The sequence below is a fragment of the Symsagittifera roscoffensis genome, chromosome 2 (genome assembly GCF_963678635.1).
Source record: "Symsagittifera roscoffensis chromosome 2, txSymRosc1.1, whole genome shotgun sequence".
Taxonomy (NCBI): domain Eukaryota; kingdom Metazoa; phylum Xenacoelomorpha; order Acoela; family Convolutidae; genus Symsagittifera; species Symsagittifera roscoffensis.
The window spans coordinates 51,176,651-51,246,909 of record NC_087063.1 but is presented as its reverse complement, the minus strand read 5'-3'; the positions used below and the strand labels follow the sequence as shown (position 1 = coordinate 51,246,909).

Sequence of the window (70,259 nt, the reverse complement as noted above, 5' to 3'; positions counted from 1 at the left end):
CACACAAAGGCTGTTCTAGGACAACTCATTTGATAGTTATAACGCTTCTGGAAGTGAAATATGAACCATACCGACTTTACCAGCGGGAGGCGTTCGCGAGGAGCGTAGCAGACGAGCAACAACGGGACAGCTAATGCCCGCTAAAACAAACGGCCATGCCTCTGTGTTTTGTGGGACTTTATATGAATTGTTTCTCAAACAAGCATAGTGCATTAACACACAATAGCTGTTCTAGGACAACACATTTGATGGTTATCACGCTTCTGGAAGTGAAAATTGAACCATACCGACTTCACCAGCGGGAGGCGTTCGCGAGGAGCGTAGCGACGAGCAACACCGGGACAGCTATTGCCCGCTAAAACAAACGGCCATGCCTCTGTGTTTTGTGGGACTTTATATGAATTGATTCTCAAACAAGCATAGTGCATTAACACACAATAGCTGTTCTAGGACAAAACATTTGATAGTTATCACGCTTCTGGAAGTGAAAAATGAACCATACCGACTTTACCAGCGGGAGGCGTTCGCGAGGAGCGTAGCGACGAGCAACACAGGGACAACTATTGCCCGCTAAAACAAACGGCCATGCCTCTGTGTTTTGTGGGACTTTATATGAATTGTTTTTCAAAGAAGCATAGTGCAATAACACACAATAGCTGTACTAGGACAACCCTTTTGATAGTTATCACGCTTCTGGAAGTGAAAGATGAACCATACCGACTTTACCAGCGGGAGGTGTTCGCGAGGAGCGTAGTGACGAGCAACACCGGGACAGCTATTGCCCGCTAAAACAAACGGCCATGCCTCTGTGTTTTGCGGGACTTTATATGAATTGATTCTCAAACAAGCATAGTTCATTAACACACAAAGGCTGTTCTAGGACAACTCATTTGATAGTTATAACGCTTCTGGAAGTGAAATATGAACCATACCGACTTTACCAGCGGGAGGCGTTCGCGAGGAGCGTAGCGACGAGCAACAACGGGACAGCTAATGCCCGCTAAAACAAACGGCCATGCCTCTGTGTTTTGTGGGACTTTATATGAATTGTTTCTCAAACAAGCATAGTGCATTAACACACAATAGCTGTTCTAGGACAACACATTTGATGGTTATCACGCTTCTGGAAGTGAAAATTGAACCATACCGACTTCACCAGCGGGAGGCGTTCGCGAGGAGCGTAGCGACGAGCAACACCGGGACAGCTATTGCCCGCTAAAACAAACGGCCATGCCTCTGTGTTTTGTGGGACTTTATATGAATTGATTCTCAAACAAGCATAGTGCATTAACACACAATAGCTGTTCTAGGACAAAACATTTGATAGCTATCACGCTTCTGGAAGTGAAAGATGAACCATACCGACTTTACCAGCGGGAGGCGTTCGCGAGGAGCGTAGCGACGAGCAACACCGGGACAGCTATTGCCCGCTAAAACAAACGGCCATGCCTCTGTGTTTTGTGGGACTTTATATGAATTGCTTCTCAAAAAACCATAGTGCATTAACACACAATAGCTGTTCTAGGACAATACATATGATAGTTATTACGCTTCTGGAAGTGAAAATTGAACCATACCGACTTTACCAGCGGGAGCCGTTCCTGACGAGCGTAGCGACGAGCAACAACGGGACAGCTAATGCCCGCTAAAACAAACGGCCATGCCTCTGTGTTTTGTGGGACTTTATATGAATTGTTTCTCAAACAAGCATAGTGCATTAACACACAATAGCTGTTCTAGGACAACACATTTGATGGTTATCACGCTTCTGGAAGTGAAAGATGAACCATACCGACTTTACCAGCGGGAGGCGTTCGCTAGGAGCGTAGCGACGAACAACACTAGGGCAGCTATTGCCCGCTAAAACAAACGGCATGCCTCTGTGTTTTGTGGGACTTTATATGAATTGATTCTCAAACAAGCATAGTGCATTAATACACAATAGCTGTTCTAGGACAAAACATTTGATAGCTATCACGCTTCTGGAAGTGAAAATTGAACCATACCAATTTTACCAGCGGGAGGCGTTCGCTAGGAGCGTAGCGACGAGCAACACCGGGACAGCTATTGCCGACTAAAAAAGACGGCATACCTCTGGGTTTTGTGGGACTTTATATGAATTGCTTCTCAAAAAACCATAGTGCATTAACACACAATAGCTGTTCTAGGACAATACATATGATAGTTATTACGCTTCTGGAAGTGGAAATTGAACCATACCGACTTTACCAGCGGGAGCCGTTCCTGACGAGCGTAGTGACGAGCAACGCCGGGATAACTATTGCCCGCTAAACCAAACGCCAATGCCTCTGTGTTTTGTGGGACTTTATATGAATTGTTTCTCAAACAAGCATAGTGCATTAACACACAATAGCTGTTCTAGGACAACAAATTTGATAGTTATCACGCTTCTGGAAGTGAAAATTGAACCATACCGACTTTACCAGCGGGAGGCGTTCGAGAGGAGCGTAGCGACGAGCAACACCGGGACAGCTATTGCCCGCTAAAACAAACGGCCATGCCTCTGTGTTTTGTGGGACTTTATATGAATTGATTCTCAAACAAGCATAGTGCATTAACACACAATAGCTGTTCTAGGACAAAACATTTGATAGCTATCACGCTTCTGGAAGTGAAAGATGAACCATACCGACTTTACGAGCGGGAGGCGTTCGCGAGGAGCGTAGCGACGAGCAACACCGGGACAGCTATTGCCCGCTAAAACAAACGGCCATGCCTCTGTGTTCTGTGGGACTTTATATGAAAACAAGCATAGTGCATTAACACACAATAAGTGTTCTAGGACAACCCATTTGATAGTTATCACGCTTCTGGAAGTGAAAATTGAACCATACCGATTTTACCAGCGGGAGGCGTTCGCTAGGAGCGTAGCGACGAGCAACACCGGGACAGCTATTGCCGACTAAAACAGACGGCATACCTCTGTGTTTTGTGGGACTTTATATGAATTGCTTCTCAAAGAACCATAGTGCATTAACACACAATAGCTGCTCTAGGACAACACATATGATAGTTATTACGCTTCTGGAAGTGAAAATTGAACCATACCGACTTTACCAGCGGGAGCCGTTCGCGAGGAGCGTAGCGACGAGCAGCACCGGGACAGCTATTGCCTGCTAAAACAAACGGCATACCTCTGTGTTTTGTGGGACTTTATATGAATTGTTTCTCAAAGAACCATAGTTCATTAACACACAATAGCTTTTCTAGGTCAACACATTTGATAATTATTACGCTTCTGGAAGTGAAAATTGAACCATAACAACTTTACCAGCCGGAGGCGCTCGCGAGGAGCTTAGCGACGAGCAACACCGGGACAGCTATTGCCCGCTAAAACAAACGGCCATGCCTCTGTGTTTTGTGGGACTTTATATGAATTGTTTCTCAATGAAGCATAGTGCATTAACACACAATAGCTGTTCTAGGACAAAACTTTCGATAGTTTTCACGCTTCTGGAAGTGAAAGATGAACCCTACCGACTTTACCAGCGGGAGGCGTTCGCAAGGAGCGTAGCGACGAGCAACACCGGGACAGCTATTGTCCTCTAAAACAAATGGCAATGCCTCTGTGTTTTGTGGGACTTTATATGAATTGATTCTCAAACAAGCATAGTGCATTAACACACAATAGCTGTTCTAGGACAACACATTTGATAGTTATCACGCTTCTGGAAGTGAAAGTTGAATCATACCGACTTTACCAACGGGAGGCGTTCCCGAGGAGCGTAGTGAAAAGCAACGCCGGGATAACTATTGCCCGCTAAACCAAACGCCCATGCCTCTGTGTTTTGTGGAACTTTATGTGAAATGTTTCGGCAATCACGAAAAGCGCATTAACGCACAACAGCATGTTTATGACTACTCTTTCCATAAATATCGTGATTGTTGAACTAAAAATTGAAACACACCGACTATAATATTGGGAGACGATCCCAAAGATTGTTGTGACAAGCAACGCCTTGATAGCTTTCGTCCGCTATCTGAAATAGTGTCCGCTATCCCCATAACCGAAAAACCATGCCTTCGTGTCGTGTGAGTCTTTGTATGAAGAGATTTGAAAAATCATAATTGCATCTTTACACACATCTGCAGCTTTAAGAAATTTTTGTTAGGCTGGTTCGTATCGATCTAAGTTTTCTAAATCTGTCAAAGATAAATCAAAGCTGATTGTTTTTGTATGCAGATAGGACAAATCATGCTCATTGAAAGGATTATTTTTTTCAGCCGTTTTAATTTTATTGCAAAACTATTAACTGTTTGGAAGCCTTGACTTATATAGAATCAACCTAAATAATCTATATGTGCTGCTACCACATCAAAAATGAACAAAAATACTCTATAAGGGTATTTTCATAACGACATCTACTAAAACCCAAACTATTAGAGGACTGCACACCAAAACACACGAATCAAAATACTCTGGCCAAAATACACCCATTAGCAAAAAAAACAATTTCAGTTATTTTCAGGTATAGCTTGAGCTTGTTCAGTCATTGATCTTAAAGCGAGCTACCAATAGGCGGACGCCAGATAGCACAATAAAAAAAGCAAAGAAGAACTACATCAACTGTTTCAAAAACGTTTCAGCAATTTCATTCTTCAATCAAATTTTTGCCCGAAACAAAGTCGTCTTGAGGTTTTAGATCCATTTCACAACTTAAAACGTTTTTCCTCAATCCTTTTTGCATGATTACAAAAAATTTAGAGTTAGTGCCTTGAGTCCCGTAAAATTTAACTTTTTCGAAACTATTACAACTAGAATTGCAAAGCAGTTGTACTAGAAACGCTATTGTCAAACAGTTTACCTTGCTTGAAACAGAAAGCAATCAGTTCATTTTAGTATGTTGTTGAAGTTACGAATTGATTATGCTTGTTTTACCTTGTTCAATTGACGCTGTAGAAAGAGTAAGTTTTCTTTCTCTGTTTTCAGCTATAAAAAAGTTTAAAAAAGTATCCAAGATTTGGTTCAATTAATTGTTTTATATCTAGAAAATCAATGGGCGTCCCAATTGCATAAGGTAACAGGGATCAACTTTTACGAGACAAATTATAATTATTTTTACCCCTAAAAATCTTGTTTTTGCTCTTCATTACTTGTCGTCAAATACTTGAGTTTGAGTTTGAAACGAATAAAAATTTTAAAGCCTAATCATTAATCTTTCAGGTTCTGGACACTCATTTGATATAACAGTGGTAAACTGTATATTTTATCTAAAAAAGTTATTTCTTAAAACTAAATTCACAGACTTTTTTTCCAAATATCAAGATTGAATCTTTTAAATTTCGTCTGATGATTTTACTTGATGCATATGATTAATGTTCCGGCCTTTAAAACAAAACCAATTTTTATCCTAAAAAAACTAGGCGTGTTACTACAACAACACACATACTACCAATTATCTTTTGACAAAAAAGCTGAACAACAACTTCGATCAGATTTTTGTCAGATTTTGAAAGCTTTTAAAAAATTTTTTTACCATCACGTAATGTATGACAAAAATTTGAAAGTTTTATAAGCTAATTGTTTTTTGCTTGCTAGATAAAGAGTGTTTTTGTTGCTTCATTTAAAAGCCTGTAACATTTATTTGCCATCTTTTTTAAGTTAAAACTGGCCTTAGGTTATTTTTGGAAGTTTAGCTGTATCGTATACAGTAATGACTAAACAGAACAAGGTAGCATAGAGTAGTGTAGTTTAGAAGTTACATATCCAGTCCTAGATCCAGATATCTGACCATCTGTTCGTACGTCTATCAAGCCCTTCGCCATTGAAACAACTTCCGTCTTTCTAACCTTTCAAGCAATCATTAAACCAGTCGTCTATCCATCAAGCAACTATGCAACCATTCAACCAACCATCGCGTCATCCGACGAGCCACTTTTATTTATCCATTGATCCGTCCAACCATTTATACAGCAGCAATCTATGTACTCAGCGTCCATCCTTTTAGTCACCCAAACATCTTATCGTCCATCCATCCACAAAGCCATCTATCCAATCAGTCATCCATCCAAGTGGCATCAATCTTGCCGCCCATCTAAATTTCTAGTCAGCTTTACATTCATTTATCCAATGAGCCATTATATCATCCATTGATACATCCAACTATCCATACAGCAGCAATCTATGTACTCATCGTCCATCCTTTCAGCCATCCAAACATCTTATCATCGATTCATCCACAAAGCTACCTATCCAATCAGTCGTCCCTGCAAGCGGCATCAGTCTACCCATTCATATAGGTACCCAGTGAGCCATATATCCATTTATCCAATGAGCCATTGTTCATCCATTGATCCATCCAACAAACCATACAGCAGCAATCTATAAACTTATCGTCCATCCTTTCACCCTCCCAAACATCTTATCATCCAATCATCCACAAAGCTATCTATCCAATCAGTCATTCATCCAAGTGGCATTAATCTTTCCATCAATCTGAAAAACCAGCCAGCCACTCATCTATTCAATCATCCAAAAAGTTTTCGTCTGATGAACATTCCATCCATGCAATCAGCCATCCATCCATCTAACCTGTTACTCCCGGGTATCCATTCACCAAAAAATTGATCGGCTAGCTCTCCAACCAGACGTCCAGCCATCAGTTACTTTCTCGTCCACCAAGCTATCCATCCATTCAGACACCTAAAATCCAGTCTCCAATCCATCCAGCTAATTTCTTAGCCATTCAACCACGCATGGTTCAACTCTGCCAACCATCCATCCTCCGAGCCAACTATCCATTCAGTCATTTATCAAGCTATTCAGCCAAGCATTCATCAATCCTGTCATCCATCCATCTAGCTGTGCATCATCTAGCCGACCAGTATCTATCCAGCAAAATATTCGTCCAAACACCCTTTTAACCATTCTTCTATCAGTCTAAGATCAGCCCAGAAATTCAGCCATCCATCCAACCATCGATTCATTCATTTATCTAGCCAGCCCTCCGTCCATCAAACAATCCATGCGTCAAGCCATTCATTCATCAAGCCATCCATCCATCCATCCATCATAAGGCCATCCATCCATCATAAACCACACATCCATCAAGTCATAATTCATTCATCAATTTTTCATGCGTATATGAAGCCATTATCCATCTAACCAACCAGCTATCCATCAGTCAGATCGATCCTGCCTTCCGGCTATGTAGCCATCTATTCAACTAACCGTTCATTCAAGTGTTCATATTTTCAGCCATCCATTCATTCAATCAGGTTTTGTTCCAAACAGCCACTCATCAAACCGTCTATTCATACAGTCTTCTTTCCGTTGGTAGATCTAGCTATCCCTCCGTACATCTTTCCAACCAACACACCATTCAAAGTTTCAACTTTTGTTCCGCTGAAAAAAGGTGTCACTACAAATAGATATGGCTATTTATAAATAATATTGGCTTAATCTATGAGTTTCCAAAGTACCTATCCTTACTACCGTACTTTGAATTCAGGTACTTTACAGCAATTGAGTTATCTTTTTCTTACTTTAAACAATAACACTTTCACCACCTAATCCATTAATGGGGTTGTGTATTTAGAAATAAGAAAAAGTATGCCTGTAGATTTTAATTTAGGTATGTCAGAAAGTATGTTAGAAAGTATCTGTATTATTATATAAGTCAGGCAGTAAATGGCTTAGCAGGTAATTAAGTAGTTATAGGTATATTGATTTAGGTGAAGTTAAGTTATTTTAGGTAGAAAAAAAAGAGAAGTAATTTAATGTAAAATTAGGAAAGTAAGTAGCAGTATGTAAAAATGAAAAAGTAAATAAACAGAGCTTAAGTACATCCATTCAAGTACAGACGTTAAAAAAAAGTAAGGATTTAATTGAAAAAAATAAAGACTAATGTTATGTTAAGTAAGTTAATTAAACTAAATTTAAATAAAGAAAACAGGGTGAAAAAAGGTAAAGTGAAGGTTAATTAAAATAAAAAAAAGTAAAGTAAAGTGAGTAAGTTTTTTGTGAGTTTAATTAAATAAAGTAAAACAAAAATTGGGTTAAGTAAACTAAGACTAAATAAAGTAAAGCAAAGCAAAGTAACGTAAATGAAGAAATAAAAGTATAGTTATGTAAGTATAAGACTAACACTAAAGTAAAGGAAGTAAGTTGAAGTGAAGTAAGGTAAAATAATTCAGTAAGATAGCCTGAATTTAAAAATGTTTATGTAAAGTGAAGTAAAAGTGGAAAGTAAGTAAGTAACTAGGCTGAAAGTCAAAAAGTAAATCAGTTTGTAGTAAAAAAGAAGGTAAGTAATTAAGTAAGTAAGTAAGTAAGTAAGTAAGTAAGTAAGTAAGTAAGTAAGTAAGTAAGTAAGTAAGTAAGTAAGTAAGTAAGTAAGTAAGTAAGTAAGTAAGTAAGTAAGTAAGTAAGTAAGTAAGTAAGTAAGTAAGTAAGTAAGTAAGTAAGTAAGTAAGTAAGTAAATAAGTAAGTAATTGAGTAGGTGAGTTGGTAAAGTAAAAGAAAATAAGATGAAGTAAAGTAAAAAGAAGTAAAGTAAAGAGAGAACTCAAAATGCAGTTAAAACATCAAAGTTAATTAGGTGGTGTTGAGTAAAGTTGAACCATGAAAAAATAAAGTGAATTAAAAAAAAAGAAGCAATTTTAAGCAAAGTAAAGTGTTGTATGGTTGTTGTTTTGCTTGTCTGTATGTATCCAAGTATGTGTGTGTGTTTGTATGCAGCTATGATTGTATGTTAAGTTAGTATATAAAAAAGTGTGTTGATCAGTTAGTTTTTAAGTTTTATGTTAGATGAAAGTATGATATTAGGTATATTCAAGTAAAGTAATGTGAAGTAAAGATAAGTAAAGTAAAATAAATCAAAGCGTGACAGTAATCAAGAAGAAGGGAAAAAACGCAACGTGAAAAAAAAATGAATCAAAAGTAAATAGAAAGTAAAATTTAAAAGTTAGGTAGAGGAAGTAAACAAAGTGAGGAAATAGTTGATTAAAAAAGAATAAGTGAAGGACAAGTAAGCCAGAAAATAAGTTGGTAATTAAATCATTTGATAAATGATAAATAGGCAAACCAGAAAGTTAGCCAGTATTCCATGAATTACTGAGCGGCTCAATTGAACGCTATTCAAACCGTGAAATTGTTCTCAAGTCCATTAACTAAAAAGATACTGCTGAAAAGTTCTCAAAATTCCTGTTAATTAGGTCTTAAAAATCAAGTTATTTTTTTTGGCAGAGGGAAAAAAGTTTATTCGAGATCGATGTCTTGGAGAGATATGGTGGTCTGCATATGACGGAGCTAAAGACTGCCAGTGTTCAAAAGTTAACTGAATAACATTGTGCAGGTAAAATATTCAAGGATAGACTTTTGACTTTTCCAAGTTTTTGAAAAAAAGAAATTTATTCCACTCGAATGTCCCAGATATGTGTGGTTATAATTACCGGGCAACATATAACAACACGTTGGACACTCCTGATAAGTTCATCTTTAAATCCGGCTGCCTCGTGCAAAAACCGTGCAATCATTAAAACTTGGAGTCGTTCAATTATTTTTCCAGGGAACAGTTTTTTATGCCAATTAAGCCGCCACAAGGTCTCAATTTAATTGAAACGTCGCAAATAAAGTTATTAGAACTAACAAAGAATGAGAAAAAGCTCGAAAAAATTTCTGCGTTGAGAACTGTCATAATAAAGATGTTTTAAGGATGTATACATCTCTTGAATTATTATTATATATCAATTCGAGTAACTCTGTTTTTCTCAATTTCAAGGTTTTCTTTCCAACGCCTCTCCAAGCTTATAAATGTCAGCCAGTGGAGATAAAAGATAGCTAGCAGATAATTTTAGAAGTCTAGTTTCCGGCGGTAAAAAACCAAATGAACTACCGGAAACACTTTTCTGTGTAGAAATGCACCATATTTTATCAAAACGCTCGGTGCATTTTTTATGTTCCTTTCCCCTTTTCTTTTTTCCAATCGTCTTTTCCTCATTGAAACTTCCGTCTCCCTCTAGAAAAACACAGCATACTGTTCCTCCCGGTTTGGAATTTTGAATTTTTTTGTTTTGTTGAAAACCCTCTAAATTGTATGAGTTAATTATCAATACCTTAAAAACACTAAGTTCGTTCTAATTTAACTTTTCTCAAATCAAAATTTGACAAATTTATCATTTGCTATAACTTGCCCAGAAACGGCCGCCGCCTTTCAATTTACTGCCTTTTCACCAAAAAGTATAGGTCAAGTTAAGGAATTAGTTTACTGCTGCCAATAGTTAAGCTACGCTGCCAATATCGCCGGCGATTTTTTATTATATACAATAAAAGTCAGTTTCCCGTTCACTAACAAATTTCATTTAGGTCGAAAGTTCATTCACCCGAAACAAATATAACAATTAATATGATTGATTTAATTAACCAGGACCAATAATTGGGACCCCAAAAACTGGAATTAGAAAGATTTTTGTATCGTGCCCCTTGTTGTTAAGCTATGCTTAGCAAGATCCTAAGTAGGGGATCTTCTGCTTTTTGGGTGGAAAGTTTCTTTCGTTTACAAAATCCTAGGATGAGGGCCCTCCAAAAAACTAAGGACCCCTTTCCGGCAATTGTAACGGCAATTTTTTCGAATCAAGCTATTCATGTCATTTATTTGGAAATCTCTTAAACTCACAAGATATTTTGAAAAAAAAACATAGAAATTGACGTGGAGCCAATTAATCCAAAATCAAACTTAAAGTAAGTTCTAGAAACAGTTATAAATTATCCACTAAAATAAAAAAGCATAGATTGACTTACTGACCCCACTGTTCGTTTTGTACAATTTTGGATTAACATAGCTAGTCAAATTAACAGCTTTCAAGCCTCATGAAAAATCACAAAGAGACCCCATCATCTGCAAAACTCAGTTTATTTGTTATCGACATCATGCAAGAAGTAGTCGCGAGTTAGTACTAGCTTTTATAATTTAATTTTTTTTGGAAACATTTTTTCTAAATGCGATTATATTTTGCGATTTTTGATAACATGGATTTCTTTATATTCTGAAATTTCTAAAAAAAATTTTTTCTATATTCTAAAATGGGGTGATTTGACAATTATGAATTGAAGCTAGAACTTTTTTGTGCTAATTTAGCTTTATATAGTGCTCTTTGCTTGTGATTTTTTTTGCTGGTGAGTTTTATTTTGTGGTTTTTGACAGTTTCATCTTTTCGAGAGTTTTTCAACAGAATGTTGCAATGTAAAACGTCCATATTTGCAGCCCCGCCTGAACAAATCATGCAGCATTTTAAAACTACAGCTGTTTAAAGCAATCGTTATAATGTTTTCTTATTTTAGACGAGCCACACATATGTTCACATATGTTAAGTGGTTTTTCGCATTGTTTTGAAGCCAATTTTTTACTAAGACTAAATCAAATTTTTGAAAAGTTGAATATTGTTATTACAGTTTTTGAAGGTTATTTTCCAGAATTATTTTCAACTGAAAGAACATGTCTAGTTTTAAAAAGCTGATTGTTCTTATAAGACTGATTATTTTTCTTCACATTGCCAATTCGACATTCATACCCGAACCTTTCGACATACTTAAATTTGGGCCGGAAAACTCGGACAGCTTTTTGAACAAAAAGGCTGATACTTGCTCATTGGCCCGAAACATATCTCGTTCGGTGAAATTTGGCGCCGACAGATACACGACTCTGTATGTGTGTATGAACGGCATCGTTGCTTTTGGAGAGCCTGTTACTTCCTTCAAACCTGATGAGTTCGATAACTTCACTACACCGGTTCTGGCTCCATTTTTTGGCGATATAGCTGTCAGTGACAGTTTCTTGGATGAAATGTGCTTTGACAGCGCAAGCAGTTACTACGTTGATTTTGTCTACAACGTGGAAACTATTTGTTACCAGTACGCGTATCGACCCCAACCGGATCCGTACGTGGGCATACAATTTTATACTGATTATATGCTCGACTTGGATTTGAAAGCAAAAATTTATGACCATTTTGCGTCAAGGTCAACTTGGAGTGGCCTGACAGTTGATTTTGATGACTATATAACACGGCTGACATTCGGAAAAGATACAACCAAGTACCCAAACTTGGGAAACAATATCATGTACCGTGAAATGACAGTAACAGATTTAGGATCTGTCGATAGTTTCATTCGAAACACGCCCATCAAAGAAGTGCGTATAAATTGGGGTTTTGTGGCCACGTGGTTCAAGGTTAGCCCATTCCCCTCTCGTCTGGACTCATTCAACACATTCCAGGCGTCCCTGTTTTGTACTGCAGCTGATCAGAACAGCGTTGTGGCGGATGGAAATGGTCGATGTTTCGCGCTGTTCGATTTCTTTGAGGTGCAGTGGACCACAACCCGATGGCAAGAAAACCGAAACGCGAGAAGCGGACTCAATGATGGAAACGGTAATATAATAATAGTAATAGCTATATTCCAGCGAACCACAGATACATGGTGGGAGGGGAGATGGGTGCTCTCTTGATAATTCGCCCCACTTATCACCTAAAGGGTCTCCCTTTGGTGCTGTTTTGTAACAACACCATTTTCGAAAAACTAATCATAAAACATTTCTAAAAGCGCTTGTGGTACCAATCCGCATTTGATCTAAGCCTTCCAAAAAAGTCCTATTACGTCTTTTTTGGTCTGTTTTTTAAGAAACTCTGCCCGAGAAAACTCTAGATCCACCTCTGCGCTGTGAAGCTATCGAAAAACTGCTAACCTGCTTAAAAAATGGGCTTGGTTGTTATATTTTCAGATTAAAGTTTTTGTTAATAGAAGCTCAACTTGAGCCAAAAATGTTATCATTTGCCAGTTTTTAATAGCTACTTTATTTGTTCAGGTTTTAAAGTTGAACTACCTTTCTCTGGAACCCCAGAGATGCGCAACTTGTGGGCTCTCTCAAACATCAACATGCCTGGAATGTGGCTATTCGAAATAGGACAAAGTGAAGATGTGCCAAGCATAAGCGATGTCGGGAGCTTCAGCGACTTGGATTCGGATTCACTCGTCAACTGCCCAGATCCAATCTTACCCGCGACAGCCCGCATGTACGAGACGACTACGTTCATAATCAGTAATTGTGTCCTCCCGGCGCATGATCAACTAGAAGCTCGCTTCACTGGTACCGACGAAGGTACACTGATTCATTTGAAGTTTTCAGACTGATTATTTTGATCCCCCTCGCCCACTTTGCTAAGCAAAGAATTTGTGAAACAATTGAGTGGCGAATAGACATGTTTGGGATTGGGTGTTTGGAATCGGGTTCCATGCTTCAGAACGATTGAATTATATGAACATACATTTGACATGTAACTGTTGCAGTAGAGGAATTAGCGGGAGGCGATTGAAAGCTCTGTACTCAGAGACCCCCCCCTCCGATCACCCAAAGGGCACCTCTTCTGGGTTTTATTTTAGTATCTCCTTTTTTAACCAAACAACCATGAAAAGCTTCTAAAGGCGCATTTGGCGCCAATATTCTAGTTTTGAGAGAGAAGAGCGCGCCAAAAAAATTTTTTTTTCGAGAAAACCGTTGCAAATGACGTTTTGGAACCTTATTTCAAACATATGCACAGAATAACAGCAAAATAGGTTCTCTCTAGTGTTTTGGCAGAGAACATTTGAAATGCAGGCAATTGTACAAAAATTAAAAGAATCAAGTGTATACCTAGTTGCTGCGATAGTAGAGCCAAATTTAAGGATAGGACTACTGAAATTGGTGTTTTCAGGTAATAAGGTTTGCACGATTTTTAATGATAACCGAATGCTCGGCTTACACCTTGTGAAAAATCTCCCCCTAAATGGACCTAGTGAACATTTTCCCCCTTAAAGTTACACGGAAGTTCAATCACAAAGATTTGCATGTAATAAGCTCTAATATGATTTGCTGAAAAAAAATTACTTTCAAACAAGTGAACTATATCCTCCCTAAAATGATATAGGGGGCGGAGATTGTTCAATTGGTCCCTCGCTTTTGCAAGATTTCAGATCTTATTAGATATCAGATATAAAATTATCTTCCATAATGCTCTATTGAAGTGATCAAGTATGCGACTAAAACATGTGCTCACTCCATAACTTATAGGTAAAAAGTAATACAAGTGTCATGATAAACTTACATGCTCAGCATGATCCAATTTTGCAGAGCTCATTGATGGCCTTGTTTTTTCATTGAATCTTATATGTTAAATGAAAATCTTAATGCTCTATGGTTGCAATTTTTTTAAACTTTTCTACCTATTCAGTCTATGAAATAACTTGAAATACTTCAACGTTTTGTAGCTTAAATTGCTTTTTAGAAAAACTTTCGCTAACCGATTCGGTCTATGAAGTATTTTGAAATGTTTCAAAGTTTTGTAGGTGGAATAGCTTGCTTATAAGTTAAAAAAAAATTTTGTGCACCAATTCAGTCTATCGAGTAATTCAGTTTCCTAGCTTGCATTGTTCAGAAAAATTTGTGTTTTTGCGAACCGTTTCAAAGTAAGAAATAAAGTTTCAAAGTTTCTTATTTGTGAAATTTTGCTTGAAAAAACTTCAGTTTTTAGCGAACCAATTCTGTCTATGAAGTGTCTTGAAATATTTGATAGATTGGCTAATGGCTAAATTGGCTGGCTAAAAAAATGATTTTTTGGGAACCATTTCGATCTATGAAATAACTAGAATTACTTCAAAGTGTAATTGTTTAAACGGCTTCAATGAAAAAACTTCAATTTTTTTGTCTGAATCGCTTCATGAAATAACTTAAATAATTTACTAATGCGGTAAGCAAGTGTTTTTGCTCAAATATTTGTAGCTGGAACAACTTTCCTGAAAAAAATTGAACTTCCCGCAATCCGGCTCTTTTTCCTTCCCCCCCCTCCACCTCACTCAAACATGAGTTTTATGGTCTAACGAGCGGGCTTACAAGGTTAATTATGGAGACCAAATATGTTTGTCATGGCCTAATTAGTCTACATGCCAATTTTCATGACAATCGAACAAAGTGAACAGTAACTTCAAATATAAAAATTTGCAGGTGGGGGGAAGGAAAAAGAGCCCGCAATCCCATTAGTTTCATGAAATAACTTGAATAATTCAAAGTTTCATAGCTTGTAAAGCTTGCTTAGAAATACTTCAATTTTTGGCGAACCAATTTATCAAACCCCGTTTACGATATGGCTTAACTTGAAGTTGTTCGAAGTTTCATTGCTTGAATAGCTTGATCAGAACAAAAATATTTTGCAATCTTATTGATTAATGGAGACGGGCTTGTTAGTTAAAATGAAACGACAGATTTTGTTTTTCAATTCTGTCGAAGATTTTCAACAGAATGTTGCAATTCAAAATGTCCGCATTTGAAACAGCGCTTCACGCATAAAAAAACTGCGTTTTATTTGTATATTTGATGCTGCATGCTGCATGTTCACATAGTTTTTAAATGGACTTTTTTGGCGGTTATCTTTTAACGTAGAGACTGTTGAGCATAGTTTTGAAAAACATTTTGTTAGCCACGTATTTTGTAGATTTAGATTACATAGACAAAAAAATTTTAAAGCAAAAGTTAAACTAGAAGATACAGCTGCGATGTTTGAGAGCCTGTTTGTTTGTTCATTTAAGGCGGGTCATATTTTTTACATTGTCAAATTTGCATGTAAATTGTCCACGCAACAATTGAAGTCAATCGAAAAAATATCCAGCTATAAAAACAACCACATTTTTGTTTAAAAATTATGTTTGCTGGATTTTTTAAAATTATTTGACGCAATATGTTCATAGTCTTTATACTTTAAATGGTCTTTTTGTGATCAGTCCAAGCCAAATACTTTCTGTAAAGACTGGATTATATTTATAATTAATTTTGAAACAGTTTGTATGACAATCAAATGTGGCTGGAATGGGTATATTTATTTATATAATAACGTCTATTTTGTGTATATATTAAAGTCAACAAAACAAGAACAAGACTGCTCGTATCAGGGCAAAGCCCTGAATGTTCCGACTGCCTTTTAAGGTTTATGGAGCAGTAAAAACATAAAAAAAATTAAATGTAATAAAATAAAAAAAAAAATGTTTTTTTCTTAATTTGAATTTTTTATATGAAGTCATCCCCCCACACGCCATACAAAGTACAAACGAATAGATGTCGCTCATAGTAACAATCAATTATGGCAAATAAGCTTCTTTCAACCAATTTGGAACGATTTCTAAGACGGATTAAATATCCGCTTACGCGTTAATAGCGCGAAACATATCGCGCGTTAATTGCCCCAAATTGGCCAAAATGGCAATCTTTAAACCCCCATAACTTTACAAAAATTGATCACAGGTAAAATATCTTTTCAAATTTAGGCTCAGGACAACAATAGCTTTCAAATGATGTAAAAAAATTCCGCTAAAAATGGCTAGTTAGAAAGTCGAAATTTGTCTGAAGAAAACAAAACTCACCCCGAGCACAAATATTCCGTTACTTTCATATCGAAAGTCGGAACAATAATCAAAATCATCAGATTTTAATTCTACTGAGCTGGGGGGCCAAAAACATGATTCACAATCATGGTCGAACGAGATCACTACATTGGTTAGTGCAATTTAAAGTCAAGCACTCGTCTCAGGGAGTCTATTTCGACAGAAGAAAATTCCAAATAAGAAACAAAAATTAAGTAGATTCTGGGATTTTTTATTTTCAGAAAAAACTTCATCACCCCACAACGAATAAAAACTCACGCACAATCAATATCTAGCAAAAAAACTAAAAATTTGCCCATAGTCTGCTTCAAACAGTAGGAAAAATTTTCAGTTTTGGTCTGGTTTAGACGTTTTTTTTTTTTTTTTTTCAATTTTGGTCATTTTTAACAAAACAAGACACGTAAAAAAAACTTTTTTCTGATTTGAATTTTTTTTCTGTAAAAAGGTTGAAAATTTAGGCGAAATTACTATAGCTTTTATAGGGTATCTAATCTGTATAAGAAATGTATATAATCTGTATAAAATCTGTATCAAAAAATGCACTTAAAAATGGATTTTGGTGACTATCGAGTCGATTGAAATATGTATACCTTGCTATCAATTGCAATTGATTTGATAGTTAAACAAGACTGCTCCTATCAAGGCGAAGCCCTGAATGTTCCGACTGCCTTTTAAGGTTTATGGAGCAGCATTAATAACATAAAAAAATTAAATGAAACAAAAAAAATGAAATTTCTTTTTCTAAAATTTGAAATGTTTTATGAAAATCATCCCCCACACGTCATATAAAGTACAAAAAGATAGATTTCGTTCCTTGTAACAAATCATTTATGGCAAATAAGCTTCGTTCAACCAATTTGGAACGATTTATAAGACGGATTAAATCTCCGCTAAAGCGTTAATAGCGCGAGTTATATCGCGCGTTAATTGTCCCAAATTATTCAAAATGGCCAAAACGGCAATCTTTTAACCCTCACAACGTTACGAAAAATGACCACCGGTGAAATATCTTTTCAAACTTAAGCTCAAGACAACAATATCTTTTGAATGATAAAAAAAATTCCGTCAAAATAGCTAGTTAAAAAAAAAACCCACCCCGAACACAAATATTCCGTTACATTCGTATCGAAAATTGGAACAAAAACTTCATGCATAAATAAACCAGATTGTTGAAATGGGGATTTGATTTTACTTGCGATAATCGATTGCAACCTTATTTTTGTCAAGGCATGAGGATATTTCTTTATAATAATGATTTATCAAACAAAGTGAACATACGTTTACATTTAGTTGTACGGCGCACAGACAATTCGGCCAAAGACAATTCGGCCAAAGACAATTCAGCCAATTTGAATCTGACAATTCAGCCAAAAAAATACAGACCATTCAGCCAGCTTAACAAAACGCTAGATTCGAAAGAAAAAAAATCGAATTGGAGATATTTCTCGGTTTGAAAACTCCAGTGGGCGGGCTGCGCGCGCGTCGCCGCTTCGCGACGATAACCGGCTCTCAATTGTGTATGGAGTCCTACCCTCTGTTGGCAAGCTCGCAACACGTTGGCGCAACTGCCGCGGTCACTATTATTGGCTGAATTGTCTCTGGCTGAATTCTCTGCATACTTTTGGCTGAAATGTCTGAATTTCAAATCGGCTGAATTGTCTTTGACCGAATTTTCTGGAAGCGAGTTGTACGTATTCGAAAAGAAATGGGACTGCTCGTACGTTCCAACCTCTCTATGAATAGTTTATTTCAAAAAAACTTTCAAAACGATATTAAGATAACCGGTTGCAGTTCAAGTAACACAGTTAGGCATACTAAAGAACAGTTGTCTTTGAAAACGAAAAAATAAACAAAAATGAAATGAAATTGTTCATTATACTTTTCATAACTTTCCAATATATACTCTCTCGCTTTTTAATGTTTTAACTTTAGGTTAATTCATTTTTATGCTTTTATTCTTTTCAATTGTATAAAGTAGATTTAGCCACAACAAAGTAATATTTTATCATGGCGCAGTAAAATAACGAATCTAACGTGAGAGCAATATGTCCAGTTTGGCAGAACCATACTGTCACCAATTCCCTGGGAAGACTGGAGCGATGTTTTTCATCTAACTATTATCGCTAAAGAAAACATAGATATCAAAAACTTACTAAATCGTTCGGAAATACATCATCCTCAACCTCCAATTTTAGAAAATCCGACGGACAACGAATCGGACAACCAAAGAAAATCGAGAACTGACAGGAAGTTGCAAGAACAGAGACGTTACGACGAGGAGAAAGCGGCATCCATTAAAACAGAAACCAAGAAATTTAATGGAATGAGAATGGAGGAAGCCGATAAAAAATTACGATCAATCTTGCATCTAGCACTAGGAAACGAAGGAGAAAAAATTTTCGGACGAGCATTTACAAAGATAAAAATCCTTCAAATTTCATTCAAAGAGTCTTGGGAATTCCTAGCAGCCGTTTTTGTCAGAAAGACAAATGTCACACTCGAACGACACAAATTGTTGAGAGTTTCTCGAACAATTTTGGGGAGCCATAGCCGGAATGGCCAAAAAGTGTGACATTGCCAGGGGAGAAGAAGAATGGATCGAGGACATTTTCTTAACAACATGAAAAGTTACGACTTTCAACGGAAATGCTTAACCGAACTCTACCTCCACGAGAAGCACTGAACGTAATACTAATCGACGAAAAGGGAGTTTTAAATCACTTGAAACTCACAAATAAATTCAAAACCAATGGATCAACTGTACATAGACCACACAAACATTTTACTGTGAAAAGAGAATCAACTCTGAATATAGAAAGAAGTAACACCTGTATGAAACATGGCGGGACCGTTTCGAAAGGACACTTAGCGGTTTGCCCTGCGAAGTATACTACCTGTACATCTTGTAAATATAAAGGCCATTTTACCAAATTTTGTATATCTTGTCGCAAAAATGTAAACATTGTAAAACCCAAATTGTAGATAATACAGGTTTTAGTCCGTCGGATCACCCGGATGTAAATAGTGACCATGTAAATAGAGAATTCTGTGGCATCATAAACGCATGGTCGGAATCGGGACAAAGTGATAACAACGATTACTCTGTATTAAATGTCACTAATGTCACTACAATTTTTGAAGATGACGGAAAGAACTGAAAAAACTACTGAATATTGGCCTCGGTAAATAAAATCAAATAAGTTTAAAAATACAAGTGGACTCAGCTAGCCCGGTTAGCCTTCTCAAGAATAACGTACTACACGAATTGAAGCTTCGAGATCCTTAATTAAAAGTTCATCCGGTGGACAATGCAACCAAGGATTTATACTGCGGATTTACAGACAACGCTAATGATAGTTCTGGAAAAATGATACTTCCTATCTTCTCAAATCTTCTCAAACGGTTGGTCACACGACGACACTCACTTCTTTTTGACCGAGGGACACGAGCGGAACATCATCAGAAAAAACAGTCTACCCATAGTGGGGATAGAAGTTAAACAGAAGTATTTCCCACACTTTCAGACAAACCAGTCGTGTAGGTCCAAAAATTTTATGTCACCAACAGATAAAGAAAAAAAACCACAAGCATCTCTAAAACATTTAAAAACTTATTCATTCGGATTGTAAAAATAAAAAACCAGATGAAAATTACACATTTTCACGAACCACTAATTCCCGTCCAAGTAAAAAGAAAACGAGACCCCCTCTACTTACTGGATTCAGTTAAAATTGAACTTAACAGATTAAAAGACGAAGGACATATTAAAAAATTAGAAAACTGCGACGAAGATTTTTTTTAGTCCAACTGTCATTAATTGCAAAAAAGACAATTCGATCAAGTTGGCTGTAGAGTCAAAGATTATTAACATTCAGGTATACAAAAATTCTATCTGCAATAGACGAATATAATTTCGCAGTTAAATGGTCAGAGTGTAAATTCTTGCATAAAAAGATGAATGATTGGGATTTAAAATCTCAAACACAGGAGTCTCCCCTCTATTTGACAAAACGAAAGCGAAAAAAGAATTTACCAATTCCTAAAAACCTGAAAGAATTAAGATCGTTTTTCGGATCTATAAATCAGTGCATTAAAGTCGTTCCGAATTTAGCTTCCTTAAGAAGCCCACTCAGACCTCTGCTGAAAAGAAATCGGTCTCCAGTAGAATTCATACCATACGAAAGCATTTGAAAAAATTAAACAAGAAATCGTCAACATCACAGAAAATACTCATTTTGACTTAAAACAGAAATCTAGAGTAAAAACAGACGCTTCACACAATGGGTTAGGGGCCTCCCTCGAACAACTCCACGGGAGTGATTGGAAAACGATTTTTTTTTGTTTCACGAATTTTAAATCCTCGTGAGTAAAAATATTCCACTAACAATCTTGAACTGTTAGGAGGCCTCTGGGCTATTGAACACTATAAAAAAATACCTTTATGGATCAGATTTTGAAGTAATCACAGACCATAAAACATTGCTTTTTGCCCTGTCAACAAACCACGGAAATAGGAAACAAAACGTGTCATAGCAGACTAACAAGAATGATGGATAGATTACTACCTTTTAACTTTACAATCAAACACCTCGCAGGAAAAGATATGGGTTTTACTGATTTAATTTTAAGAATTCTATCTAAAAAAAATTATACCGATATCACATTATGATGAAGAATTTATAGTAGCGAACATCAATAAAATTAATAAACCAATCAATCCGCCGGAGAAACAAAGAAAGACCTGCTCAGCCATTGGTTGAAAATTTCTGGTCACGCAAAATTACGTAATTACCTTATAGCATCAGTATTAAAAATGATTAACTCGACTTTTCCAACTTGTTCATCTAATCACTATAGAACCGAATTCTGTAATTCAAATTGCATTCTTACGGATTATTCCAACACAAATTCTTTAATTATTTCTATTTCTAACCTCGCATTTTTGTATTTCTGAATTCTTAATTGTAGATTAATTAGTTCATCTGTAGATTAAAAATTGTAGATACTGTTAATATGGAAAATAATAAAAACGTAATTAATCCGTCCACCTCCGGTATTTCAATATCTTTAGATTTCCCTTTTTTGAAAGATCACCTGAATCTTGTAAACAAATGTCATGAAAATTTAAAGTTACCCGAACGTCCCTTTGATTTAAATACTCTTTTTACTGTTAAGCTTGTAGCTATCCTAACTGAAGATGACCCTATGTTGAGCCCTATCGTAGAAGCACTTCAAAATAAAGGTGAGACGATTAACGCGAACTCCCCTTACTTCAAACACTTTACCAGAGACTTACACAAATTCGATGGATTATTGTACATGGATGGCAAACTTGTTATACCGTTTACCCTGAGAAATGCGATGATGAAGATTCTCCACGAAACCCATCCTGGTCAATTTGGAATGACGTATTTGGTCCAATACATCTGATGGCCCCATTTTAACAGGCAAATTTACTTTAACTGCATAAACTGCTGAGAATGTACTGTGACGGGTAAGAGAAGTATAATTCCCAATTCGCAGATCAGTGAACCCCCCCCCCCCCTACTAGAACCAAACGAAGAACTCAACCTAGATTTCGTTGGACCTTTAGATTCATACTGATACATTTTACTTTTCATCGATCGATTTTCAAAATTCCTTTCGGCAAAGATTACGTCATTTACCTCTTCAAAAACAATTATCTAATTTCTTCAAGATTAAATATTTTTACATGGCATACCCTGCTCAATTAGAGTTGACCACGCATCCTGTTTTACAAGTCAAGATTTTAAATTATTCTGTGACTCAAACAAAATTAAAATAATATTTTGTACAGTAGGAGACCATCGTTCCAACGGATTAGTTGAAAAACTTGTGAATTTTGTAAAAATCAAAGTGTCAGCCATGGTCCAAGGAACACAAAAATGTACATTACAAAACGCCGTATCAAAAACTATCTGGAACTTATGATCTTCCTACCAATCAAAAATCAAATGCTCTCCATTTGAAATTCTTTTTAATAGAAAACCAAATACAATTTGGAAACAACTGGCGTCGGGTAAACCATACATTGGATATTTAGGCAAGGAGAAATCTATATTATCTAAGGGAAGAGCGAAGGATTGGAATGCCGACGACAGAGTCGAAGACGGGTACAAAGACACTTTGATTCTCAGGAAAAATCAACAGAGAAGGGTTACGACACAAATTATGCCTCCACCTCGAAAACTGCCACTACTAGAGTACCACTGCAGAGTCGGTTTAAAGGTAAAATCCTGTTAGAAACGAATGGGAGCATCAGCGGAGACCCATTTTATAAGGAACTAAGCGAAAAGATAATAAATTCGTCTACTTCGACAGTTGAATTTTCCGACGGAAAAATAATTCGAAAATCGGATATCGCTATCCCTAAATCAAAATCGTCTATCATTAGATCTTTTGAAGGCAACATTTCTTTCCCTTACTTTCCTAACCCTAATGTTTAAGTAGGTCAGAAGCGCGAGAACTCAGGACGACAAATCAAACCCCGAAAGCCACAATCCAGTAACCGACATCAGATTGAACTAGGATCATCGGTAACATGACAAAGACACGTGTCGAAGTCATCTTCAAAAGTTAATCGGAGACAACTTCCCCGGTTCAAGAAGACAAAACCACTTCCAGGTTACTTCGCTTAAGACGAATTTATGTTGATTCCCTCAGATATTTCGGATACTAGTGACCGGGAATGGATAGCGGGAGATTTCCCATAAAGAAATGTAGCCAGGGAACGATTCAATTCTGACTCATTAAAAACTTAAAACCAGGACGAGAAAACTCGTAATTTTTGCGAATCCAACGATAACATTAAAGTTGAAATTTTAGAGGGCATCACTAACCCAGAAGGCGATCAACAAACTCAGTCCCCAATAAGCATCATTTCGGCGGAGACAGAACCGAAATTGCAGGGCTAAAAATCATCCACTCCAGCCGAAGCCTCCACGATCACACAAATACCTGACACGCAAAAAAATCGATTCGTCCGATGAAAGAAGATACTACGACAAACTTCCCTGTCTACGAAATAGTGGATTCTTCCGATGAGACTATTTCTGCAACCAAACCCCCAATTAAACTGTCCACGAACTGGTTGCACTATGAGCCAGTGGCAGTCACTATCTGGATGGATGAAGCGGCATTGAACTTGCACGACACCAAAATGGTGTTTTTCCATGCTGAAATTGAGAGGAATGTAATAAGTGACATCCTATCATTGGTCATACACAATGGATTTGTGAGTGTGGAAATGCATGGCGATCAGGAGATCAAATTTCTTCCTCATGAACAAACAAATCCCTAAGAATGGCGATTGATAACTTCGAAGAACAAACAGAACTTGATACGGAATTTTTTAACATAGAATTGGAAAAAATTAAAACTGTTATCGTAACTGTAATTGATAATTCTCCGTTGATATTTTGCTTTGGTGCTATTTCATTTTCGCCTTTCTTTCAGACCCAATCTCATACAATTTATCTCGCCACTGTAACTTAAAAAATTATAGTTTCGAATTTCATTTATTCAGCACATCAATCCTTTGGATTAGTTAAATTCTTATGTACTTTACGTCGCCGTACTCCTCTTTAATGTAGTTAATTGCTTTGCCATATCATTGATACATCATCTCGCGTTAACATAAAACTAAGATGACTTAATTTCTTTCCTCTTATATTGGACCATATCCGGCGGTTATTGGACATTTTACCTTTAGGCATTAATTTCGCAATACCCTTAAAGAGCTATTATTCGTATTGAATCAGTTTTGTTAGTTTAGTTTCAGTACACTATCGGTGTCGAAAATAAAAGTTTTATTCCCCAAAAGGGGGAGAAAGGATGCAGTTAGTTAGTAACTAATTAATTGTACAATTTAAAATTTTTCCTGTTTGTTTAGAGGAATGATGTGATTCTCAGTTTATTTTGCACCTACTGCAACTATTACGTAACTTGCTAACAGGTGACTTATTTATGACCTTCACTTTGAAATTCTCTCCGGCGGAGAGAATGCTCTCCCTCTCTCTCTTTTTAAGGTTCTGACTTTAGACTAATTCACTTTTATTCTTTTATTCTTTTTAATTGTATAAAGTAGATTTAGCTACAACTAAAAAACATTTTATCAGCGAAACATATGAAACAGCTGACTTAATTTAAAAATGGACATTTATAACTGTTTCCCACTATTGCAAAAGAGGTATTCCCTACTCGGTAAGAAATCGCCTCTATTACAAAAAGAGGTCCAATCCTATTTGGTTCACAATGTTTGACAATTGATTTGGTTACTTAATATACAAGGGTGGTTAATCATTACTGAGGTAAACCATAGGATAGGATGAGTTGTTAAATAGATTTCTAACACCATTGTAATCTAAACAGCTCTTATATAATCTTTTAAAAACCTCAGTCAAAGATTGGGTCCTGAAAATTTTGTCTAACTTACCAAAAAATTGGATCTGTTTTTTTTCTCGATATTGAGAGAAATGATTTGGAATAAAAAAATATATATTTTTGGAATATGAATAGCGACTCAAATGACTTAAATATGATACCACGCTTGTCGCCTTAGAGTTTTTTTGAGGTACCTATAAATATTGGAATATACTCACCCTACTGCCAAGTTTGAGATTCGAAGAGACAAAAGTTCAGTTTGATACTTAATGGATATGTTCTTTCAAGTGCTGGCTGAAAGTGTGACGTATGATCCGGAGACATATACTCTAAGCGTTTCCACGAACTGGTTGCACTATGAGCCAGTGGCAGTCACTATCTGGATGGATGAAGCGGCATTGAACTTGCACGACACCAAAATGGTGTTTTTCCATGCTGAAATTGAGAGGAATGTAATAAGTGACATCCTATCATTGGTCATACACAATGGATTTGTGAGTGTGGAAATGCATGGCGATCAGGAGATCAAATTTCTTCCTCATGAACAAACAAATCCCTAAGAATGGCGATTGATAACTTCGAAGAACAAACAGAACTTGATACGGAATTTTTTAACATAGAATTGGAAAAAATATAAAATTGTTATCGTAACTGTAATTGATAATTCTCCGTTGATATTTTGCTTTGGTGCTATTTCATTTTCGCCTTTCTTTCAGACCCAATCTCATACAATTTATCTCGCCACTGTAACTTAAAAAATTATAGTTTCGAATTTCATTTATTCAGCACATCAATCCTTTGGATTAGTTAAATTCTTATGTACCTTACGTCGCCGTACTCCTCTTTAATGTAGTTAATTGCTTTGCCATATCATTGATACATCATCTCGCGTTAACATAAAACTAAGATGATTTAATTTCTTTCCTCTTATATTGGACCATATCCGGCGGTTATTGGACATTTTACCTTTAGGCATTAATTTCGCAATACCCTTAAAGAGCTATTGTTCGTATTGAATCAGTTTTGTTAGTTTAGTTTCAGTACACTATCGGTGTCGAAAATAAAAGTTTTATTCCCCAAAAGGGGGAGAAAGGATGCAGTTAGTTAGTAATTAATTAATTGTACAATTTAAAATTTTTCCTGTTTGTTTAGAGGAATGATGTGATTCTCAGTTTATTTTGCACCTACTGCAACTATTACGTAACTTGCTAACAGGTGACTTACTTATGACCTTCACTTTGAAATTCTCTCCGGCGGAGAGAATGCTCTCCCTCTCTCTCTTTTTAAGGTTTTGACTTTAGACTAATTCACTTTTATTCTTTTATTCTTTTTAATTGTATAAAGTAGATTTAGCTACAACTAAAAAACATTTTATCAGCGAAACATATGAAACAGCTGACTTAATTTAAAAATGGACATTTATAACTGTTTCCCACTATTGCAAAAGAGGTATTCCCTACTCGGTAAGAAATCGCCTCTATTACAAAAAGAGGTCCAATCCTATTTGGTTCACAATGTTTGACAATTGATTTGGTTACTTAATATACAAGGGTGGTTAATCATTACTGAGGTAAACCATAGGATAGGATGAGTTGTTAAATAGATTTCTAACACCATTGTAATCTAAACAGCTCTTATATAATCTTTTAAAAACCTCAGTCAAAGATTGGGTCCTGAAAATTTTGTCTAACTTACCAAAAAATTGGATGTTTTTTTCTCGATATTGAGAGAACTGATTTGGAATAAGAAAATATATATTTTTGGAATATGAATAGCGACTCAAATGACTTAAATATGATACCACGCTTGTCGCCTTAGAGTTTTTTTGAGGTACCTATAATTATTGGAATATACTCACCCTACTGCCAAGTTTGGGATTCGAAGAGACAAAAGTTCAGTTTGATACTTAATGGATATGTTCTTTCAAGTGCTGGCTGAAAATGTGACGTATGATCCGGAGACATATACTCTCAGCGTTTCCACGAACTGGTTGCACTATGAACCAGTGGCAGTCACTATCTGGATGGATGGAGCGGCGTTGAACTTGCACGACACCAAAATGGTGTTTTTCCATGCTAAAATTGAGAGGGATGAAATAAGTGACATCCTATCAATGGTCATACATAATGGAATTGTGAGTGTGGAAGTGCATGGCGATCAGGAGATCTGCAAAGCAGAAATGAGTGAAAAAAGTTAGTGTTATTAAGTGAACAAAACAGGCAGTTTAAAGTTTGAAAATTTGCAGAGCTTTACCAAAACATCATGAAAGAGATCAAACATGTTTTTCTGCAGCTATTTTGTTTAGAAATGCAGTCCAAAAATGACGTTTTATGGAATTTTCTGGAAAAATTTAATAGTTTTCCACCTTCAAACTGTTTGTACAGGCACTAAAAATATTCAGATTCGGCCGGCCAAAATGAATTTTGTAAACAGTACCAGATAGGGTAGTCTTTGGGCCGTCAGGGATCTGAATCCTTGAGGGGAAGAGGTGTTCGGCCCAACGCCAACCTCGCTAAACTGAAGAATTTTGTTTCTTTCCATCAATGTGTTGATAGGTGCTTTAGGTAGTAGCTGAACAGTAAAACATTTTGTTTTCTTCAGCGATTTGTTCTCAGGAACTGACTAGAAACTGTTGTCTCACAGTAACAGTTATGAATGGCAAAGTTTGTGGTATAAAAATAACAATTCTTCAACAAAGTTTATTTCTCAAATGGCACTATTAAACTATTTGGCCAAAAATATTGCCTCATTGATTTGCACTTTTAAATTATGTTAAAAATTGGCAAACTTCGAAGATTATAAGAAAATTTTCATCAGAAAATTTGTACCATGATGGATAATGCGTGATAAAATGGAGATTGAGCAGGAAAAACATAAGGAATAGTAGGCCAGCAAACAATTCAGACCAAAATAAAACGTGGACGACAAGGTGTTATTTTTTAACCCGACATTATCCAAGGGACATAAAAAAAAAGTAAATTTTCAGCGGATCCCCGCCTATTTCAAAGAGATATTGTCAGCGAACTGTTTCAAGTTTTTTTGATTTTCAAGTCAAAACTTATAAGCATACATTCTATGAAAACTTACGTTTACAATAAAGTTCGGCTTGTGAGAATACCAAAAAGGCATCAACCCGTCGGATGGCATCTCCATGAGCAAAATCTATTCGTCTACTTTTTTAAACGAAGATCATATAAACAAAAGGACCGCAAAAGTTTATTTTACAATGCATCCCAGGGTAAACAACCAAAAAAAACAACGTTTAACTTATCTTTCCTTGAAACTATAAGAGATATTTCGCTGAGTGACGTTAACAGGCTGTCGGATGGTTCCCCCTGAAGCGAGCCATTTTTCAGCGAATTTAACCTTTACTATGGTTAATCTAGGGAGCAAACTTTTGATCTCGAATACTCGATGCTGAGATATGTGTAAGGGATGGTGGTTTATCTCATGGGTAGGGGTGCTGTTTCTATTCCTACACAATATCTGCATTTTACTGTAAGATCTGCATATTCTGTTTTTACCAGATCTAAGCTCTATTCTACGTTATGGACCGCCTACCCGTGTGCCAGATGACGGCCGACTTGTGATGAACTATACAATTGAGGCCAACGAAGAAGGAGTTCGCTTCATCCTCATCAGTATCTGCCGTAAGTGGAGCCACTCAGATAGATCAATCACTCATCCAAACCCCACCCCCTCAAAACAGAAAAAAAACCATTATCATATGCAACCGTAAACTTGCGTGGAAACTGCCCCTAGCAGAACAAGATTAGAGCAGTGTTTGTATAATAGTCAAAACAGCCCATTTCATCCGACCCGCATACTCGGATGCGTGCTGTGTTCTTTAAACTGTTTGTTTGTTTTCTTTTCAGAAACGAAGCAAAATCTCTTAATACTTGAAAATATTTCAAGGGTGGTCAGTTTTCAGGGAGTAACTCTTGCTAAAATAAGGTCTCTCAATTGAGTTAAGTCCGGGTTGGTCTGCTCATAGAGTAATTTCAGATAAGGTACACCACACGGTCTGCTCGTTACCCGCACATGAGTGAGTTATATCCTTTTGGTTATAACTGATAGAGCAATTTCAGATAAGGTACACCGTCTGCTCGTCACGCTATCTCAGTTTCGGCCGGATATATTCGTGCAACTTCTTAGTCTAATACCAATCTTTATCGTACTCTTATATCTCCTAGTCTCAATAGATCTAGTGTACACCGGTTTATGCGGGTTAGTTCCAGAATGAGAACAACTGTATTCTAAGTTTAATTCAAATTGCTCTGGTGTTGAAACTACAAGTAGTTTCAACACTTTACAAATAAGTGGGTTTTTAGTTTGATGGAGTATGATTGGTTAAAATTTAATATTTTATAGAGATAAAATATCATAATAAAAACCAATGATAAATACTAGTTTAGATTTGGTTCCACCCATCCGGGGTTTTGAAAGTTTTAGTTTTTCAATGCTGTATTGTAGTGTAGGATAGAAGATGGTGTTTTTCTTTAGAGGTTGCGAGCATATTCTTTTTTCTGGTTTGGAAAAAGAGATGTTATCACGATAGTTTCGGAAGATCGTATTATGATTTCTGATCGGTTGTGATGAGTATTGATCTGGTTGATTTTAGAGATTAGGAATGGTCTAATCACATTCGAGAGTGTTATGTAGTTCGACTTTGGATGCAATGCCTGGTGACTTGTATCTGTACGTATAATTGAACATCGAGATGGCCATTGTTCTGTTGCAATGGATTTCCTTTGCGGCGATGCCAAGTCGTACTTTAAATCCGTTGAGTGTAGTGACTGTAGGCAGCATTTCGGGTGTAATTTGCCATTCCGTAGTTGGAGTGTGATTGGGTAGTCAAATTCCATGCTGCTCGTCTTTGAGCTGTTTTCAAATTCCTTGCTGCTCGTCTTTGGGCTGTACATATACAAATTTTTGCTAATTTTGTTTTTATTTATGATCTTGTAATAATTTTTATCGCAAAAGCGTTCTTGTTTTAGTTCCGTTATTGTTAAGAGAATAATTTATCCAGTTCTAAGCTCTTGTTATAATCCGGTTTGGGTACCGTGCGTTTTTGTTTCTTAGTCATGCTGTTAGGTTGTGGTTTGTGGTTTTTAGAAAGCTTGCGTTGGTTAGTTTGGATTATTATGTAATTCCTTTCCAACCGGGTTAAAGGAAAGTTTGAAATGTGTTGAGACTGCTAAGAGTTGTTATCAGTGAAAGTTAAAAGTGAAATTCATTTTTTAAACATTTCTTTGTGGGCGAGCTGTGCGTTTGTGAATAGGATTGTGGGCGAGTGATTATTTAAAACTACAAAGAAGCGTCTTTGAAAAGGTTAGTACTGCTTTAGCTTTATAGGCAACTTTTATTTATTTTCTATAAGCTTCATATATTGTAATTGGTTAATCTAAATTTATGATTCTAGAAAAAAGTTTTCTGTTTTTTGTTTCGTTTTTCTTTTTTGTAGATGTTGATGATCGTGCCTGTGAAAACTAAAGAAAAAGAGAGGACATTTATTAAGAATGGTTAGTTTTGTTTCGAGTTTATTAGAATAATTTAATTAATTCGTACTTACCTTATTCGTCGGGAAAGAATCTATGGGGAAAAACGTCGTAGATTATTTCTGATGATGTTATTAGTTTAGCTAGTAAGCGAATGATGCATTTAGTTTGGAGAAGTGGCCAAAGCAAGTCAAGTGTAATCGGGTTATTTATTGGTTTTTTGACAAGTAGGTTGGGTTTAAGCAATTTTTGGTGAGGGGAAGTTTGGAGGGCTATTAAGGGACTTCCTAGTTTTATTTTTGTTTATTAGATGATCCGGTGTACTTGAGAGTTATTTGTACTTTAGTTTAAATGATCATATCGATTTTGTACGTTAGGTTAATTTAATATTTTTGCTTGAGGGTAATTCGAGGTCTAAGGTGGGACAAAATTGTTGATTTTTGTTCTAGTTGATAAAGGAGGGTCGTAATTTTGAGGTTTTGTTTATTTCAGTTGTCAAATTTGAGCAGGTTGCTTATTTTTGACCTGGAGTTTTTAAAGTTATAGTTAGAGATACGCTTGAAGGTGATTGTTTGTCGGCTAAAGAAGTCGTGTCAAAAATAAGGTGATGATTCGGAAAGGTTCTTATTGGCTGAAATTGAACTAGTTTGTTCAAGTTCTTTCCACCATGAGTTTTAAGAAAATATTCGGTCCATGAAAATATCTTCAAGAGGTGAAAGTCTTAATTATTTAAAGTGGTTTTTGAAGTTCAACTTTCTTTAATATTCTAGATTGCGGGATGAATGTTTTGTAATCTTTTCGTGGCTGATTAGGAAGTTGCGATGATTGTCTATGTGGAGATTATTCTTTTTGATCTTGTGGTAAAATTTTTTCTTCTAATTTTCAATTTTTTTTCTGTGTTTGAGTGATTTCTTTTGTTGTCTAAATTTGTTGATATTTGTTTTGGAAGTCCTTTGATCTTTTTATCTAATTGTTTTTGGATGGGGTACATATCAGTGCTTTGATTTTGATGTTGTTCTGAGCTATTTTGAATAAATTTAAGTCTTGTAAAAGAGTATAATTGAGTAAGTTCTCGAAGGGCGTACTCTTTCGGGTAAAAAGGTTAAAGATTTTTTCGATGTTGAACGATTTCTTTTTTATTTAAGTCTGTAAGTTTGTAAGTTACATCAGTGGGTTTATCAATTGTTTGATACGGTCGTTTTCGGAGTGGTTGTAATTTTTCAGAAATTCCTTTTTGTGTTGTCAAATTTGGAATTAAAACATATGTTCCAATTTTTAAACTTGTAGCTGGGGTAAATCGGGAATTTATTTGGGAATTAATATTTTGTCTTTGTAATAATTTTTTTGTTACTTTCTGGTAAATTTCGTTGTGTATTTTGTCTCTGTTTAAAATCCATTCGTTGTGTGTACCGGAAGCTAATTTTAAAATTTGTGGGTGATGAAAGTGATCTTCATTGTGGGTATGTAGTGGTAGATTATATTATATTGATTCTTTAATGGGTTGACAATAACCTTGTGTATTTTTGCTTAATTGGCATGTTAAGCAATCCTTGGACGAAACTAAATAGGTGTCTATATAATCAGTGGAGGTTGCAGTGTGGTTTTGTCGGGGTGCAAAGTACTGCTACGCTCAAGGTCTGTTAGTATACAATTTTTTTTTCACTCTGCATTTTCTTTGTTTTTCATTATATTGAAATCCTAAAAAAATTCTCACTAGCGCAATTTAAACTGTAACCATCTAATTTGTTATCCTAGTCATAGCCATAGTCATCTCTAGGGTCCAACGTTCCTAAAGTTTTGATTTTTTGACCCTAGTTTTGAAAAAATTGGAAAAACATGCCCAAATTCCTTGCTTTTTGGTGGACTTCAGAGGTTTGGGTTGGGACCCAAATTTTTCTCATGTAGATGTTTTGGGGCTGCTTTTGTTAACTAATCTGGGTCTTTAAGGCTAGATCTTCCGTCTCATAAGTAAGATTTCGAATAAGTTGAAAAATCTGATCTAGAAAGTCCATAAAAAATTTTGCCATTTTTGGCCTGTTTTTCGAGGATTTTTCGTGCAATTTGTGTCTTAAACTTTATTTTTTTGTGCTCACAATGGGGTCTAACATTTGAGGACAATGATTGTCGGAGTTTATTTTGTGTCACCTTTTAAGTTCAGTTTTTTGGTACTTGCGTTTCTTCATTTTGAAAATCGTTTCCTTATAATTTGTTTTTGTTTGTTAATAATTTTCTTTCTTAGTGTTTGTCTTTTTGTTCTTATATATTCTACTGTTTGTCTGTGTGGTGTGATTAAGAGTTCGTATTTTTCGTCGTTAATTAAACAATTGTGTATTAAGATTTTTTGTTTGTATCCTAAATTGTCTCTTGACGTAAGGTTTAAGATGATGGATGCAATACATGGGTTAATGATTTCTAATGTCTAAAACTGTTAGTTCTTACATTCTTTTGTGGTTAGCTTAACTTGGGTTGTACTGTTGGGTTGGAGAGAAAAGCATATATTGATTCCTGAGAATGATTTTTTTCTCGTGACTAATTCTAAGCTAAGATATACCTACCTAATCTTACTTAGGGGTTGTGATTTGTGATCAAGGGTTGCAGAATAGTAAATGGATCCACAAGGTTCAGATAAAATTAGAACGCAAGTAGTTCGTTAGATACTAATTCATGACTTACTAAGTTTAAGTGTTTTAGCCTGGGTCATCTAAGAGGAGTAGGTTCAAGTGAAGGATGAGTAACCGAAATTTTTCACTGTTAAGCTTAATTAAAATGCTTAGTTTTTCGAATTTTTTTTGATAATACTGGGTCTTTTGATAAAGGTTGGGTAGTGAATCGACGTTTGAGGTCGTTAGAAACTAAATAAAAGGGGAGGGGAGAACAAAATTGTTCTATTTGATCCAATGATAAGCCTTGATGATCAGATATTTAGATTTAGATTAATTTAATTTTAAGATCCAAGGGAAGCCTTGATGGTCAGAATATTTAGATAAAAATAATTTAGTTTAATTTAAGTGAAATTAATATAAAGCTCCAAGGGAAGCCCTGACGATCTGTTGTTTTAAATGAAATTAATTTAAGTGAAAACAAGGATGAGCCTTGATAACTTTTAGGTAAAGGTTTAAATGAATTAAAGATTAAGTGTTTAGTTTTGATGATGTTAATGTTTTGAGTTTTGCTGTTATGTTTTAGGTGATGGAACTGGGATGAAAGGATGATTTATATATATACTAACTAATTTTTGTATTTTTTTTGTAAATTTTTTTCAGGATATTTTCAATACTCGAGAGTTTTAAGGAGAACGACTAGAATTGTTTTTATCAATCGTTATTGTAGAATTGATAGGTTCAGCGCCATGAAAGTTTTTGAAGATGTTTTTTCAAATTTTTATGTCAGTGAAACAAAATTTAAATTTACTGCTGGAAGTATTCTAAATATAAAATTTTGATCTCGTTTTTGTCGTACAATCATGAAATCGATTTGTAGATTTCTCCCTGGTCGTACGTCGTCTCTTGTCCGAGGTCTTCTTCCAATACCTGGTAGTTCTCGTATTGTTCGGAAAATTGGCTCTGATCTATTGAGTCGTGGAGACAATTCTAGTAAATTTTTGTCCTATAACCTTTTTTAATTGTTGTATTTGTCTAATCCTAATCTATTTTTTCTAAATCTAGGTTAATTAAGGTCTGTTCGAGACTTTTTGATCGCACCAGATGAGTTATATCCTTTTGGTTATAACTCATAGAGTAATTTCAGATAAGGTACATCGTCTGCTCGTCACGCTATCTTATTTTCGACCGGATAGATTCGTGCAACTTCTTAGTCTAATACCAATTTTAATCTTACTCTTATATCTCCTAGTCTCAATAGATCTAGTGTACACCGGTTTATGCGAGTTAGTTCCAGAATGAGAACAGCTGTATTCTAAGTTTAATTTAAATTGCTCTGGTGTTGAAACTACAAGTAGTTTCAACACTTTACAAGTAAGTGGGTTGTTAGTTTGATGGAGTATGATTGGTAAGTGTTTAATATTTATACAGAAAAAATATCATAATAATAACCAATGATAAATACTAGTTTAGATCTGGTTTCAGGAGTTTCATGGAAAATAGTTGATTGTAATGGATTATATCAGCAAGAAAAGTTACCCATATAATCGATTTTCATGACCCATCCAACCATGAAAATGGATTTTTAGGGGACTATAATAGATTAATTTCCATATTTAAAACTTCAATAAACTCTATTATTTTGACAGTATAATCATGAATATCAATTTTAAATGTTTACAGCTAATTAAACTCTTGAAACACGTTGATGAGAAGCTTGCACAATTACATCAAAATGACAGCAACTTGTTAAATCACTTAAACCACTGAAACGCACGTTACCAGCTTTTTCCCACCAAATTCCGAAAAAAAAATAATTTTGTAAACTAATTGATTTTTGTTTCTCAAAATATGGTGGAGGAAGACCTGGGATATGCATAAACGTGTGCGTTTCAGGTACTGAAACGCAAGTTTATGTGTGTCCCAGGTTTTCCCTTACCATATCCCCCTCACCAACACCACCCCCCGTAGAAAGATCCCCCTCCCGTAGCACCATCCCCCCACCCCGCCTTCAACCATTAAATAACCCCCTCGTTCAAGCGAGGGGAGGGATAGTAGGCGGGCGGGGGAGGGGCAGTAGGAGGGGGAGGGGGAGAGGCAGTAGGCGGGCTTTTGGAGAGAGAGGTCCGGCGTGGGATAGTTGGCGATTGGTAAATTTCTTTTATGGCGAAAGTGAAATTCATTTTTTAAACATTTCTTTGTGGGCGAGCTGTGCGATTGTGAATAGGATTGTGGGCGAGTGATTATTTAAAACTACAAAGAAGCGTCTTTGAAAAGGTTTCTACTGCTTTAGCTTTATAGGTAACTTTTATTTATTTTCTATAAGCTTCATATATTGTATTTGGTTAATCTAAATTTATGATTCTAGAAAAAAGTTTTCTGTTTTTTGTTTCGTTTTTCTTTTTTGTAGATGTTGATGATTGTGCCTGTGAAGACTAAAGAAAAAGAGAGGACATTTATTAAGAATGGTTAGTTTTGTTTCGAGTTTATTAGAATAATTTAATTAATTCGTACTTACCTTATTCGTCGGGAAAGAATCTATGGGGAAAAACGTCGTAGATTATTTCTGATGATGTTATTAGTTTAGCTAGTAAGCGAATGATGATTTTAGTTTGGAGAAGTGGCCAAAGCAAGTCAAGTGTAATCGGGTTATTTATTGGTTTTTTGACAAGTAGGTTGGGTTTAAGCAATTTTTGGTGAGGGGAAGTTTGGAGGGCTATTAAGGGACTTCCTAGTTTTATTTTTGTTTATTAGATGATCCGGTGTATTTGAGAGTTATTTGTACTTTAGACTAAATGATCATGTCGATTTTGTACGTTAGGTTAATTTAATATTTTTGCTTGAGGGTAATTCGAGGTCTAAGGTGGGACAAAATTGTTGGGAGGGTCATAATTTTGAGGTTTTCTTTATTTCAGTTGTCAAATTTGAGCAGGTTGCTTATTTTTGACCTGGAGTTTTTAAAGTTATAGTTAGAGATACGCTTGAAGGTGATTGTTTGTCGGCTAAAGAAGTCGTGTCAAAAATAAGGTGATGATTCGGAAAGGTTCTTATTAGCTGAAATTGAACTAGTTTGTTCAAGTGCTTTCCACCATGAGTTTTAGGAAAATATCCGATCCATGAAAATATCTTCAAGAGGTGAAAGTCTTAATTATTTAAAGTGGTTTTTGAAGTTCAACTTTCTTTAATATTCTAGATTGCGGGATGAATGTTTTGTAATCTTTTCGTGGCTGATTAGGAAGTTGCGATGATTGTCTATGTGGAGATTATTCTTTTTGATCTTGTGGTAAAATTTTTTCTTCTAATTTTCAATTTTTTTTCTGTGTTTGAGTGATTTCTTTTGTTGTCTAAATTTGTTGATATTTGTTTTGGAAGTCCTTTGATCTTTTTATCTAATTGTTTTTGGATGGGGTACATATCAGTGCTTTGATTTTGATGTTGTTCTGAGCTATTTTGAATAAATTTAAGTCTTGTAAAAGAGTATAATTGAGTAAGTTCTCGAAGGGCGTACTCTTTCGGGTAAAAAGGTTAAAGATTTTTTCGATGTTGAACGATTTCTTTTTTATTTAAGTCTGTAAGTTTGTAAGTTACATCAGTGGGTTTATCAATTGTTTGATACGGTCGTTTTCGGAGTGGTTGTAATTTTTCAGAAATTCCTTTTTGTGTTGTCAAATTTGGAATTAAAACATATGTTCCAATTTTTAAACTTGTAGCTGGGGTAAATCGGGAATTTATTTGGGAATTAATATTTTGTCTTTGTAATAATTTTTTTGTTACTTTCTGGTAAATTTCGTTGTGTATTTTGTCTCTGTTTAAAATCCATTCGTTGTGTGTACCGGAAACTAATTTTAAAATTTGTGGGTGATGAAAGTGATCTTCATTGTGGGTATGTAGTGGTAGATTATATTATATTGATTCTTTAGTGGGTTGACAATAACATTGTGTATTTTTGCTTAATTGGCATGTTAAGCAATCCTTGGACAAAACTAAATAGGTGTCCATATAATCAGTGGAGGTCGCAGTGTGGTTTTATCGGGGTGCAAAGTACTGCTACGCTCAAGGTCTGTTAGTATACAATTTTTTTTTTTCACTCTGCATTTTCTATGTTTTTCATTATATTGAAATCCTAAAAAAATTCTCCCTAGCGCAATTTAAACTGTAACCATCTAATTTTTTATCCTAGTCATAGCCATCGTCATCTCTAGTGTCCAACGTTCCTAAAGTTTTGATTTTTCGACCCTAATTTTGAAAAAATTGGAAAAACATGCCCAAATTCCTTGCTTTTTGGTGGACTTCAGAGGTTTGGGTTGGGACGCAAATTTTTCTCATGTAGATGTTTTGGGGCTGCTTTTGTTAACTAATTTGGGTCTTTAGGCTAGATCTTCCGTCTCACAAGTAAGATCTCGAATAAGTTGAAAAATTTGATCTACAAAGTCCATAAAAAATTGTGCCATTTTTGGCCTGTTTTTCGAGGATTTTTCGTGCAATTTGTGTCTTAAACTTTATTTTTTTGTGCTCACAATGGGGTCTAACATTTAAGGACAACGATTGTCGGAGTGTCTGTAGTTTATTTTGTGTCGCCTTTTAAATTCAGTTTTTGGTACTTGCGTTTCTTCATTTTGAAAATCGTTTCCTTATAATTTGTTTTTGTTTGTTAATAATTTTCTTTCTTAGTGTTTGTCTTTTTGTTCTTATATATTCTACTGTTTGTCTGTGTGGTGTGATTAAGAGTTCGTATTTTTCGTCGTTAATTAAACAATTGTGTATTAAGATTTTTTGTTTGTTTCCTAAATTGTCTCTTGACGTAAGGTTTAAGATGATGGATGCAATACATGGGTTAATGATTTCTAATGTCTAAAACTGTTAGTTCTTACATTCTTTTGTGGTTAGCTGAACTTGGGTCGTACTGTTGGGTTGGAGAGAAAAGCATATATTGATTCCTGAGAATGATTTTTTTCTCGTGACTAATTCTAAGCTAAGATATACCTACCTAATCTTACTTAGGGGTTGTGATTTGTGATCAAGGGTTGCAGAATAGTAAATGGATCCACAAGGTTCAGGTAAAATTAGAACGCAAGTAGTTCGTTAGATACTAATTTATGACCTACTAAGTTTAAGTGTTTTAGCCTGGGTCATCTAAGAGGAGTAGGTTCAAGTGAAGGATGAGTAACCGAAATTTTTGACTGTTAAGCTTAATTAAAATGCTTAGTTTTTCGAATTTTTTTTGATAATACTGGGTCTTTTGATAAAGGTTGGGTAGTGAATCGACGTTTGAGGTCGTTAGAAACTAAATAAAAGGGGAGGGGAGAACAAAATTGTTCTATTTGATCCAATGATAAGCCTTGATGATCAGATATTTAGATTTAGTTTAATTTAATTTAAAGATCCAAGGGAAGCCTTGATGGTCAGAATATTTAGATAAAAATAATTTAGTTTAATTTAAGTGAAATTAATATAAAGATCCAAGGGAAGCCCTGACGATCTGTTGTTTTAAATGAAATTAATTTAAGTGAAAACAAGGATGAGCCTTGATAACTTTTAGGTAAAGGTTTAAATGAATTAAAGATTAAGTGTTTAGTTTTGATGATGTTAATGTTTTGAGTTTTGCTGTTATGTTTTAGGTGATGAAACTGGGATGATTGGTTGATTTATATATATACTAACTAATTTTTGTTTTTTATGTTCAAAAAAAATTTTTTCAAGATATTTTCAATACTCGAGAGTTTTAAGGAGAACGACTAGAATTGTTTTTATCAATCGTTATTGTAGAATTGATAGGTTCAGCGCCATGAAAGTTTTTGAAGATGTTTTTTCAAATTTTTATTTCAGTGAAACAAAATTTAAATTTACTGCTGGAAGTATTCTAAATATAAAATTTTGATCTCGTTTTTGTCGTACAATCATGAAATCGATTGGTAGATTTCTCCCTGGTCGTACGTCGTCTCTTGTCCGAGGTCTTCTTCCAATACCTGGTAGTTCTCGTATTGTTCGGAAAATTGGCTCTGATCTATTGAGTCGTGGAGACAATTCTAGTAAATTTTTGTCCAATAACCTTTTTTAATTGTTGTATTTGTCTAATCCCAATCTATTTTTTCTAAATCTAGGTTAATTAAGGTCTGTTCGAGACTTTTTGATCGCACCAGATGAGTTATATCCTTTTGGTTATAACTCATAGATTAATTTCAGATAAGGTACATCGTCTGCTCGTCACGCTATCTTATTTTCGACCGGATAGATTCGTGTAACTTCTTAGTCTAATACCAATCTTAATCTTACTCTTATATCTCCTAGTCTCAATAGATCTAGTGTACACCGGTTTATGCGAGTTAGTTCCAGAATGAGAACAGCTGTATTCTAAGTTTAATTTAAATTGCTCTGGTGTTGAAACTACAAGTAGTTTCAACACTTTACAAGTAAGTGGGTTGTTAGTTTGATGTAGTATGATTGGTAAGTGTTTAATATTTATACAGATAAAATCTCATAATAATAACCAATGATAAATACTAGTTTAGATCTGGTTTCAGGAGTTTCATGGAAAAAAGTCGATTGTAATGGATTATATCAGCAAGAAAAGTTACCCATATAATCGATTTTCATGACCCATCCAACAATGAAAATGGATTTTTAGGGGACTATAATAGATTAATTTCCATATTTAAAACTTCATTAAACTCTATTATTTTGACGGTATAATCATGAATATCAATTTTAAATGTTTACAGCTAATTAAACTCTTGAAACACGTTGATGAGAAGCTTGCACAATTACATCAAAATGACAGCAACTTGTTAAAATACTTAAACCACTGAAACGCACGTTACCAGCTTTTCCCCACCAAATTCCGAAAAAAAAATAATTTTGTAAACTAATTGATTTTTGTTTCTCAAAATATGGTGGAGGAAGACCTGGGACATGCATAAACGTGTGCGTTTCAGGTACTGAAACGCAAGTTTTGGTGTGTCCCAGGTTTTCCCTTGCATATCCCCCTCACCAACACCACCCCCCGTAGAAAGATCCCCCTCCCGTAGCACCATCCCCCCACCCCGCCTTCAACCATTAAATAACCCCCTCGTTCAAGCGAGGGGAGGGGTAGTAGGCGGGCGGGGGAGGGGCAGTAGGAGGGGGAGGGGGAGAGGCAGTAGGCGGGCTTTTGGAGAGAGAGGTCCGGCGTGGGATAGTTGGCGATTGGTAAATTTCTATTATGGCGATAGTAAAAAAAACTAACAGTTAAATAAAATGTTAAACTGCCGAATTGAAAAAAAGAGAAAACTAAACGAGTAAAATCGTATGTGAATTTATGTAATCCGTATCATTAGCACTAAACAGGAAGTGAGATGTCTTGCAAGACTTGCAAAACTCACAAATGATGTCTCAAAAAATCCATTATAATCGATGATAATCGATTATGATGGATTATATTGATTTGAAAATTTTTAGGGTTATAATCCATTTTTAATGGATTCTAACAGTTACTCCTGTAATTTTATGGATACTGACTAAAAATGACACTATAAATTGATTTTGATCCATGAAACATCAGTGCGGGTTCGCTAACTATATTCGGCCGAATAGCTTCGTACAATTTCTTGGTCAATTACCAATCTTAATCTTACTTTTTTGTATCCTAGTCTCCTGAGATCTAGCAATATACTGCTTTATGCGAGGCTTCAGGAAAGAAGAAAGCAACTTTCTTTGATATTGTTAAACTAATATCTGAGCTGAAAATACGGATAGTTTCAGCTTGTACAAACTATATTAAGTTTTAGTTATGGATCATGGTTGGTTAGTTATTAAAATGTTACAGTGAAGAGTTTCACACAAAGAAAAAAACTAGTTTCAATCTAGTTCCAGTCATCCAGATTTTGGATATTTTTTGAAACAAAAGTCTTTCTTGTGAGGGATGGATAAAAGAGGTTTTCTCAGTTTTAGTTGAGTATTTGTGTCGAGAAGTAGTGTAGTGGGTAGAATAGCCAGTCCTGCGAAGTTCTCAAGGTGGAGTTGTGGGATTATAGTGAATCCGAGGCGATCTTGTCGAAGTGCAAAAATTTTGTAGACTGCTGATTTCGTAGACAAGAGCGAGAGTACGTGCATTCCCACTATCCGTTCGTGGTTGATCGGTTAGTAAGATAGAACGTACACTTTTCTGAGTGACTTTGAGTTTTAGACATCGACTTGGCCATTGTTCTGGTTCAATGGATTCCTTCGCTGCGATGTCAGTTCCACGCTTTATATCCAAGGAGGGTTGTGTCTTCGGCAAGCAAAACCAATAGATTCACCATATCGTGATTGCAATGTCTTTGAGTTTCATCTCCCTTTTGCTGTCGTGTTTTTACTTTGAGAAGTCTTTTACTGGTTTATTTGAACTTTTAGTGTTTCATTTTTTAGTTGTGAATCATGATTGGTTGGTTTTTAATATTTTACAGTGAAGAATTTAACTTATAACGAAATACTAGTTTTAATCTGGTTCCACAATACTTGGGCGGATCTAGGATTTTCTCGAGGTGGGAGGGGCACTTACCCCTATAATAATTAGAGCCTTAAATTAATGAAGTTGATTTAAAAATTTTTTTTTTTGGTTTTTGTTAAATTCAAGTTTCCCTCCTAATGAGAAAAAGTTATATAAGAAAACTCTTATTTTTGTACTAATATGATTATTTTTAATGACTCTTACTATCTTTGTTCTCCTTAAAAATGAGCGGCAGAATATTGTTTTGTTTTCAGAAAAGTATCGAAAATCTTCATATGCAAGGAACAAAATCATCTCGTAAGCATACACTAAACTTCAAACAAAACTGGTCGAAGCAGAGCAAAAACTCATTCATCTAAACCCAATGTAAGGCAAATAACTCACTGGTTGCATCAGTTCGCGCGCATCAATTCAATCTGTAATGATTATGCGTTGACGCAAAGCTGGAATTTTTGCTCGTAATGATTATGCCATATATAGAGAGAGTATGTTTTGTTGCCTTTTTGCTTTTTTATTTTTATGCAATTGACAAGTTTATCTTTTTTGTTTTTCGGTCGGAACTATGATGAAACTATAAGTTTTAATCTAGATTTCTCCTATTCCCATCCGATCAAAGTCGAGTCTCCTATGGCTTTGACGGCCGAAATGTGTCACGAGTGGGACGAATCCGAGAGCCGAAAGGACTACTCGTCGTGTGTCGAGGACTTGTCCAGGAAGTTCGGGTGCCCCATGCATCGAGACGACGTTGCCACGTGGCTTACCTGGCGAAGCGACGTTTGGTGGGCCCGACAAGAAGTTGAGAACGGACTGAATGGGTGGGAATACGATATTTGCTGCTCAGACGACACTGCCCAGAGAGAGGAGCTAAACATGATAGGGTTCTGCGACGACACTATGTGTGAATTTAACGAAGGTGCTAGTCTTTGTATCAGATCACCGAGGCTTGCATGTACAGAGCAAAATGAGCAGAAACTCATATATGTTTCTAACCAGTGCTGTTACAGCAGAAATGGTGCATTGATTCGTGAAGATGACTTAGTTGGCGCAGGTCGTCTGAACTTGGAAGTAAACTCCATGTCAAACATGCCTTCGCATTATTCGAAAGATCTGCGTCCATTGGAGACTTGCAAGAAACTTCCGCCTCCAGAAGGGTATCCGATCACGCGAAAACATCGTCCAGCGATTCCTGGGATGTACCGACCCAACCGAGCTGTTCTTTTGCGAGGAGACCCACACCTCGTCACTATTGACGGAATCCCATATGCGTTTATGGGAGTCGGAGTTTACACCATGCTCGAGACTTCTCTTCAGAACTCGACAGTAGTTCAAGCCAGCATGCGAAGACTGGGCGATGGATCCGTTTTCTCCGGACTTGCTGTTTCGTTCGAAGATAACTCCCTTGAATGCTATATAAACTCAAGAGGAGAGTTTTCGTACGCATTGAACGGAAACAAGATGACGCTCGATGGTCCTAGAGAGCTCATTCTATTTGGATTCATCATACGGCGGAACGAAAACAACACTTTTTTCAGCTTTACTTTGCAGGAAAACAATCTGATTATAGAAATTTTGGTGACCGGAAAGTTCATAAACTTTGTGGTCTCACCACCCGCTGAGTTCAAAATGAACATGGACGGTCTGTTGGGACATTTCGACGCTGAAACATCGAACGATTTTACAACTCCAGGTTGGTGAAGCTTTTTTCATAAAAAAATGCTTATGACTGCCGAAACTTTCATAGTTTATAGAATAAAAACCCCCAAAAAAAATTTCTAATGAATTAAGTCCGGGGTGGCTCACTCATTCATAGAGTGTTTTCAGCTAAGGTACACCGTCTGTTCGTCACGCTATCTTATGTTCGACCGGATAGATTCGTGCAACTTCTTAGTCTAATACCAATCTTAACCTTACTCTTATACCCCCTAGTCTCAATAGATCTTGTGTATACTGGTATTTGCGAGGCTAGATACGAAGAACTGTTATAAGGAAGAGCAACTGTTTGCTAAGTTATATTCATTCTGCTCTGTTGCTGAAACTATAAATTATTGTAAAAGGTAGTTATGTATCATGATTGTTTAGTGAGAAGTTTTTTATAGAGATAGTTTTATCATTATTCTAATTGGATGTAAATTTTAGTTTTAAACTGGTTCCACCCATCCGGGGTTTAGCGAGTTTTTAAGTTTAAAGTTTGTTCTTTGCGAACGATGGATGGAGAAGTTTCTTGATTCTTGGGAGTAGAATCTTTTGAAGCAGTGGTTGCGTAAAGAAAGAGAAAGAAACAGTTGCTTGTGTTGTCGAGTAGTTTTCTTCATCGACAAAGAAGGATCACAAATTCTCGTGTGTCATAAGTGGGTTTCAGGTGTCGTAAATGAGTTGAGAAATCTTGTCAAGTTTACAGAATTTATGTAATGGCGTGTCGATTTCGTTAAAAAGAGCGAGACTACGTGCATTCTCAACTATTCATCGAATAGCGAGAGAGGATTTGACTTCTCTGTGTTTGACTGTAACATTCGCCCAAATACTACACAGTGACGGAGCGTAGAAAAAGTACCTATTAACGACTGGCCGGCGTCAGTTACCTAAATTCTTCTCGTTTTTCACCGTCTCCACCTCGCCAGTTGATTTTCTGGTCTGTCTAGGGCTAAGTAAAAAATTACTATTTTTAGGCCATCAGTCAAACGATTTTCAATCAGCTTTCGTTTACATGCAAACACAACCACATAGCTGGGTCTCGGATCCTCAGACTACGTGATTGTGATTAAAAAAACGGCTCGAATATTCTTACTTTACTATGTTTTTGGCGACAGTTCTATATTAAATCCATTGGAGACGGATTGATCCTTTCCTCTTTCTAGCTACTGATATTTTAAAATGACAGATAATACCAGTGATAATTCAAAGGTTTATGGCACCAAGGTAGCTAAAAAGTCAGTTCTTTACACTCTTTCACCTTATATTGTCTCTTGGGGGCCGAGCCTCCGATTCCGTGCTTTTTCTGTAATAACGTCGTCAGCTATTTCAACTTTTTCAGCAATTGTTCTTTTTTTTGTCACTTTTCGGCTCAAAATGGCCGTTTTTGCGTTTCTGAGAAATGTGTCGTCAACAACCGAATTTTTGAAAATAAAACTTCCAGAATATTCTGACCCTCCTTCGCTACAGTTTTTTATCGCTAACGCCTCTATTTCTAATTTCGTGTCGTGCCGGAAGGTTGCGCTGTGCCAATCTGGCAGAATGGCACATACTCCCCGGACAGTCCCCATCAATGTCCCCATTGATCGCATAACACCGGGTTATCGTCAAGTAGTGTTCCATTTCTCTATAATCAACCTTACAAATCGCATTGGAAAATGTAAATTATCTACTCTACCTCAACTCACCACGTGTGTTACATCATACTACATCTCACTGCCTTTCAACATTTTCACAAACTTTGCACCATGAGGAGTGTCCTAGACAAAACTTCTTTTCTGACCACTTATGTAATCTCGCCATAAAATTTCTTCTCGCTCTTGCTTGATTAAAAATTTGGGACGTGGCACGGCCACGAATCCGTTAAAATTAACCAGAAGTCACTCACTAAGTATAATCAGTTATTTATACTGTCGTCCTCAATATTAAAACTAAGAAAATCCGTGGCAAGGAAAGGTAATGAGGTACTCACCCTCTTCGAGCGAGCGTACCCAAACCTACCAGATCGCCATACAGTGAACACGTGTCTTACACAGGTTAAAAATTTCAGTCGTGTTTAAATAGGCAAATATACTCACCTATGTTCTCCATATATATAAATAGCACAACTAAAATTTTCATTGCCATTCAAAAATTGCTACAATTTACCAGTTTTCAAAGCCTGATCTGACCAAACTAAATCAAACAAAAGTTTAACATCTTCAATAATCAAACCTGGTTGATTGGTATAAGTTTTAGCACACAAGGAAAATCAAGTTTTTCTCCTTCTCTCTTCACTTTTCAATTTTCTCTCTCGTCACGTCTTCATCACTCCATTGCTTCATATTCTTGATCCTCGCTCTCACTGTCTTCTAGAACCTTCTCCAGCATGTCCACGGAGTTGCGGGCCGTCCCCCAACTCTCCTGCTCTAACAGCCTCGGTTTGCAGCAAGGTAGAAAGTCCACATTCAGCTTTTGCTCCGGTTCCTGCAAAAGCTGTTGTGCAGACACAGGCTCACATTCCGTTCTAGGTCAGCTCGTAAGACCTCTCTATTTTCAGCCTCAGTAACACAAGGAGGTCCAGATGCTCGCTTCACCGCCGTGGTAACAGCGTTTCTGTGCGTTAGGAATATTCTCTTATAGGCTCCCAGTCCTTTATCTAGCTGGAAGCATTGATAGGCTTCCGTGTTCCTAGACATATGACACTTCGCGCGTTCATACATCCATGATGTCATCACTGCATGGAACCAAGGCATCAACCTTTGCCTTGACCATATCCTCTCAATGGCTTTGGGTATTCTTAGAACCTTGCAGGTGGTTCTGAAAAGATCCAAGTTGCGGTTCATCTTCACGTTGCCTAGCTGCTCAGGTGTCGGCGCGGCCGTCTCCTGCTCATCTGTGCCCACGTTACCTTCCAACCATCTCACCGCCAGCATGGAACTAACCACCACGATTGACACTTGTTGATTTTTGTCGGGCAACCTCGCGGAGTACAACTTCTCCACGTCCCACACTAACCCCGGATTCCCGCGTTTGGGGTACCATAACGTCTGCGCCAGGCAGTGACAAGAATACTCCCCATGGGTCATCAATATGCTCCTTCGGGTCCGATACCCTGAAGCTCCCATCAATGGTTCCACTTCCATCATAATCCTGTGTATATCGTCTTTCTCATCCATGGTGGGGAATTCAGTGGGTAACGCTCCGCTCGCCTTTTTCTTCTGGAATTCACTCACGTTACCCTCACTCAACCTCATGAATTCTTCACCCACTACGTGTCTTGCAACTCGCCTTCAGATCTCTTCGGAACGGCCCGAATGATCTTCGTCAGCAAATCATATGACCTTTCTGGCATCCTGGCCAACCTCACACTCTTTGGCACTGAGAAGAGTTGGTCGACCAACACCTGCTGTGTCCTAGCGTCCATCACCACCATGTGCGTAGGGTACCTAAAATTGCAATATGGTGCAGATCTCGAACCCACCAGATATCTCGAACCAGTAGGTCTATGATAGGCCTCACTGTCCTTCAAGTTCATCTCCTTCTCCAGAACCTCTCGCCAACCTCCAATTTTTTCTCAGTCTGCAGCGCTCCAGGGAACACTTCCACACTACGGGACGTCACTAGCCCATTGGCACGCTCTAGGCGTTCCAGTGATTCTATAGAGCTCGTCTTGCTGCAAAATCCCAATGCAGTGATCAAGTTCACTTCCGTTACTCCATGACAGTCCGCAATCATCTCCATTCCACTCTTGTCCATCATGCTCAACCTCCCATACAATTGAGCCAGCAGGCGATGCTGCTCACTCAGCGTATTCAAGCAATGCCCTGAGTCGCACACGTGTCCGCCCATTCCACTACTGTGAGCTAGACAGGTGCCCTGTCTCAACCAATCGCCGGAGGGATTTCCCTCGGAAGGTTCCGTGGATGGGTTGCTCTTCTGTTTCGTTATCTTCAGGGCCAGCAGATAGTGTATCATGACCAAAACGTGTAGACTCGCGTCATCATCCAAGTCCAATGTGACATCGGCTGTCATGTCCCAGATTAAACTTGCGTTTTAATGTGGACACCAAGAAGGCTTCATGAGCTCCCACATGGTTACTAAGCTAGTCTTCAAGGGATCTTCCCAAGAACCACAATCAAAGCTCACCTGCCCCTTTAGCTCGGGAACCGAGGGTTCGATCACTCAATCCTCCAAAATGATTCCCAGCTTGGGTTGTTCCATCATCAACATGCCAGTTTCCTTGACTCGCTCAACCCAGAAATCAAGTATCAAAACTTGCTCATAGTCAAAGTATGCCTCCCTGGCTTCCTCAATCACGAAGGGATTATACGCCATCCATGGTATGCCAGACACACATTGGAATGACTTCAACTTCCCAAGTGTTGCATAGTCCTTCTGTCACCTGACTGCTTCAATTAACTCCCGGCTCACCTTCAACTCTTTGTTGGTCTTTCCATGTCGTTCGACTCCTTATTTGGTATGGCCAGCGGCATGTCCTGATATAGCTCTAGGAGTGCCCTCAGAAAGTTTCGTTCACGATCAACTCCGCTTGCCGAATGGTCTTTATGCAACACATCTTCTTCCAACACAGGAGTGGGGATACGATCCACCACGAACCTCACAAAGCAAACGGCATCTTTACGCTTAGCCCAAGGCTATCGCCGATTCGTCTCTAGAATTCAACACTCGCAGGGCTTCTATCAATTCCAGTTCCTGTTCCTTTGATTTCGAGTCATTGCCGGCTCCATATTCCGCTTTCTTGATTCCCGTCAAACAACAGACTAGTCGTACCTGCAAGTCAGTTCTTGCACACAAATCGGCCAGGTATGATGCCACCGTCGCAGGCGCATGCATCGTCTCGTCGAAATATCTTTGGAGGGCCGCCCTCCAAGAGATTTCTAGCAGGTTTTCCAGCCCAATTTCTTTTGCCTCCGAGGACATCACCGTGCCGTATTCTTTCCGACTCAAGTTAGAGTTCTCCGTCAGCTCCTTCAGATACTCCTGCGTGGCTTGCTTCTCGTCCCAGGCCATCAGGTGCCCTCTCGCGGAATCTTTTGCCTTAAGCATCTCTACATAACCCCCTGCTGGATCTACCATGTGGACTGAGTCTGGCACTGTGATCCGCCTATACTCGACCACGTCGAGTTCCTCCAGCTTCATTCGGGCCATGTTGGTTCGCGAGGGCTTGGAATCATCAAGTCCTCCAGATCCACACTGACTGATGACTTTAATTTATAGCTTAGTATCCGCCAAAGTCCGTGCATTTTCCTTTGATCTCGTTGCCGTTGTGGTCAAACCTGCCAATAGCATCGGGGGTATCAGGTTCTCTTTTTATCCCCGGCCAGCGTCGCACCATCTCCTTGTCCACGCTCACTTGGCCGAGCTGCTCTTGCCAATGAGGCCCACACTGCACTGGCTTTCGATTTTACCATTTTTTGATTCACGGTCTTGCTTCCTGTCTTCCCTTTCAACCGCTTCAGCCCTTTCTTGGCTCGCCTCACAGGTAATTTTCTCGTGATATGCTGATCATCGGCACTGTCCTCTGTGACTGACTCGGTCAGAACATCAGACTCTACGGAGCTCATTAGTTTCTCTAGAACCTCGCAAATGATGGGCTGATTTAACCCCACCTTCATTACGGACTGCGTCCCGTATCTGCGTATCACGTTCCATGTCCTTTTCATGAAGGTTACTCGATTCCTGGTCACTCCTGCCTTACGTTCAAGTTCACTATGGTATCTCTCCCACTCCTCTGCAGATAATATGCTCAGGAAAGATACCCTCATCGTCTCGTCAATTCTTTGCCTCCTTGGTGATTCATGGAGCAGTTTCTGTATGTCTCTACTCCGGTAAGACATTGCCAGGCCTATTGGATCCACTGGGGATAAGCTGGCCGGCGCCTCCCTCGTAGGGGACATGAAAGACGATGGTGTCATCGGCAATAGATTTCCATCGACTTCCCCGTCGTCGTCTTCACTGAACTGGTATTGCAGCAAGTCTCTCTCCAACGCTCCTAGGTCCAATCCATTCGACTTCTCTCCCTTTCCCTCCATGTGATCGTTGTACTGATCCATCAATTCATCATCGTGTCTTGTCTCGGCCCAGGTCCCGAAGGGCCTCGTCGCATGTCCATGCCCGAGTCCGGCCGCGCCGGTACGGTCAGGTCCTCTGCGTGGTAGAATAACTCATCATTCACCAGGAATTCTACCGATTCGTCGCCATATGGCGCCAGCTCGTCTATCGTCATGTACATGCCTCCTCTACACTCCTTCGCCACTTCCAATAGTATTACTTTCATTTCTACTGGCCACTTCAATCGTGACCAATCATCAGCTGGTGTGTACACGTCGTTCAACACGTCAACGGACATTCCTGGTATCCTGGAAGGTGGTGCTTTGATCTTCTTCCGGCTCCATGCATCAGGAAACGTGAAATTGAAAGTATGCATGGCCGCAACGTTCCAACTGATGAAGCGCGGCTCCATCCCTTCACTCCACTTCCGCATTTTCTCCTCCGCATCACGAGCCGCTCCGATGCGAGGGGCATTGACATGAGACGTGACCCCCAACAACATCCTCTTTATTGGTGGATATCGGGGGCATTGGTCCGGCAGCAGCCTGGACCCAGAAAGCCACGCTTGCTGATTCTCTTTGACGTGCGCATATGCTTCCGGCCAAAGTGGGACCCGCATCGCCTCTCCAAAATCCTTCACCACTGGTCGCAGATTCCAAGGCGTTGGGTTAAACTGGACAAGGGAAAGGTCCTCGCTGCCCATTCGGCATTTGAAGTTGTTGTTGAAGTCCATCAACATCCATCCTGGATCCGCTATCTTTCCAAATAGCCTGTCGTCACTGGCCAACCCTCTCAGCTCCTTCTGTTCCACCCAATTCAGCACGGAACAATCTACAACCGAGATTAAGTTGACATACAACACCGAGTTCCTGTATGCCTTCACTTGCACGTCTGGGAACGCAAATGACATCACGGGTCCTTACACCACCGTGACGAACTCCCTCAGTCCATGGACCAGAGCCAGCGGATTGATCCGCATCATTACAGCCAGATCTGTCAGTAACGGCATGCCACAATACGGTTTGCATTCACTCGCTCCCGTCACAACCTTGTCCTCTCCTGTGATACTCCTATTCTGCTGCAGGAGGTACTGGAGCAAGAGTATCCTCCAATCCTTCATCTTCCTGTATGAGGCGGTTTCTAACTGCGCGTTGAGTTCTCGACCTGCAGTTGTTCGGGGTAGCGTATTAGCACGAACAAAGCGCCCAGCCGACCATATGTCATGGCGATCAGGGTAAGGAGTCCATCCAATCTCAGGTCCGCTAACGCTTGGGTGAAGAGATTCGCAGGCCCTTCACGAAGTTCTCGTGACCAAACGTCACGTACAGTGCTAAACCCAGACCGATCGACAGTTTCCGGATGTCCTTGACAAAGCACGCGATCAGATTCCGGGAGGCCCTCGGGTAACACGTTGACAGGAAGGATGGCGTCCATCCCACTCCCATTTCACCCAAGATTGCGTCTGATCTCTCATATTGTGCCCTCGTGGCCAAAATATTAGCTTGGAACTTATCCAACGACATCGTGTTCACGTATTGCATCAATTGTAACATCATTCCCCGGCTAACTCCCTCTCGTTAAACAAGTTTTTCAGATAAGCGTGTATCTCTTTGACTACTGCCGGTGCATGCTCGAACGCGTCTTCTCCCAAAGTACACACTCTCGGCGACAAACACAACCATAAATTGGTATGTGGCTTCGCCCTCAAGGCCAGCGCCATGAAGTCCTCCTCTGTCGATGCCATATTCCTTCTAACCGTCCTCCCCTGTTCATTTCTCGCATAATCCATCTGTCTGAACCAGAAGTCATGGGCCACCTGCTGTACTCCTTGTGCTGTAGTTGTGCTGCAATTCTTGAATCCCTGGATGGCATTGGAAATGTCAGACCAGATGCCAGGGAGCTCAGAACGGGGTGGGTAGTAGTTGTTAGGGTCCACCATCCTGTTCGGCGCAGGTATTATCACGCTGAATTGTCCCTCCGCCAGAGTTGTGACCATCGTACAGGGGGTACTGTAGGGGTTCAGGCAATGCGGCGTACCCCGGTGATAACACGAAGATGATCTTCACCACATTCTTGGTGCTTTTTCTCTACCAGGCTTATTCTCTACCAGAAAATTGCCCTTCTGAGAAAGTGGTGTCAATTCCCTGGCTCTTCGACGGGCGTACGTAAGAGATCGGGTATTCAAGGGCCCAAAGGTATTGTCCTGAGGCAATCCATCGAGGTCCACGCGTAGTCGCGGAGCTAAACTGTTCCTGTTCCGCTAACAGCTAGTCCACGCCCGGTATTCGATATAATCCCGACAATGTGGGACCATCTCCACCCATCATCCTTTTTGCATCCACTCGACACGTCACTGTGCTCATGTTCATTTTCGTTGACATGCCCGTTTTATGTTGCCCCCAACCGCTGGGGTCTGGCCGGTTCCAAAGCACCACGCTGCTTGACTCAACTCCTTCCGCCGGCGTGGCGCTCGTCGATGGGTTTGCTCTAAAGCAGGAGTTGCCGTGGCTTGTCTTCTAGGGGGAGGAGCATTCCCCAACATTTCTCTCACATCCGAGCTTGGAGCAACGGGAGCGGCTGCACCCGTTTCCATTGCCAGGGGCCCGAGGCGATTGGCGAGTGATTCTGGCACATTACCCTTCACTCTACCTCCTCCAGTCGAACTGCTCCGAGCCAGTGAGTTGGTTGTCCTCAATTCTTGATCAATTTCCCCTATCTGCGTCTGGAACACGTCGTTTATCCAGCGACTCCCTTGCTGGGTGTTGAAGTGTATACCATCTCTGGTGAGTGCGAGATGATCAATCATGGGCAGCATGTTCTCAAGATCTATGAGTCGCAGCTCGCTGGGATTGCTTTTCACCAGACTGCCAGACTGCGGGTCATTTCGTTTCACCATGTCAGGTTGCCGTTCATAAAATCCGCCACCGGCGTGCCCACCTCTGGGTTCTGCGGTATCGTGCCCATCTCTTTCAGTTCGTTCAAAAGGCAGACAAGTAGGGGCTCCCACTTGCCCTCTGGGGTTACAGGGGCCCTCGAAACGTCATTGGTCCCGAGCATTATCACCAACGTATCTAGTTGATCCTCGCCCTGGAACTCCATCATCTTGATGACCTGAGCCACAAAGCTCTTCCCAAAGATAGAACAGTAGTTTGACCATTGACAAAGATCTCTTTCAGATCCCTCAATAAACTATCTCCTACAACCAAATGACGACTCCCTGGGGGAATTGCCTGGTTGCTTATGACAGGGTTCCACCCCATGCCACTCAAGCAAGCTCGAGGATGCTCTGCGGCTACTTCCACGAACTAGTTGCATACCGTTAGATTCTTGCTGATGTCAACTACGCGAGATTTCTGAGTCGTTCCGTCATGTGTAGTCCCCGTTGGTACTATGGCTCTAGGTATTCGCTCCGAGCAACTTGAGGAACGATCAAGGCGCTGGGAATGGACGACACTACCCAGCGTCCGGCTAGTGGTCCTGTTGATCTCATTCATCGCTGCTCTGGCCACCTGATTGATTGACTCCTGAAACAGGGGTGCCAGATATGTGTCTGAAGGAACTGGAATCGTATTTCTCGAGTTCGCAGCCGACTGTGATGTCTGCTGAGGAGCCTCGGGCTCTCTCGGTGCGCACAGCTCATGTGCCTTCGTCCTGGGACGCGTGTCTCTGGATCCCTCCGAGGAGTTCATCGTCGCCAGAACCTACGGTGACACTTGGCTCACACTTGCCATTTATAGCCCCTTCAGGTGTTTTATCTCTTCTTCCTTGAAGGCCATTTGCAGATCTTCGAACTTCTTTTTCCATTCGTCTCTTTCTCGAGCTATTGCCCTGTACTCCTGCAGCTTGGCACACAGCTCGCTCTGATCCTTATCCTTCTTCTCCAATGTCTCAATCGTCTCCGAGGTCTGGATCTCTATCTCGTTCATCCTCACTCTCTTCAGTGGAGGAGCAGCTGTTGGAGAATCTACTGAGTGTGACGGGCCCGGCCCATCACGTAGTCTCTTCGCTCCGATAAGCGGCTTCACAGGTTGAACAGGTAGGGGCATCTCACCTAGCCGGTGATCCCTCTGCTCGCGTAGTCCCGGCTCATGAGCCAAGTCGTGGCCAGACATTTCTCCTCGCCGCCATCTCATCAGTCGGTTTCGACCTCTCTCGGCGGTCCCGGACTTACCGAAGGCCAGCATCAACACTACTTCCGTGGGGCGGCTCCCTCGACCCACTCGGCCTATCGCGTTGAGGAGCGCGACTACAAACATCGCCAGTCCCGGGTCTTCTTGTGCGAAGTCACAGTCAATCAACCGCTGATATATCTCGTCCAGAGTCGCTCCTAGACTCGCAGAGAGAAATTCCATCAAATCATTCGTGTCACCCATCTTTCTATTGTGTACCTTTCGTCATCGTGTCCTTTTGATTTGCTAAATTCCATAAACAAAATTGGATCAATCAAGATCTAAAAAGCAAGTCACGACTTAAAACCATAATTTCATGCCGTCCCAATTCCAGGATGAAACATCATTCACATCTTTTAAAAACGATCCATTGAAATTCTCTTTTGTTCTTGATTTAAAAACTAGCACCAAGGTGGATCGTCCACCTGCAACCTTATCAAGGTAACTCAAATGAACGCTGTCACAATCACTACCTGGAGTTTTCCAGGTCTTTTATGATACAAGCATCACATAAAACATAACCTAACAATAACCTAACACCTAATCCTAATGCCTATAAATTAAACTTAATAGAAACCACTTATCGCTGAATGCAACTCCTACCATATGATCAGATAGTACTTTTTATGTAAGTAAACCTCTATATCAGTTACCGAAAACATCACGTGTACATATAACTCTCTCGGATGTAGCTTTCCCCTATTGGGATCATAGACTGGTAACGAGAGGGAAGTTACTCCTCTCTCAACCACAAAATCCCTAAGTCAAGTCACGGCCAATACCAAGCTCTCTGGATTCTTGTGTTGCTTATCAATGGCCTCAGTAACCAGGAAATACAAATATTTCCTTGGTATCTGTGATGCAACAGGGGGCAGCGCTATCATTTCTCCCACACCAGGCCTCTGTTTCCATAAAAACTCGACAATCTTATACTCTCTTTAAAAGTCAGACGCTAACTTACATCCGCGGTTATCGTTATAGCGCATGAACGTTCCGTGAGTATGAAATCGCTGTCCGTTATGACGATATTGTTTGTATAATGGTTCGGTAGGTCAAAATAAGATTCAAAAATTCGTCCAAAAGTTGGTTTCTTAGCGTTCTCACACTCCGTTTCCAGTTCTCCGGTTTCCTTTGCCGATTTTAATTTTTTAATGATCAGATTTTTGGTGAGGGTGAGTCCTACCCCCAGTCCTACCCCCAGTCGGACAAAAATATCCATCGACGTCCCCGTCGATCGCGCAAAGTCGAGCAGATCAAGGTTGGATTGCGGAACGCGCAGAGGACCATCTGGAGCGACCCTGTTGGACTCGGTTTGTCATGGCTGACGTATTTGATGCCGTCTTTATCAACATCCTGAATCCTCAAGATTGTCTCTTTAGATTCCGCCGGCAGATCATTGTTAGTTCTGCGTTCGAGCACTCGCAAGTTCGTTAATTCTTCCTCATGGGTCTGCTCCACCTCTGTTTCGAACTCTACTTCTGGTTCGGAGCGATCGTCGATCCAATCCCGATCCATGTCATTGACTAAATCGATCTCTTGCGGCACAGCTACTTCATCCAGTCCCACCAACGAGTCCAACATATCGCTTAAAACTATCCTGTCTATGACGAAATCCTCGCCGTACGGGTTGTAGTTTTCTTGTTTCTTCCCTTCTTGCTCTGGTGCGTTTTCATGGTGAAACGAAAATCAGGTTGTACTCCTTTGTCAATTTCAGTCTGTTCTGGGCAGTCCCAGTCCTCTTCGGCATAAGGTAGAATTTCGTCGTCCACCTCCACTCGCTCAGTCAACTCCAGGTCAAGTGGCAGATCGCAATTATCTACCACCTCATTCTCGTCGTTTTTGTCGCGCGTACCTCTTTCATTCACTTCACAAGCAGGATCCACTATCAAATAGTCTCCCTCCTGCATGTCCACTGGGCTGCATCAGTCCTCTGATGAGGCTATGTGCGGTTTGATGTTTTCGTAGTGAGCTGCTCGCCCGGTGCTCAATCGATAAAAATGACCTCCTTGATGCACTTCTGTCATTTGAAATGGGCTGCGCCATTTTTTTTAGTAATTTTTTGTTTCCTTTTAGTGGAACTACTTCCTGGAACACCCAGACGTAATCGCCAACTGAGTAGGCTTTTGCATCTGCAGTCCTTTTTATCAAATCTCCTTTTTTGTCTAATTTGCGCCTGTTGCGTGTTCCTCCTGCATAGGTCATTGAGGTCCTGCTGGTTTCGAATAACATCACGCACGTACGTTTGCGGTGCTGTTTCTTCCCTTCATATATAGGGTAAAAGAACGTTAACGGAAGAGCTTTTTTGTGACCAGTTAGCATCATATGCGGTTTTATTCCCGTGGTGGAATGTTCGGTGCTGTTGTAAGCGCCCATCACTTGCGGCAAGTGTCTATCCCAGTCATCCATGTAGCGTGACCAATAAACTCTCAATATGGATACCAGCGTGCGATTTTGCCTTTCAACTAGGCCATTCGTCTCTGGGTGATAAGTGGTCGAGTGGGCCTGTGCCACCTGCGACCTCTTCATTAACTCCTTCGTGAGATCACCCACGAATGCGTTGCCATTGTCTGATTGGAGTGAACCACCCATTTATCAAAAGATCTCACGTTTCTTCAGCTGATGCTGTCATGCAGGGAGCTGCCTCTGCATATTTCGTGAAATGATCGATCATTACCAGCAATTGATTATAGCTCGTGGCTGTCATGCATATCTGTTAATATGATCAATTTGCACTTCTTCGTTGAATCCCGATGAATCGATTGACTGCAGGGGGAACCTTAGTTTCCTGGGGTCCTTCGCCTGTTAACACGACAAGCATACAGGGATCCACTTTTCCCAAGCCTTCTTCAAATCATGCCATTCGAATCCTTTCTGTATCCTGTTGTACACTTTGTCCACGCCTTGATGGCCCATCTGATCATGTGAACGAAAGAGCAATTCGGTCTGGTATAACTGTGGTAACACTTTTGAATTATACTTATAAAGGACCTTGTCCTCTTCCTTGCGTTTACAGGCAACGATTCCGTCTTTGTTCTAGTAAACACCTCATCCAACCTCTCTATATGATCCTCCAGGGTTGGTGCTGCGCTCACGACATCATCGACAAAACACATGATGAGGTTCCCGTATTTCTTTGTTACATTCGTGAGTGCCTGGGCCATCAGTCGCTGGAATAAGGCCGCTGCGTTGCACAATCCGAACGGCATCCTCTTCCACTGGAACAATCCCAGCTCGCACGCGAAGCCCGTTTTCTAACGATCTTGCTTTCTGAGTGGCATTTGCCAGAACGCATAGTCCAAATCCAACGTCGTGAAGAACTTCGCGTCCCCCAACTTGGAGAGGCTCTCATCGATGCGGGGAATCGGGTATGCGTCCTTTATCGTCACTGCGTTCAAGTAACAGAAATCACAATAAAACCTGAGTTGCCCCCTTTTTTTTCAGCCATGACCACGCCACAAGCCCCCGGGGACTTCGACGGCTCGATCATGTCGTACTCCATTAACATCTCGATTTCTTTCCTGCACGCTTCTGATTTATGTGGGATCATTCTCCTCACCCCTTCCCTATGAGGTACCGAGCCCTGTTCTATCTCAATCTCATGTTCTACACAATTGCAGCAACCTATGTCGGCCTTATGCTCCGAAAAAACGTCTGCATTCCGATTAAGCACCGCCCTGAGCGAATCTAGTTCCTTATCCGATTTTTACCCTTCAGATGTTCTATCTCGGGCAGGACATGTTTGTTTGCTGCTAACTCTGTTTCTGTTGGTCTCTCGGGAAAATCTCGGGAACCCATCATCTGTCTCCGAATTCATTGAAAACAATTTTTTAGAAGACTTTCATTTTTTCTCTTCAGTATACATTCCTGGTTCGCGTGTAAGGGACATTTAGTTACATCAAACTTTTTCAAGTTCTCCACACTCTGAAATTCGGTGTTAAGGGGAAATGCGTAGCCAAGTTTCTTTCCCCTCTGTATTGTCACTGTGGTTACCTCTGTGTTCAACAACACACTCACACACAGTCCGCTCTGAGTGAGTGAGAAACTTCTTCCTAAAATAGCCGAGCCCTTACTGTTTGGATTTGGTATCAGACACACCTGTCTGTCGTTACTGAGTTCATTCAAGTTCCTCATCCTAAACGTCGCTACTACGGCTTGGTTTGGCTTCAATCTAACTTTTTGATCAAGTAAAATCGGCACCTTTGCCTGGTTAATTAAGATCTTATTAAGAGGTTTCTTTTCATACTTCCCCTCAGGATCTTTGATCCTGATCAACTCGTCGTTGAGGTCGATCGTGACATCAAAGTTGCGTACGAAGTCCCTCCACAGGATGAATTGATCGGATTAGTCCAAATTTTCCCCCACCAGGAAGCTCATCCAAAGATGTCTTCCACCAAGCTGCAGTGATATAATTGGGGTCCGTCCTGTCACATAGATTGCTCCGTGATTGGCAGCTGCCAGTCTGATGTTTATCGGCATCAAATTCAACCTGTCGAAGCCCATATCAGTCCAGATGCTGACTGGCATGACGTTGACCACTGCTCCCGTGTCTAACAGTCCCTTTACTGAAAGTTTTCTGCCCTGCACATCCAGCACATGTGCTGCCAGATCGGCTTCGCAACCTATGTGAACAGCATCCTGTTCAAGCATAGCATTATGTCCGATTCGTCGCACCTTAGGTTCTTCTCGACCAATGTATATCCGGCCTACTTGGTCTTTTGCATCAGTCACCTGAGCCTTCGTGAAGATGTTAATGCCGTCCAAATTAATCAGAATCGGATATGGGTCATGGACTTCGATGTAATGCCCATTTACTCTCATTAGTCTTTGACCTCCTGTCGTGAGCAGCGCTCGCACTGCTCTGGAGTCCAACTTGGGATCCTTCTCCCTCAGGTAGTCCGCATAAATGTCGAGGTGAAACAGCGTGATCTCGGACGGTTCACTCAAGTTCTTGACCACCTGGTGTGCTGCGACCAAAATAATGGACATTATCTTCGTTCCTTCTTTCGTCATGCCAAAAATTTTACCCGATAGAACTTTTAGCTTTAGTACCTGTTTTCTGGGTTCCTGCTTGTCCTCTTCCTTCGTTGTTTTCCCCAGAATGTCCATTCTTTCCCGAAGATCTGTGCTTTCTAGTTCCGACCTTACTCATTGCTCAACTTCCTTCGTGGCTAGCTCCTGCTGGACATTCTGTAACGCAGTCTGTGCCGCTAAGCCATAGTCCAACTTGAGCGGGCCGGCCGACTCTGCCTCCAGGTTTGAGGCTACCACCTCATCAGGCAAGGTCTTCACCTTCTTAGTCGTAAATGTGCTCGGTATCGTCTCTTTTCTCCGGGACTCAGCTTTGTTCATCAGACGTGCTCAGCTAGCTTCGACGCCCGAAAGCGCCTCTTTATGGCAGGATGTTTCGCGTCCGCCACTGTTTCCTCCAAGCCGACTAATAGTGATTTCGTTTTCACCCTGTGTGCATATGTTAAAGACGACTTTCGTATTGGTTTAGTATTTATCTAAGCTGCTGATTTGCAGACTAAAATTCCACCATTAGCACCTATGAAGCTCACTCAGTATACCTATGAGGACGTTCAAGTAATTATAGGACAAGACTACTACCACGCTGTTAGACCCATTGAATTCATCTTGCAAGATGATAATAACTCATCGTGTTTCGTTCGCCTTCCGATAGGTTGGGTCGTAAGTGGTCCGTTGCCGCCGTCTGATGGTTCTACTTTTTCGTGTTTCAAGTGTGTTGTTGAAAATTCCTCCATGAATGGCCAGATAAAATCCTGGTACTAGTTGGAATCCTATGTTGCTTTCAAACAAGTCGATGCCCGGTTCGCCGCAGATAAACATACTACATTCATCCCTAATTAAGAAACCGTTCACAACGGCGAAAAATACATTGTGCCGATGCTTTGGATTGTTTGTTAAATTTTTTTTCGTCACTCGCCCATTTTAAAAGCTTCAAGCGAAGGCTAATTAAAGGACTTGAACTGCGCAAAAGATACACAGATACTTTAGAGAGGACATTAGGAAAGGCTATGTGATTACTTTCGAGCCCCATGATCAACGTAGGCGTACCGCACCAAACATAAATACGCCGTCTTCACGGATATAGTGGGTATGTTCCTAGAAAAAAAAGCTTTTGCCCGCGATCAAATTTTGCTTCGTTTTTTTTTTGGCGAGAGGAGACCAATTCCGATGTGGTAGTTCACCAGTTCACTCGCCATATATTCGAGGCACGAGATTTGCCTACATGTGCCAGTTTCGCCATTCGAAAAACAGCAATTGATAATATGTCCACCCACCCTGAGACCGCATCACTCGTAAGCGAAAAATAATACTTGGACGATTACTTGCGGTCATTCGTGGACGTTACTCATGCAACTACGATAAGCTGTGATATGGTTTTGTTATTTAAGTTGAGGGGATTTGACTAAATTTGTCAGTAATGCCAATGAAATTAACTTAGCCTTGAGCCTCGAGGTATATTAAACACCGTTTTCAGCCCTTAAAGAAATATGTAACGGTGCTGAACAATAATCACACGGTTTAGGTCTTAAGTGGGACCATGTGAAAGAAACATTGGTTGTTAGCAGAGGTGTTGATCGTCCACTCGATGAGGCAAAAACTCAACAAACCGTATTGAGTTTTGTCTCTTCTGTATCTGAGCCTGTTGGGTTAGTAGCTCCATACACAGTTAGGGCCCGTCTTTTGCCTGAAAATAATTGAAAAATTATAGGCAAAAGTTGGGATGACGAACTACAGGAAGACATCAGAATTAAGTTTCTCGAATGGCACTCCAGTCTCCCACTCTTAGGTCAACTGACTATTCCTCGCTTCTATTTCTTAGAGCCTGTCGATCAAAATGACCTTCACGTGTTCGCTGATAGTTCGCACGATGTTTTCTGTGCGGTTTGGTTTTTGCGTGCGCAACTTCCTAGCTCGCAAAAAACTAAAAAATCCTTCATCTTTGGTGAAGCTTGCGTCGCGCCGATGATAGCGCTATCTATACGTAAACTAGTGCTTCAAGCTGCTGCTCGACTTGCCAAACGACTGAAAGACAATAAACTGAAAGCGCATACCATTAACATTAATCATGTCTACATGTGGACAGATATCACTACCGTCTTGCAGTGGCTAAACTCTCATGACAATTTACCCGTATTCGTCGCTATCGTGTCGTCAAAATCCACGAATCGACCATTTTTGATGAGTGGCACCGTGTTTTGAGTGGGGATAATCCAGCTGATACCGGTACCCGGGGGATTTCTTCGGAAGCCCTCAAAAATAGCAGCTGGCTTAATGGTCCGAGGATTCTCAGGACCACTGATTGGCCGTTTATACTTGAAGAACGTGTAATCAGTAAAAATTGTTTGGAGGGTTCTTCTTGTGATGTCGATAATTGCTTGAAGGCATCATCTTCCTTGTCACTGATGTCACATCCATCAAAAATCTCGCACACGGGTTCAATTGGGAAAGGTTTAGTTCCTTTACGAGGTATAAAAAAAGTTGTCGCGTTTATGATGAGGATGCTGTCTTCACATAAGCATTTTCGCGGCAAGAATATAAGGTTCACCGACCCCGCAGAAGTTGATATTGAAGAAAACAAATAAATGCTCAGATGGATTCCTTCCCGGTTGACTTGAAAACACTCACCGCTGGCAAACCAGTAAGAACAGTAGTGAGATTGCCACATACTCTCCTTTTATCGTTCCCGCTGGTATCATTCGTTCCACCGACCGTATTGATCGCTTAGTGAAACCCGAGTTTGATACAAAGTACCCAAGATTACTCGTTTCGATACGCCTCGGATGTTAGCAACCAGCCATTAATCATACGGGTGTAGATTATTTCGACCGCTTTTTTTCCAGTTCGCAGTAGCACTGAAAAAAGATGGGGATCTCTTTTTCTTGCTGCACCACCACGGTTATACACCTCGAGATTGTACCATCTCTGGACACTAGTTTTTGAGTCATGGGCATTGAACGGCTGATTGCTCGTCGTGGTACACCAAGCACAATCTGGTCGGATAACGGCACGAACTTCGTTGGTGCGGAAAAAGAATTACTTGCCTCTATCAAGAACTGGATCTGCTTGGCTGCGACCACTTTTGCACACAAAGGTGTTGCTTGTAAATTTAACCCGCCAGGCACACCTCATCATGGCGGCTCCTTGTCCGAAGCGTGAAGCGCGTGCTTTACGATATACCAGGCAGTAGGCTAGTTATGGAAGAGATGTTAGGAATCACACTTTGCTTAGTTGAGCGGGCTTTGAAATCGAGGACAATCACTCCTGTTAGTACCACTTCACATGAGTTAAAACCCTTAACCCCAAACCACATTTTACTTGGACAGCATGCCACAAGCTTTCCTTCGCTTTTACCTGTGGAACACATTGACCATAAGAAAAGGTACGTGCAAGGGCAGTCGTAAGCTAACAGTATTTGGTCTTGTTAGCTTCGCGAATAAGTTTCATCACTGAATAAGCTGGTCAAGTTGCACACTCAGTGTACCTTCACTCCTAAAACAGGCAATCTCGTATGGGTCATTGAGCCGATATTTCACGTGGGTACTACCCTCTCGCCCCCGAATCAATCATTAAGCTAAACTTTGAACAGAACGGTTGCGCACAAGCCACCTTTGTTATTACTGCAACGCGTGAATTTACTTGGCCGACCGTTAAGCTCGCTCCGATTATTCCTTCTTCAGGGGCGGACGATGTTGCAACGCAAATATCAGCTAGAATAGAAATGCATATAAAAAGAAGCTCATTTTTGCCAATTGGTCATTGGTCTAAGCTAATGTACCGAAAGTCCAGTAGCCATTTCAATTGTATGATCAGACGTGAAATTGTGAGAAATGTTTGGTACGGCTAATATAAGTATCAAAAACGATTGCACAGAAATTTTCAATAGCAGAATTTTTGGACTTCGAAACCTGAGGCCGCATCAATCGCAAGCGGGAAATTTTAAATGGACGATTATTTGGTGTTGTTTGAGGACGTTACCCTTGCAACTACGATAAGCTGTGAAATGGTTTTGTTGTTTCAGTTGAGCGTATTTAATTTGACTAACTTTGTCAGTAATGCCAATGAAAACAATTTAGCAATGAGTCCCGAGGTATGTGAAACACATTTTACATCACTTAAAAGGAAAGTGTAACGGTGCAGAAAAATCATCACTTGGCTGAGGTCTTAAATGAGACCATGTGAAGCAAACATTGGTTGTCAGCAGAGGTGTTGATCGTTCATTCGAAGAGGCAAAAACTTAACGAACCGTCTTGAGTTTTGTCTCTTCTGTGTTTGAACCTGTTGGGTTAGTAGCTCCATACACAGTTAGGGCCCCTCTTTTGCCTGAAAATAATTGAAAAATTATAGGCAAAAGTTGGGATGACGAACTACAGGAAGACATCAGAATTAAGTTTCTCGAATGGCACTCCAGTCTCCCACTCTTAGCTTAACTGACTTTTCCCCGCTTTTATTTCTTAGAGCCTGTCGATCCAATTGAGCTTCACATGTACGGTGATAGCTCGCACGCTGTTTTCTGTGCTGTTAGTTTTTGCGTGCGCAACTTTCGAGCTCGCAAAAAACTCAAAAATCCTTCATCTTTGGTGAAGCTCGCGTCGCGCCGATGAAAGCGCGATCTATACGTAAGCTAGTGCTTCAAGCTGCTTGTCGACTTGCCACACGTCTGATAGACGATAAACTGAAAGCGCTGAACATTAACAACAATAATGTCTACATGTGGACAGATAGTACTAACGTTTTGCAGTGGCTAAACTCTCATAAAATTTTACCCGTATTCGTCGCTAACCGTGTCGTCAAAATCCTCGAATCGACCACTATTGATGAGTGGCACCGTGTTTGAGTGGGGGTAATCTGGCTGATACCGGTACCCGGGGGAGTTCTTCGGAAGCCCTCAAAAATAGCAGCTGGCTTAATGGTCCGAGCTTTCTCAGGACCACTGATTAGCCGTTTATACCCGACGAACGTGTGATCAATGAAATTTTTTTGGAGGTTTCTTCTTGTGATGTCGATAATTGCTTGAAGACATCGTCATCCTTCGTCACTGATGTCATATCCATCAAAAATCTCGCACACGGGTTCAATTGGGAAAAGTTTACTTCCTTTACGAGGTCTAAAAAAGTTGTCGCGTTTATGTTGAGGATGCTGTCTTCGCATAAGCTTTTTCGCGGCAAGAATATAAGGTTCACCGACCCCACAGAAGTTGATATTGAAGAAAACAAATAAATGCTCACATGGATTCCTTCCCGGTTGACTTGAAAACACTCACCGCTGGCAAACCAGTAAGAACAGTAGTGAGATTGCCACGTATTCTCCTTTTATCGTTCCCGCTGGTATCATTCGTTCCACCGACCGGATTGATCGCTTAGTGAATACCGAGTTTGATACAAAGCACCCAAATTTACTCGACGCCCATCAGACTCTAGTTCACTTGTTGGCCCACAGCCTCCACCACGAGCATTTTCATCAAAGCTTATTTTAAGTGCGCTTCGTTTCAAATATTAAATATGCAACACCTTGGTTGCGTGAACTACTTCTGTCTATCGAAAATCATTATGTAACATGCCATAAGCCCAAAGCTTGTACCATTCAGCCAATTTGATCCAATTTACCGGTCGAAAGACTCGGATATAAGCAACCAGCCTTCAATCATACGGGTGTAGATTACTTTGGACCGCTTTTTTTCACTTGCTTCACCACCAGGGCTATACACCTTGAGATTGTACCATCTCTGGACAATATTTCTTGTGTCATGGGTATTGAACGGTTCATTGCGCGTCGTGGTAAACCAAGCACGATCTGGTCGGATAACAGCACGAACTTCGTTGGTGCGGAAAAGGAATTACTAGCCTCTATCAAGAACTGGACCGGCATGGCTCCCACCATTTTTGCACACAAAGGTGTTGCTTGTAAACTTAACCCGCCAGGCGCACCTCGTCATGGCGGCTCCTGGGAGCGCCTTGTCTGAAGCGTGAGGCGCATGCTTTACAATATACTAGGCAGTAGGCCAGTTATTGAAGAGGTGTTACGAACCACACTCTGCTTAGTTGAGCAGGCTTTGAATTCGAGGACAATCACTCCCGTTAGTACCAATTCACATTCACACAGTAACTTTTCCAAACGGGATTTCATGGCCTCACGGATATGCCAGTTGAATTCTAAAACGCTATTGGTCTTACACTAACAAATTGCGAAAACAATTTTGCTTATCTTGATGACATATTGATTGTGACTTCTAATCCCAAACCCCATTTTACTTGGACAACATGCCACAAGCTTTCCTTCGCCTTAATCCCAAGCAATAACCCCAAACCCCATTTTACTTGGACAACATGCCACAAGCTTTCCTTCGCTTTTACCTGGGAAAACTTTGAATATAAGAAAAGGTACGTGCAAGCGCAGTCGTATGCTAACAGTATTTGGTCTCGTTGGCTTCGCGAATATGTTTCCTTACTGATTAAGCTAGTCAAGTTGCACACTCAGTCTAACTTAACTCTTGAAACAGGCAATTTTGTATGAGTCATTGAGCCGGATAGTCCACGTGGGTACTACCCTCTTGGCCGAATCAATAGTTAAGCTAAAATTTGAACAGAACGGTTGCGCACGAGCCGCCTTTGTTATTACTGCAACGCGTGAACTTACTTGGCCGACTGTTAAGCTCGCTCCGGTTCTTCCTTCTTCGGGGACGGTTGATGCTGCAACGCAAATATCAGCTAGAATAGAAATGCATATAAAGACAAGCTCATTTTGCCAATTGGCCGAGCGGTCTAAGCTAATGATTGAGCGCTCATGTTTTTTTTATAGTTACTGCAGATTTTGAAAAAAAAAAAGAATTTTGTAGTTTTAGATTAGTCGTTGTGGTTTTATATATTACTGGTTATATTTCCTTGAGAGATATATAGGTTGGAAATGAATCTTACTGCACAAGTATTTTGTTTCAATTTTTACTGCATTGATAATTTTAAAGAGTAATAATCGTTGTAGTCTGCTTTTTCTTTTCACGATGTAGAAGGTCGGTCAGTTGTTCGAATTTTGGCCTAGTGTTAGCTTTATCACTTGGTTAAATTGATTAGACTTATTGAGACGTGGAGACAAGCTCAATAAATTTTCAATACTGTTTAAAATTTTGTGGTGTTTTTGATCTTATTTCTGTTTTGTATTTGCTAAGTCTAAATGTATCGCGGAGAGATATGTTTGAGAGTCTTGGTCGCACCAGATGAGGTTAAGTCCGGGGTGGCTCACTCATAGAGTAATTTCAGATAAAGTACACTGTCTGTTCGTAAAGCTATCTTATTTTCGGACGGATAGATTCGTGCAACTTCTTAGTCAAATACCAATCTTATTCTTACTCTGATATCTCCTAGTCTCAATAGATCTAGTCTAAACTTGTATTTGCGAGGCTAGATATCAAGAATTTTTATGAGGAAGAGCAAATATGTGGTAAGTTAATTTTACTCACTTCTGGCTGAAACTATAAATCATCACTGGTTAGTAAGAAGTATTTTATAGACATCGTTTTATCAATATTATAACTGGATATAAATACTTGTTTTAAACTGGTTCCATTAAGCTCAGATATGCTTTTTTCAATATCAAAGAGCGGATCAGATCCAGCGTTAATTGAACAAATAGCTTTATTTGGGCCAACTGGAAAACGTTTTGGGAGTAAATTCAGTGAAAAATGCATACCCGTTTCAATTTTAGATCGAAACATTTTGCCAGCCAACTCAACGCCAAGCGTCATTCACGAGCAGTTTGGAGAAGCCTGGAAAGCCAATAAATCGGCCTGGATATTTTCAGTCTATGAATACTATGTTCAGATTGAAAACGACACTGAACATGGAAAGGGTCTTGTACCCCAATATGAAGCAAACTTCCCCACTGAAGCCGAAAGAATCGAAGCCGAAACGGTATACATCTTAATGTTCATAACTGATTTTGCTCAAACTGAAAATGAATATCTCAAATAACCCGTAAAGTTTTTCAGCTTGACCTAACGACATAACACTTTTACCGGATTTTTTCGGTGTAGGAGCGTGCCACGGAGGTGGGGACCAACCCCTCATTCTGGCTAACAATTTTTGCAATTAGATTCCCATGGTACTACTTAACGACAGTAATTGAGTAGCCCAAAATTTTTTTAATGCGCCTTTGTTCCCAAATGTGCTAATTTTGACAGCGAATTGCACTATAAATAATTATCACAAAACAGCCTCGAAAGTTTTCCAGAAAAAGATTGCCAATTTAGGGTTTCAGCAGAGCTCAAATTATTCGAAACGACTGACCTAAACAATGTGGACAAAATTTGATAATTATTTTAGGTTTTCAAACTTCTATAGCACGAATTTCTAGTCTTCAGATCTCAGAGTTCAGAATTCTTTCTTATTCCATTTTACATCAAACTTTTCTTAGATTCTTTATGTTATTCCACTTTTACATCAGATTTGTAAAAAAGATGCTGCCTGCATTCTGGACGTCTTCCTGACTGGACCCGAAATTGCCCAGGTTTACTCTGAGTTGGAACAAAAAGCGGCGAACGTTTCCTTCTGGAACGAAGTGGCAGTGGCAGTCGAACAGCGTGAAAATGTGATAGCTGCTCTTACTACTGATGCTCAACCACAAACAGAAGGAGCTACACAAGCTTCGACGGAAAAAGCAGAGCTCCGGACAGCGTCTATTGTTTGTTCTCCATTCTTTAATTGTTCTCATTTTTTTTATTAAAGAGCACCCCACAAGTGTTATTATGAAATCAGTTAACTAAACCCATTTGACGGAGTCAGGTGCATTTGAAAAAAAAAGCTTCAGCAAACTGAGAAAATAGAAATTGCTGACGCTGCTAGTTTTCGATTTAAAAAAAAAATTGATGAAATTTACTATACTATAGGAAAGTCTTCATAGGTAAAAAAAATCTGCTTAAACTGTTTCAGACTGTTTTAAAAATTGTGTTGGAAAAAGTTTACCAAAAAGTTTTTATCTTTTCCTTTCGAAATTGGGCACAAAAAATTACAAAACTCAATGATGAAAGTCTTATCGTTTAATCTAATTGTAGTCTTTGGCATCATTGTCCGCAGAAACCCCGGCCACAACAGAGCCGCAAAAGCTCACGACAACAACTTCGGTTTGTAATTTCTATTTTTGCGTGCATTCAAGAAAAAAACGTTTCGTACAAAACCACTCTAGCTGAAATAGTTTGTCGTTTCTCTTTGATAGTCCGAACAAAAAAACACAAACCGAATGATGAAATTCTTATCGTTTGAATTCAATTTAGACTCTGGCAACATTGTCCACAGAAATACCCACCACAACAGAGCCGCAAAAGCTCATGACAACAACTTCGGTTTGTAATTTCAATTTTTGCTAGTTCAATTTCCGAAAGCTCAAATAAAAATTGTATTCTGAAATTCTATGGCCAATAGCTGAAAAACGATAGAATAAAACTTCATCATCAAAAATATATATTTTTTGTGCTTTCATTAGAAGTGTTGGCCTAATATATATGCATCAAAAAAGTTTGCATAAAAAATTTCAATAGCAGAGTTTTTGGACTTCGAAAGATTGTTGAATTAGGAATAACCAAAACGCTGATTTAAACAAAATGGTAAAAAAGTTTTGACGCATATCATACAAAAACTTCCTTTTACCAACAAGTTATTAGAAACAGCAATGTTTGATTTCATTGCAGAGGCCCGTTGTTTCAATCCGAGAAACCGAGACAGCAGAACAATCTAATGTCCAACTACAAACTGTGCTGATGGTGTTTTCAGCTGCAGTGGCTTCAGCTATTGTTTTAGCGACATTGGCAACACTTGCGTGGTTGTTGAAATTCAGAGTTTCAGCGAGAATTACTCCGAGCTGTTGAGTTGATGAAAAGATAAAAATGGAACCTGATCTAAACTACATTTTATAATTGGATAAATTGGATACTTTACCACTGTAAAAAATTTATTATTAACCAATCATAATCCATCTAACTAACAACCCACTTATTTGTAAGTGCTGAAATTACTTGTAATTTCAGCACCAGAGAGATTTGAATTTAACTTAGAACTTAGTTGCCTCTCCAAGAGAACTTCAGCAGTTGCAATAAACCAGTATACTCTAGATCTATTGAGCCTAGCAGAGACTAGTTAAACACCCTGAGACTAGTAGATATAAGAGTAAGATTAGGATCGGTATTAGACTAAGAAGTTGCACGAATCTATCCGGCCGAAAAGCGTGACGAGCAGACGGTGTACCCTATCCGAAATTACTCTATGAGTTAACCACTTTTGTTCTAACTCATCTGGTGCGACAATAAATCTCGAATAAGACCTTTATAGCTTAGAATTAACCAAAAATAGATTAGAATTTAGACAAAACATTTTCAAAATGTTACACGATAATAACTTAATTGAAATGTCTCTGCGACTCAATAGATCAGAGCCGATATTCCGAACAATACTAAAACTACCCGGTATTAGAAGAAGACCTCGGACAAAAGACGATATACGACTACGTAGAAACTTACCATTTAGTTTTCTGGTTGTACGGCAAAAACCAACACAAACTTTTATATTTAGAATCTCATTAGCAATGAATAAAGATTTTCATTTGCAAACATAAAATTTTGAAGTAAATCTTCATGACCATTTCAGGCGCTAAACAAAATTATTAATGTACAATAACGATTGATAAAAAGATCTCAGATCGTTTTCCTAATTTCTGCATTATTTTATAAAACATAATTGAAAAAAATACTTATTGAAAATAAAAATAAAAATTAGTAGCATGACAATAAATAGTTAGTAATCATAAATCATCTTGTTGTTCCAGCTTCATCACCTAAACATAACAGCAATCATAAGCTCAGTAATATCGTTGAAAAACTAAATTTTTTTTTTCAATAAATTTAAACCATTTTAAACTTAAATTCACTTAACTTAAAAATCAGATAATCAAGGCCTATCCTTGGATCTTTATGAATTTTCTATTTCACAAAATTTAAAACCTGATCATCAAGGCCTATCCTTGGATCAAAGGAACATTTTTTCTCTCCCCCACCCACTTAGCAAGTGTCTAACGACCTCAAACGTCGATTCACTATCCAACCTTTTCAAAAGACCCAGGACTAATAGAAATTTTTAAAGAAAACTAACCATTCAAATTAAGCTAAACCGTGAAGAACTTCGGTTATTCATCCTTCACTTGAATCCTCCTCTTACCAGACACAGGATAGATCTTAGACTTAGTAAGTTTACAATAGTATCTAACAAACTGCTTGCGTTCTAATTATACCTGAACCTTGTGGATCGGTTTACTGTTCTCCAACCCTTGAACACAATCACTACCCCTAAGTAAGATTAGGAAAGTTAGCACCTTAACTAAGACTAGCCACGAGAAAGTAGAAAATCATTATCCGGAATCGATATACTTTTCTCTCCAACCCTGAACAAAAAGACCCAGGTTAAGCTAATCAAAAAATCGTAAGGACTAACAGTCTAGGAAAATAGAAATAACTAACAATTTCTTGCATCCCTCATCCTAAACCTTATATCATTCAAACATTTAGGAAATAAACCAACAATCGTTTTACACAATTGTGAAATAGATAACCAAAAATACGATCTTGTAATCACTCCTCATACACAAAGAGTTGGATACATTAGAACAAAACGACAAACAATAAAAAAAAAATTATAAACAAACAAAGACAAATCACACGAAAAAGATTTTCAAAAAATTAGAAACGCATTTTCTGAATCAGAAGCCAACAGTTTATACGAATTTTACAAATTAAAAGAATCAATAGATAAAAATTGTCCCATTCATGATCAATTATATTTTTCCAACTCAGAAACAACTTCAAATTCATCAAAAAGAGGAAAAAGAAGAATATAAAAGCAATATAAAGACAAACCAGTACACTTGTATAATTGGAATCAACCAATTAGACACAT

General features: G+C 39.0%; 1 protein-coding gene across 3 annotated transcripts; it reads left to right on the top strand.

The window, feature by feature from the left end:
- Nucleotides 1-11,325: 11,325 nt before the first annotated feature.
- LOC134839220 (uncharacterized) lies at nucleotides 11,326-68,343 on the top strand. Of its 3 annotated transcripts, XM_063854696.1 has the most exons (10): nucleotides 11,326-12,391; nucleotides 12,826-13,119; nucleotides 26,759-27,022; nucleotides 28,358-28,480; nucleotides 41,982-43,079; nucleotides 66,028-66,233; nucleotides 66,766-67,002; nucleotides 67,373-67,441; nucleotides 67,592-67,660; nucleotides 68,006-68,343. In XM_063854696.1, the coding sequence occupies exons 1-10, from the start codon at nucleotides 11,458-11,460 to the stop codon at nucleotides 68,180-68,182; spliced, it is 3,471 nt and encodes a 1,156-aa protein (XP_063710766.1). In that variant the 5' UTR covers nucleotides 11,326-11,457; the 3' UTR covers nucleotides 68,183-68,343. The 3 variants fall into 3 exon arrangements, with proteins under 3 accessions (XP_063710766.1, XP_063710768.1, XP_063710767.1); XM_063854698.1 differs by lacking the exon at nucleotides 26,759-27,022; XM_063854697.1 differs by lacking the exon at nucleotides 67,373-67,441.
- Nucleotides 68,344-70,259: the final 1,916 nt, after the last annotated feature.

Bases quoted from the DNA above. Each gene is read 5' to 3' on its own strand.
- LOC134839220 (XM_063854696.1), top strand. From the start codon at position 11,458: ATGTCTAGTTTTAAAAAGCTGATTGTTCTTATAAGACTGATTATTTTT. The intron at 66,234-66,765 runs GTATACATCTTA...CTTTTACATCAG, and splicing joins AAAGAATCGAAGCCGAAACG to ATTTGTAAAAAAGATGCTGC. The intron at 67,661-68,005 runs GTTTGTAATTTC...ATTTCATTGCAG, and splicing joins AGCTCATGACAACAACTTCG to AGGCCCGTTGTTTCAATCCG.